At 36.0% G+C, this 67,527-nt stretch overlaps 7 protein-coding genes and 1 pseudogene across 10 annotated transcripts; 4 read left to right on the top strand and 4 right to left on the bottom strand.

Moving 5' to 3' along the window:
- The first annotated feature begins 6,822 nt into the window (after positions 1 to 6,822).
- LOC116135794 lies at positions 6,823 to 17,137 on the top strand. Its single transcript, XM_031421513.1, has 5 exons — positions 6,823 to 7,446; positions 7,544 to 7,924; positions 8,012 to 8,342; positions 16,199 to 16,308; positions 16,403 to 17,137. The coding sequence occupies exons 1-5, from the start codon at positions 7,120 to 7,122 to the stop codon at positions 16,553 to 16,555; spliced, it is 1,302 nt and encodes a 433-aa protein (XP_031277373.1). The 5' UTR covers positions 6,823 to 7,119; the 3' UTR covers positions 16,556 to 17,137.
- A 2,376-nt stretch (positions 17,138 to 19,513) lies between these two features.
- LOC116135788 (peptidyl-prolyl cis-trans isomerase PASTICCINO1-like) lies at positions 19,514 to 27,005 on the top strand. Of its 4 annotated transcripts, none has more exons than XM_031421507.1 (21): positions 19,514 to 19,659; positions 19,838 to 19,991; positions 20,071 to 20,152; positions 20,401 to 20,470; positions 20,703 to 20,800; positions 21,111 to 21,233; positions 21,512 to 21,544; positions 21,809 to 21,867; positions 21,963 to 22,047; positions 22,264 to 22,422; positions 23,143 to 23,200; positions 23,582 to 23,730; positions 23,913 to 24,010; positions 24,144 to 24,213; positions 24,878 to 24,937; positions 25,202 to 25,258; positions 25,703 to 25,771; positions 25,934 to 26,011; positions 26,272 to 26,373; positions 26,452 to 26,523; positions 26,619 to 26,891. In XM_031421507.1, exons 2-21 carry the CDS (start codon positions 19,924 to 19,926, stop codon positions 26,889 to 26,891), a joined length of 1,863 nt encoding a protein of 620 aa, XP_031277367.1. In that variant the 5' UTR covers positions 19,514 to 19,659; positions 19,838 to 19,923. The 4 variants fall into 4 exon arrangements, with proteins under 4 accessions (XP_031277367.1, XP_031277364.1, XP_031277365.1 ...); XM_031421504.1 differs by having other exon boundaries at positions 20,068 to 20,152; XM_031421505.1 differs by lacking the exon at positions 19,514 to 19,659 and adding an exon at positions 19,673 to 19,699 and having other exon boundaries at positions 20,068 to 20,152.
- Positions 27,006 to 27,304: 299 nt separating this feature from the next.
- On the top strand, positions 27,305 to 33,331 carry LOC116135810 (peptidyl-prolyl cis-trans isomerase PASTICCINO1-like). Its single transcript, XM_031421527.1, has 16 exons — positions 27,305 to 27,439; positions 27,949 to 27,981; positions 28,246 to 28,304; positions 28,400 to 28,484; positions 28,701 to 28,859; positions 29,580 to 29,637; positions 30,022 to 30,170; positions 30,353 to 30,450; positions 30,584 to 30,653; positions 31,318 to 31,377; positions 31,642 to 31,698; positions 32,143 to 32,211; positions 32,374 to 32,451; positions 32,712 to 32,813; positions 32,892 to 32,963; positions 33,059 to 33,331. Exons 1-16 carry the CDS (start codon positions 27,305 to 27,307, stop codon positions 33,329 to 33,331), a joined length of 1,557 nt encoding a protein of 518 aa, XP_031277387.1.
- Positions 33,332 to 33,541: 210 nt separating this feature from the next.
- Positions 33,542 to 34,291, bottom strand: LOC116135839 (copper transporter 6-like). Its single transcript, XM_031421552.1, has one exon. The coding sequence runs from the start codon at positions 34,063 to 34,065 to the stop codon at positions 33,610 to 33,612; it is 456 nt and encodes a 151-aa protein (XP_031277412.1). The 5' UTR covers positions 34,066 to 34,291; the 3' UTR covers positions 33,542 to 33,609.
- A 7,946-nt stretch (positions 34,292 to 42,237) lies between these two features.
- LOC116135838 (copper transporter 4-like) lies at positions 42,238 to 42,905 on the bottom strand. Its single transcript, XM_031421551.1, has one exon. It carries the CDS (start codon positions 42,695 to 42,697, stop codon positions 42,239 to 42,241), a length of 459 nt encoding a protein of 152 aa, XP_031277411.1. The 5' UTR covers positions 42,698 to 42,905; the 3' UTR covers position 42,238.
- Positions 42,906 to 45,542: 2,637 nt separating this feature from the next.
- LOC116135809 (18.1 kDa class I heat shock protein-like) lies at positions 45,543 to 46,064 on the bottom strand. The gene has a single exon (XM_031421526.1). The coding sequence runs from the start codon at positions 46,062 to 46,064 to the stop codon at positions 45,543 to 45,545; it is 522 nt and encodes a 173-aa protein (XP_031277386.1).
- A 3,645-nt stretch (positions 46,065 to 49,709) lies between these two features.
- LOC116135795 (class I heat shock protein-like) lies at positions 49,710 to 50,541 on the top strand. Its single transcript, XM_031421514.1, has one exon. It carries the CDS (start codon positions 49,955 to 49,957, stop codon positions 50,387 to 50,389), a length of 435 nt encoding a protein of 144 aa, XP_031277374.1. The 5' UTR covers positions 49,710 to 49,954; the 3' UTR covers positions 50,390 to 50,541.
- An 82-nt stretch (positions 50,542 to 50,623) lies between these two features.
- LOC116135778 lies at positions 50,624 to 53,436 on the bottom strand (annotated as a pseudogene).
- Positions 53,437 to 67,527: the final 14,091 nt, after the last annotated feature.

Raw genomic sequence — 67,527 nt, 5'->3', positions numbered from 1 at the left:
AAATTGCAATATCTATATTAGTATTTAAGATGATTTGAAAATACCAAATTAATTATATAAAAAGATAAATTAATTGTAGGGACGTAAAATTTGGATATTAACTTTATAAACATCTTAGGGATATTCAAAAACTTTCGCTATTCTTGATTATTCTTTTTTGATTGAAAATTACTTTTTTTTAAGTTTTGAGAATCACATGTTAATCAATTTTCAAGTTTTGAGGAGAAGTTATGTTTGAGCTTAAGCAATAAGTTAGAATCTCATTAATTAAATTTTTTTTTTTTTTAATGAATGGGGGTATTCGGATTAGTTTAAACACACCTCAACTAATCTTTTAAGACCTTAAAACTATTAAATCCAGTAAGAGTTCATATCGAACTACACAATCAATTAGAGACAATTATAAATATAAAGCTTTTAAAGTATTATTTGTATAATTATAGTTTTTTTACCTAATTATTTGCACTGCTAAAAGCACATACAAAATGAAAGTACAAACGTGTAACCAGGGGCTTAGAGGTAATTCTGAAAGAAAATCTTAACTTCTAAGTAACCTTTTATTACTATTATAAAAGCGACCAGTAAATATTTTATAGAAATTAAATTATGCAGAATCTATTTATAAACAAATTAAATCTATTTCGGGCCATGGATCCCAGTTGCCAAAACCAGCTGTAGCTTGACAAAGGAAATTACTAAAACCTCTTCACAAGACTTCATGTTTTATCTAACAATTTTAAATATTATACAAATATTTCCATTTTTTTTTTTTTTTTATGTGGATTGTATAATTATATTGTGCATAATTATTATTTCAACACATTATTTGTTATTTTATTGCATGTGACTATTATAGCTAATTAAATGTCAGCAAAAAAACCCATTATTGTCGTTCCAATTATACAGCACATAAATCATTACTTTTTAAAAGTATTTTCAACAAACTTAAGGAATGATAAGGATTAACGATTAGACAGCCTATGAAAAAAAGGATTTTCATGAATATTGCTGTCCAATTAAATCATAATTGGCGGTGGAAATTGTTCGAAGAAAGCGAATTAATTTGACAAAATTTTTCTAAGCTTTAATTCATTTTGTTTTTGTAGGGTCTACAAAATCTTCCATTCCACCCAGTATTTTCAGACGTGGCAAATCTCAATGACACAACTTGTGGGCTGTGGCCATTCATTTTAATCCCTGAATAATAACAAAAAATTAGGGACGTGTCACATTTTATTGGTCTACTCAAATATATGAAAACGACGTCTTATTTTCCCCTCTTTCGGCGGGAAAGTTTTAAAATTACTTAGCGAAAATTCGAAGCAACCATTTGGGCTTTTATAGTTTTATACAAAAGGATTAAAAGTTTGATTTTCTTTTTAATTTTTGTTTATATTGGAATAGAAAAAGTTCATGCTCCGCACGCCGTCTCACGTGATATCCACACCATCACGCGCATATCAGGGAGGTAAATCGCACTGTCAGATCATCACATGATTTCTACGGCTCAGAATGCGAGTACTGGGAGTTATTTATTTTTATCTATATGAGGTGTACGGACCTGAGAAGTCCTTATCCTGTCCCTTTCCGCAGGTAAGCACGTCCCTACCACGTACTCTGCTTTTTTGTTTTTAAAAAGGAATTGTTTAATTTTCTTTTTTGTGCCTATAATATTTAGTTAAATAGAGTTTACGATAGATGTCGCGTCCACGAGAGAGTGGCGCCGTCCAACGCCGGCGGATAGTGGAAAAGGGCACGCCGTAATGATGTTTAAAGAAAACGACGGCCGTTAAAACAAACGGTAAGCAACGAGTTTTGACCAAACGTCAGACAGACAGACAGTTAAGCTGCCGAATCGTAAACTATGAACTGCGGCCACGTCATCCCTACTCACACTCTTTCGCTCCTTACTTTTTCATTATTCTACAAAACATTAACAAACACAATTACGTCGTCGTATTATGTATTAAATAACAGCATAAGGTAAACTTTGTATGTTAAAAGCCTTCCAATCTCTTATTTTTGTTGCATGAGATAATATTTGGTGGAAACATACAGCGCATGATTGATTATGTTAATTGACTTTTTATTCATTTAAGAATGATGATTTAAATATTAATTATAATGAAAATATTGCCATTAAAATAATAATAATAATAATAACCAGGCTCCTTTTATGTGAATTATCGTTGGTCTTTCATTGCATGATGGAGTTAAAGAAACAAAAAATAGTAAGCTCATGAACTATCCAAGAAATGCATGGAAGTTTTGTGATAAAAAATATATATTGACCACCAGAGGAAAAACAGTCATTACGCACGACTTTTAACCAAATTGTCAAGTATAGTAAATACACTATGAATAAAAGCAATGGGTGAAACTTGACCATATAAGAAAATCTTATTAACTAGTTTTGGGTGATTAAATAGTTCGATATGAAATATTAGGTGTGTAATTCAAAAGATTCTAAATTAGAATCTTTTTTTAGTTGTTAATAGAGGGAGCTACTGAGTTCTTATTCGATCGATAATTTTAGGGTCCTAAAATATTTATTGAGGTGTACGTAAACTTGTCCGAACACCCTAAGTTATAAAAAGAAAAAATCTTATTAAAATTTGGAGAAAATTTAATTATTTCCACAAATGTCTAATTGTCTTCTATACATTCAATTTAAAAACAAATGGTGAAATTCAAAATTAAAAATTGAATTGGGGGTAAGATATTGACTGGATAAATGCATGTAGTAACACGGTCATGTAGGTGTCCTTACTCCTTAGGCTGTAAAAAAGATTTTCTGATCCAAAGCTGATTTGGTTTCTGAGGCTTTCGCTTTAGCTGAAAATGGCATGTTTAAATGTCCTGCTGCGGTCCTACCTCTTACCCTATTTAGCTTTCTGGGTGTAAACACAGCATTCATGGAGAACACGTCTGGCATTTCAACTTTAGAGCAAATGACATTTTCCCACCCAAGATTTGACGAATCTACCTTTACACCCTTAAATTAATAGATAATTATTTAATCTAACCGTTAAAAGGGTAAAATAGCCATTTCAAAGATGTAAATTTCAAAATAACCCTTCACTTCTCAAATTAACCTCATTGGAAAAATTTAAAATAACCCTTCACTTCACAAATTCACCCCACCAGCGATTTCAGGCCATTCCAGCATGTTTATGGCATAATCGACCCCTCTTGACACCACCATTACAATCCCCTCAACCCCCACATTAAAACCCTTAACCTCCCCACCTGATTGAACCCCCCAATCGTCGGCCGTCACTTTTAGTGTCAATTAGCATTTCATCAAAATTCCGGTAAGTCTTGGCGTCGAAAACTACCCCTAAGACCACCAATAGCATAGTCGACTTCCTCCAACCCAAACCCCCAACATTGCCGATGCAATTGTCTGTCGATCGCCACCACCTCTCCCTTAGGTTTTTGCGTTTTTTCCTCCATTTCCAGCGGAATTCAGACACCTTGCCGAGGTGTACTCGAGTGGAAAAGTTAAGGGTTTTGGTGAGGAGGATAAGGGGATGCTAATGGTGGTGTTAAGGAGGTCTAATGGTGGATTCTTGGCTTGGCCGAGATCCTCTAGGGCATTTGAGAGAAATTTAAGATGTAGAGATTATTTTGAGAGAAAAGCTACAGTGTTAATTTAATTTAAGGGTGTAAATTTGTAATTTATGAAACCAAGGGTGGGCATGTAAATTCGCCAAACCTTGGGTGGGAAAATGTGGTTTACTCTTCAACTTTATTACTTATAGGAGCGTGAACTTGGTCTTGGTCGATACTCGATACATGTAAAATCAAATTTCATTTTTTAAAATAAATAAATTAAATATTTGTATGATCTATGTAGTTTTAGATCTATGTTTTAGTATACCTAAAATTGATATATTTAACTATTTTCAGGTAGTTTGATGGTTCATTTGAGACTCTTTAGTGTATTACTCAAAAGATTTTGAATTCGAATCCCCACAACTACTATCTACTAATAAGGACTTCAAAAAAATGGTCCAAATATACGTAAGTTGACCTAGACACCCTCGAATACTAAAAACAAGAAAAAATTGATATACTTTCATCTTATTTAATTAAAGAATGTTCCATGCCAAACTTTATTTACATAGTTATACATTAGATACTGATTATTCAACCTTATCCACTATTAGATTTAGTTAATTCATTCATTATATNGTGAAATTCAAAATTAAAAATTGAATTGGGGGTAAGATATTGACTGGATAAATGCATGTTGTAACACAGTCTAAACATGTAGGTGTCCCCACAAGTGTCCTTACTCCTTAGGCTGTAAAAAAGATTTTCTGATCCAAAGCTGATTTGGTTTCTCAGCTTTCGCTTTAGCTGAAAATGGAATGTTTAAATGTCCTCCTGCGGGCCCACCTCTTACCCTATTTGGCTTTCTGGGTGCACACACAGCATTCATGGAGAACAAGTCTGGTCTGTTTGCTTTGGCATTTCAACTTTGCAGTTATCACATTGCCCCACCCAAGGTTTGGCGAATCTACAGTTCCCACCCTTGGTTTCATAAATTGCAGACTCCCACCTTTAAATTAACAGATAATTATTTAGTCTAACAGTTAAAAGAGTAAAATGATCATTTCAAAATAACCTTTCGCTTCTCAGATTCACCCCACTAGCGATTTCAGGCCATTCAAGCCTATTTCTAGCACAATTGATCCCTGCTGACATCACCATTACAATCCCCTCAACCCCCACATTAAAACCCCTAGCCTCCTCACCTGATGGAACCCTCCAATCATCAACCGTCGCTTTTAGTGTCAATCAGCATTTCATCCAAATTTCGACCCACCTCTCCCTTAGGTTTTTGCATTTTTTGGCCAATTTCCAACAAAATTCAGGCACCTTGTTGAGGTGTACTTAGGTGGAAAAGTTAGGGTTTTGGTAAGGAGGATAAGAGAATGCTGATGGTGGTGTCAAGGAGGTCCAATGGTGCCGGAATCAGGCAGGATTATTGGCTTGGCCAAGATCCTCTAGGGCATTTGAGAGAAATTTGAGATGTAGGGATTATTTTGAGAGAAAAGCAACCGTGTTAATTTAAGGGTGGAAATTGCAATTTATGAAACTAAGGGTGGGAACGAAAATTGGCCAAACCTTGGGTGGGACAATGTGGTTTACTCTTCAACTTTATTACTGTTAGGAGCGTGAACTTGGTCTTGGTCAATACTCGATACATGTAAAATCAGATTTCATTTTTTAAAATAAATAAATTAAATATTTGTATGATCTATGTAGTTTTAGATCTATGTTTTAGTATACCTAAAATTGATATATTTAACTATTTTCAGGTAGTTTGATGGTTCATTTGAGACTCTTTAGTGTATTACTCAAAAGATTTTGAATTCGAATCCCCACAACTACTATCTACTAATAAGGACTTCAAAAAAATGGTCCAAATATACGTAAGTTGACCTAGACACCCTCGAATACTAAAAACAAGAAAAAATTGATATACTTTCATCTTATTTAATTAAAGAATGTTCCATGCCAAACTTTATTTACATAGTTATACATTAGATACTGATTATTCAACCTTATCCACTATTAGATTTAGTTAATTCATTCATTACATGCCACATTAAATCATACACAAAATGCTTGTCTATTATTATTTTCTCAATTATGATTTAGGGGGTGTTTGTCTGAGCTTATGAAAATTAGCTTATAAGTAACAAGTACTTATAAGCATTTGAAAATTTAAACAATTACGTGTTTGGTTAAAGTACTTATAAGTAACTGATAAGTAGTTGACGTGTTTAGTAAAATGTGGCTCATAAGTACATTTTATTATAAACTAATTAAAAATGATATTATATTAAACAATGGTATACTATAAAATTTTAAAATTAAACAAGGATAATATGGTAATATATTTGGTCAAACTAGCTTATAAGTAGAGTGCTTATAAGCAAAAAGAAAAAATATCTCTCTCCCAATTTATTTTCTTTGGCTTGTAAGCTCAAAAAAGTTATAAATAAATAGATCAATTTAATTTTAGAGCTTATAAACTAGTTTCAATTTAATTTTAGAGTTTATAAATTAGTTTGACCAATTTATAAGCTTAGATAAACACCCTTTTATTAACTTGTTTTTATCATAAAAAGAAATCTATAAAAGATTTATAGGTATCTTAATCTAGAAGGATTGTATAACTACGATTATATAAGCCTGCTATTAGAGTTTGCATCCACAGTTTTACGAACTCCAAAAAGTTTTAAGTGATATTTATTTAATTAATTAATTGATAAGAGGGGTTTGGTAAAAATAATTCAAAAAGAAAGAAATTAAATAATAACTTACATGCAAAGCATAGTGTCCCTGGGGCGCCAAGTGGACATGAAGGAAGGGCAAATGTCCGTCTGTTACGCTAATCAACGAATGAAATAAAAGGAAGATCCAATTCACATCCCCCACGTCGTTTTAGATTTGTTTAACCACTAAGCCACCACCTCCACCTCTTCACAATCACAACCATCCCACTCACTCACAATTACAAATCTTCAAACTTAAAAAAAAAAAAAAAAATTATTTATTTTTTAAAAAGTTTCAAAAATTCCTTCCTGGCTCTCTCACATGCTTGCCAAGTGCTTGATGGTTCCATTTTCTTCTATCTAAATGTCTTACCTGGCTGCAACTCTGCATGGCCCCCACATCTGACACATTCTTAATCTCCACCGTCCACTTGTATCCTCTGGCGCGTGTTTCTCACATTCCTTTCATACCAGTGGTTTTTGGTGTTTCTCTTCTCTTTTAATTCGTCTACAAATACGGAGTTGTCCAGCGTTTCTCTCCCCTCTGCTTTTCTTCTGCTTTTCTACAACTACAATTAGAAAAATTTGCTCACTCTCTGTGACAGCTTTAAAAGGGTTTGATTGAACACACACACAAGCACACTTCTTCATTTCATATCTCTTTCTTTGCGTTGGCTTGGGGGCCCTTTGGCTGTGCACATATACAGCAAACGAGACTAGCCTGATTATTATTAAAACTTGACCTAGCAGCGAAAGCCCATTACTCGCCTCTTCAAAAACCCTCTTCTTACCTTTTTACTCCTTGATATCTTGAGGGCTTTTTGACATGGCGGAGAGTTTAGACGACGGTGAGTTTTGGCTTCCTCCTCAGTTCCTTACTGACGACGACATACTCATGGACATGAGTAAGAGCAACAACAAGAAAGACGCGTTTGACTCTGAAGCTGAAGCTACCAAACCTTTGTTTCCGTTTGAGTTTTCGTATGGTTTTGGTTCTTTTGGACACTCTTCCTCGGATCTCAGTTCTCCTGTTGAGTCGGTGATGGGGTCAACCGAGACCGAGAGTGACGAAGAAGATTTCATCGCTGGGTTGACTCGCCAAATGGCTCACTCTACTCTTGAGGAAGATTTCGCTGGAAACCACAAAACTAAGGTACCCGTCTTTAATACTCTTGTCTGTTTTTGTAATTTTATTCAACAGTTAGATTTTCACTTGAGAAATTTTTTTAACGCATCGGTTGTTTTTACAGGGTCGGTTTGTATCCGGTTCGCCTCAATCGACGCTATGCGCGGTTGGGAGTGGGTGCGGCTGTAGGCAGGGCTCGAGCCGTGGAAGTCCTAACTGTCAGTCACGGGTTTCTTCACCGCCGGGAACTTGGGATCTGCTGTACGCGGCTGCAGGGGAAGTTGAAAGAATCAGAATGAACCAAGAATCATACGGTTGCTATAATCACAACAGGGGACTATTGGGTCCACCCAGAAAACCATCTCCAGTCTCTGTCCCTGTAAAGAACCACGCGAACCTTTTTGATGTTGGTTTCTACAACGCTCAACACCAGCACCAGCACCAGCACCAGCAGCAGCACCACCACCAACAGTCGCTTTCTCACCAGAAGTTACAAGCTTCTCAAGTAAGTTCAAAACAAAGTCGTAATTGTTTGTTACTCCAGCTTTACATCTTTGTCTTTTGTTTCATTCTTTCTGCTTTAATGTTACAGTTTCAGCATCTGAAGCAACAACAAATGATGAAGCAGCAACAAGGTTCGTCAGTTTGGGTAGGACCACAGTCACAGGCCAAGGCAACCACTGGACTATATCAAGTTGGTCTCAACCGAGTCCAAAGTAGAAACACAACTCGGCCCCTTGGTTTGTCGCAATCTGCATGGCCTCCTCTGCAACAAGCACAGCAGCAACAACAGCAACAACAAAACGGGTCGGGTATGCGGGCTGTGTTTCTTGGAGCTCCGAGTGGTAAAAAAGAATGTGCTGGTACCGGTGTTTTCTTGCCTCGTCGCGTCAACACGCCTACTGAGACCCGCAAGAAGCCAGGTACAGGGAAGATTTATTACCAAATTAGTTACTCGTTTTGTTCGCAGATCTGGTCGTTGATTTATTACCATTTTTTTAATAAGTTTCCACATTGCCCCACCCAAGGTTTGGCGATCTACAGTTCCCACCCTGGTTTATAAATTGCAGACTCCCACCTTTAAATAACAGATAATTATTTGTCTAACAGTTAAAAGGTAAAATGATCATTTCAAAATAACCTTTCGCTTCTCAGATTCACACACTAGCGATTTAAGCATTCAAGCCTATTCTAGCACAATTGATCCTGTGACATCACATTACAATCCCCTCAACCCCCACATTAAAACCCCTACCTCCTCACCTGATGGAACCCTCCAATCATAACCGGTCGCTTTTAGTGTCAATCAGCATTTCATCCAAATTTCGACCCACTCTCCCTTAGGTTTTGCATTTTTTGGCCAATTTCCAACAAAATTCAGGCACCTTGTTGAGGTGTACTTAGGTGGAAAAGTTAGGGTTTTGGTAAGGAGGATAAGAGAATGTGATGGTGGTGTCAAGGAGGTCCAATGGTGCCGGAATCGGCAGGATTATTGGCTTGGCCAGATCCTCTAGGGCATTTGAGAGAAATTTGAGATGTAGGGATTATTTTGAGAGAAAAGCACGTGTTAATTTAAGGGTGGAAATTGCAATTTATGAAACTAAGGGTGGGAACGAAAATTGGCCAAACCTTGGGTGGGACAATGTGGTTTCTCTTCAACTTTATTACTGTTAGGAGCGTGAACTTGGTCTTGGTCATACATCGATACATGTAAAATCAGATTTCATTTTTTAAAATAAATAAATTAAATTTGTATGATCTATGTAGTTTCAAATCTATGTTTGTCTACCTAAATTGATATATTTAATTATCTTTGGATAGTTTGACAGTTCGTTTTAGATTTTTGTGTGATTATTCAAAGATTTTGAGTTCGAATCGCCACAATTACTATTATATAATGAGGACCTCAAAGAAATAGTTAAAATATAAGTAAACTGATTTTGACACTCTCAGATACTAAAAAAAAAAAAAATTGATTATTATTTATCTTATTTAATAAGAATGCTCCATACCAAACTTAAATACATAGTTATACGTTAGATACTGATCATTATCCTATTCACTATGATTTATTAATCATTCATTACATGCCACATTAAATCATACACAAAATGCTGTCTATTATATTTCTCAATTATGATTTAGGGGGGTTTGTCTGAGCTTATGAAAATTAGCTATAAGTAACAAGTACTATAAGCATTTGAAAATTTAAACAATTACGTGTTTGGTTGAAAGTACTTATAAGTAACTGAAAGTAGTTGACGTGTTAGTAAAATGTGGCTCATAAGTACATTTTATTATAAACATTAAAAATGATATTATATTAAACAATGGTATACTATAAAATTTTAAAATTAAACAAGGATAATATGGTAATATATTTGGTCAAACTAGCTTATAAGACGTGGCAAATCTCAATGACACAACTTGTGGGCTGTGGCCATTCATTTTAATCCCTGAATAATAACAAAAAATTAGGGACGTGTCACATTTTATTGGTCTACTCAAATATATGAAAACGACGTCTTATTTTCCCCTCTTTCGGCGGGAAAGTTTTAAAATTACTTAGCGAAAATTCGAAGCAACCATTTGGGCTTTTATAGTTTTATACAAAAGGATTAAAAGTTTGATTTTCTTTTTAATTTTTGCTTATATTAGAACAGAAAAAGTTCATGCTCCGCACGCCGTCCCACGTGATATCCACAGTATCACGCGCATATCAGGGTGGTGAGACGCACTATCAGATCATCACATGATTTCTACGGCTCAGAATGCGAGTACTGGAAGTTATTTATTTTTATCAATATGAGGTGTACGGACCTGAGAAGTCCTTATCCTGTCCCTTTCCGCAGGTAAGCACGTCCCTACCACGTACTCTGCTTTTTTGTTTTTAAAAAGGAATTGTTTAATTTTCTTTTTTGTGCCTATAATATTTAGTTAAATAGAGTTTACGATAGATGTCGCGTCCACGAGAGAGTGGCGCCGTCCAACGCCGGCGGATAGTGGAAAAGGGCACGCCGTAATGATGTGTAAAGAAAACGACGGCCGTTAAAACAAACGGTAAGCAACGAGTTTTGACCAAACGTCAGACAGACAGACAGTTAAGCTGCCGAATCGTAAACTATGAACTGCGGCCACGTCATCCCTACTCACACTCTTTCGCTCCTTACTTTTTCATTATTCTACAAAACATTAACAAACACAATTACGTCGTCGTATTATGTATTAAATAACAGCTTAAGGTAAACTTTGTATGTTAAAAGCCTTCAGCCTCTTATTTTTGTTGCATGAGATAATATTTGGTGGAAACATACAGCGCATGATTGATTATGTTAATTGACTTTTTATTCATTTAAGAATGATGATTTAAATATTAATTATAATGAAAATATTGCCATTAAAATAATAATAATAATAATAACCAGGCTCCTTTTATGTGAATTATCGTTGGTCTTTCATTGCATGATGGAGTTAAAGAAATAAACACTAGTAAGCTCATGAACTATCTAAGAAATGCATGTGAGTTTTGTGATAAAAATATATATATATATATATATATATATTGACCACTAGAGGAAAAATAGTCATGACGCACGACTTTTGACCAAATTGTCCAAGTATACTAAATACACTAAAAGCAATGGGTGAAATTTGACCATATAAGAAAATCTTACTAACCACTTCTGGAGTTATGGGTGATTGAGTAGTTCGATATGAAATATTAAGTATGTTATTCAAAAGATTATAAATTTGAATCTTTTTTCAGTTGTTAATAAAGGTGGCCACTGAGCTTTTATTCGATCGATAATTTTAAGGTCCCAATGGATTTGTTGAGGTGCATATAAACTTGTCAGAACACCCTAAGTTATAAAAAAAAATCTTATTAAAATTTAGAGAAAATTTAGGGTGTGTTTGGTTTATTATTTTAGGTAGTTGAATAAGGGAGTATTACAAGGTAAAATTTAAAAATTTATAAAAAAACTCATAGGTTTGTTAATTTAATTAAACACCCAACATATAAAATGACAAAAACACCCCCACCACTCGCAATGCCAGATTCCGGCCACCACCGTCAGAATCTGGCTGGAAAATTGCGTTACGACACAGACTAGTCGGATATGTGTCGTAACGCATCGATATGGCCTTTTCCGGCTAGATCTACAGCCATATGTGGCCGTCGACAGCCAAAAAAGGTCAAAGAAGTCACGACCAAAGATATGGCCGTTGTTTTCGGTCAACGATGGTCATTTCTTTGGCCATCGCTGACGGCCAGATCGGTGAACTACCGACTAATTCTGGTCGTGGTGTAGGTCGTTGTACAGATTCTAGCTACCATCGACGGTGGTTGTCGAAATCTGCCAAGTATGGGTTGATAGGGGTATTTTAGTTAATTTTTAAACTTTTTTTTGGGGGTATTATGAAATTAATAAATTTAAGGGGTCTAAAAATAATTAAAAAATATATTAATATTTCTGAAATAATGTGTTAAACAATATTTGAAGAATAGGATTGAGAATATAGATAAAAATAGGGAGCCAAATGCACCCTTAATTATTTCCACAAATGTCTAATTGTCTTCTATACATTCAATCTAAAAACTAATTGTGAGATTCAAAATTAAAAATTGAATTGGGGGTAAGATATTGACTGGATAAATGCATGTTGTAACACAGTCTAAACATGTAGGTGTCCCCACAAGTGTCCTTACTCCTTAGGCTGTAAAAAAGATTTTCTGATCCAAAGCTGATTTGGTTTCTCAGCTTTCGCTTTAGCTGAAAATGGAATGTTTAAATGTCCTCCTGCGGGCCCACCTCTTACCCTATTTGGCTTTCTGGGTGCACACACAGCATTCATGGAGAACAAGTCTGGTCTGTTTGCTTTGGCATTTCAACTTTGCAGTTATCACATTGCCCCACCCAAGGTTTGGCGATCTTACAGTTCCCACCCTGGTTTCATAAATTGCAGACTCCCACCTTTAATTAACAGATAATTATTTGTCTAACAGTTAAAAGGTAAAATGATCATTTCAAAATAACCTTTCGCTTCTCAGATTCACCACTAGCGATTTAAGCCATTCAAGCCTATTCTAGCACAATTGATCCTGTGACATCACATTACAATCCCCTCAACCCCCACATTAAAACCCCTAGCCTCCTCACCTGATGGAACCCTCCAATCAAACCGGCGCTTTTAGTGTCAATCAGCATTTCATCCAAATTTCGACCCACTCTCCCTTAGGTTTTGCATTTTTGGCCAATTTCCAACAAAATTCAGGCACCTTGTTGAGGTGTACTTAGGTGGAAAAGTTAGGGTTTGGTAAGGAGGATAAGAGAATGTGATGGTGGTGTCAAGGAGGTCCAATGGTGCCGGAATCAGGCAGGATTATTGGCTTGGCCAAGATCCTCTAGGGCATTTGAGAGAAATTTGAGATGTAGGGATTATTTTGAGAGAAAAGCAACCGTGTTAATTTAAGGGTGGAAATTGCAATTTATGAAACTAAGGGTGGGAACGAAAATTGGCCAAACCTTGGGTGGGACAATGTGGTTTCCTCTTCAACTTTATTACTGTTAGGAGCGTGAACTTGGTCTTGGTCAATATCGATACATGTAAAATCAGATTTCATTTTTTAAAATAAATAAATTAAATTTGTATGATCTATGTAGTTTCAAATCTATGATTTTGTCTACCTAAATTGATATATTTAATTATCTTTGGATAGTTTGACAGTTCGTTTCAGATTTTTGTGTGATTATTCAAAAGATTTTGAGTTCGAATCGCACAATTACTATATATAATGAGGACCTCAAAGAAATAGTTAAAATATAACGTAAACTGATTTTGACACTCTCAGATACTAAAAAAAAAAAAAATTGATATTATTTATCTTATTTAATTAAGAATGCTCCATACCAAACTTAAATTACATAGTTATACGTTAGATACTGATCATTCATCCTTATTCACTATGATTTATTAATCATTCATTACATGCCACATTAAATCATACACAAAATGCTGTCTATTATTATTTTCTCAATTATGATTTAGGGGGTGTTTGTCTGAGCTTATGAAATTAGCTATAAGTAACAAGTACTATAAGCATTTGAAAATTTAAACAATTCGTGTTTGGTTAAGTACTTATAAGTAACTGAAAGTAGTTGACGTGTTAGTAAAATGTGGCTCATAAGTACATTTTATTATAAACATTAAAATGATATTATATTAAACAATGGTATTACTATTAAAATTTTAAAATTAAACAAGGATAATATGGTAATATATTTGGTCAAACTAGCTTATAAGTAGAGTGCTTATAAGCAAAAAGAAAAAAATATCTCTCTCCCAATTTATTTTCTTTGGCTTGTAAGCTCCAAAAAGTTATAAATAATAGATCAACATTAATTTTGAGCTTATAAACTAGTTTCAATTTAATTTTAGAGTTTATAAATTAGTTTGACCAATTTATAAGCTTAGATAAACACCCTTTATTAACTTGTTTTATCATAAAAAGAAATCTATAAAAGATTTATAGGAATCTTAATCTAGAAGGATTGTATAACACATTATATAAGCCTGCTATTAGAGTTTGCATCCACAGTTTTAAACTCCAAAAAGTTTAAGTGATATTTATTTAATTAATTAATGTAAAGGGGTTGGTAATAAATACTCAAAAAGAAGAAATTAAAAAAAACTTACATGCAAAGCATAGTGTCCCTGGGGCGCCAAGTGGACATGAAGGAAGGGCAATGTCCGTCTGTTACGCTAATCAACGAATGAAATAAAAGGAAGATCCAATTCACATCCCCCACGTCGTTTTAGATTTGTTTAACCACTAAGCCACCCCTCACCTCTTCACAATCACAACCATCCCACTCACTCACAATTACAAATCTTCAAACTTAAAAAAAAAAAATTATTTATTTTTAAAAAGTTTCAAAAATTCCTTCCTGGCTCTCTCACATGTTGCCAAGTGCTTGATGGTTCCATTTCTATCTAAATTCTTACCTGGCTGCAACTTGCATGGCCCCCACATCTGACACATTCTTAATCTCACCGTCCATCTGTATCCTCTGGCGCGGGTTTCTCACATTCCTTCATACAGTGGTTTTTGGTGTTCTCTTCTCTTTAATTCGTCTACAAATACAGAGTTGTCCACGTTTCTCTCCCCGCCTCTGCTTTTCTACACTACAATAGAAAAATTTGCTCACTCTCTGTGACAGCTTTAAAAGGGTTTGATTGAACACACACACAAGCACACTTCTTCATTTCATATCTCTTTCTTTGCGTTGGCTTGGGGGCTTTGGCTGTGCACAATACAGCAAACGAGACTAGCCTGATTATTATAAAACTTGACCTAGCAGCGAAAGCCCATACTCGCCTCTTCAAAAACCTCTTCTTACCTTTTACTCCTTGATATCTTGAGGGCTTTTTGACATGGCGGAGAGTTTAGACGACGGTGAGTTTTGGCTTCCTCTCAGTTCCTTATGACGACGACATACTCATGGACATGAGTAAGAGCAACAACAAGAAAGACGCGTTTGACTCTGAAGCTGAAGCTACCAAACCTTTGTTTCCGTTTGAGTTTTCGTATGGTTTTGGTTTTTTGGACACTCTTCCTCGGATCTCAGTTCTCCTGTTGAGTCGGTGATGGGGTCAACCGAGACCGAGAGTGACGAAGAAGATTTCATCGCTGGGTTGACTCGCCAAATGGCTCACTCTACTCTTGAGGAAGATTTCGCTGGAAACCACAAAACTAAGGTACCTCTTTAATACCGTCTGTTTTTGAATTTTATTCAACAGTTAGATTTTCATGAGAATTTTTTAACACATCGGTTGTTTTTACAGGGTCGGTTTGTGTCCGGTTCGCCTCAATCGACGCTATGCGCGGTTGGGAGTGGGTGCGGCTGTAGGCAGGGCTCGAGCCGTGGAAGTCCTAACTGTCAGTCACGGGTTTCTTCACCGCCGGGAACTTGGGATCTGCTGTACGCGGCTGCAGGGGAAGTTGAAAGAATCAGAATGAACCAAGAATAACGGTTGCTATAATCACAACAGGGGGCTATTGGGTCCACCCAGAAAACCATCTCCAGTCTCTGTCCCTGTAAAGAACCACGCGAACCTTTTTGATGTTGGTTTCTACAACGCTCAGCACCAGCACCAGCACCACCAGCACCACCACCAACAGTCCTTTCTCACCAGAAGTTACAAGCTTCTCAAGTAAGTTCAAAACAAAGTCGTAATTGTTTGTTACTCAGCTTTACATCTTTGTCTTTTGTTTCATTCTTTCTGCTTTAATGTTACAGTTTCAGCATCTGAAGCAACAAACAAATGATGAAGCAGCACAAGGTTCGTCAGTTTGGGTAGGACCACAGTCACAGGCCAAGGCAACCACTGGACTATATCAAGTTGGTCTCAAACGAGTCCAAAGTAGAAACACAACTCGGCCCCTTGGGTTGTCGCATCTGCATGGCCTCCTCTGCAACAAGCACAGCAGCAACAACAGCAACAACAAAACGGGTCGGGTATGCGGGCTGTGTTTCTTGGAGTCCGAGTGGTAAAAAAGAATGTGCTGGTACCGGTGTTTCTTGCCTCGTCGCGTCAACACGCCTACTGAGACCGCAAGAAGCCAGGTACAGGGAAGATTATACCAAATTAGTTACTCGTTTTGTTCGCAGATTGGTCGTGATTTATACCATTTTTTTAATAAGTTTAAATCGGTTTATTAGTTGATTTTTTGTCGTTTTGAGAGAATTGATGGTATTTGTTTGTTTCTCTTTAACAGCTTGTTCCACGGTGTTACTTCCCGCTAAAGTGGTGCAGGCCTTGAATCTGAACTTCGACGAAATGGGTGCGCCGTTTCAGCCTGTTTCGGAAGTTATGCACCGGATACTGGTAATATTGCTCTTCCCAATCTCATCTGATAGTGTGGTATTATTTTTATGTCCGTTAGTTATGATTGTTTTGGGTATTTATTTTGAATTTGCAGATGCTACTTTGGGGTATCGAAATGGTTCAGAAGCGCAATCTCAGGCAGCAGCAAGGAATGAACCATGAGATCCGGTTGCCGCAGGAGTGGACTTATGAACGTGGTCCCCTTTGGTCTTTCATAATTTGTGTTGTTCTTCTGGGAGTTTTTTAGGAAAGGAAAAGAAAATTTCAAGGTTAGAAGGGTATGAAAAAATAAAAACAAGGGAGGCTGATAGTTTGCTATAGGAAAAGTAGTATTAGAATATAGATAATAATAGTTTTAAGGAGGAGGAAGTTTAAAAGAAAAATGTGGATGATGATGAAGAAGAAGGAAGCAGATATGAAATGGTTTTTTAGGGGATAGAATTAGGGAAAAATAAAAATTCCTACTGTTAGAAAAGTGAATGCAGTTAGCAGGGGCAGTTTTTGTTAAATTTTGTTTGGCTACGGTGGTGGTCCTGGTGGATGTGGATGGAATTTTCTGTTTCTTTTTTGTAATTTGGGGCACAAGTGAATGTTTTGGGGAAGCCAAGGGAAAAAAGAGAAATAGTACCAGCTCTTAATGAAAAGAGTACATGGCTTTGGATACAATGTTTTTTCGCCAGGGATGTTTACTTATGCCATGCATTATTGTTGTCAGTATTGTCATACAATACTTGGTGTGTTTACAAATTCCCCCTTCCAACCTGTCCACCCACTCAATGGCCTTCAACTAATAATAATATAATAAAACATAATTCATTTTCCTATTTTACCCTTCTCCTTATCACTCGCTTTTTTAATATTTATTTAACTGCTTCGAAGATTTAAATTGAATAGAAAGGACTTTAGCTTTACCCGAGATCCAGCAGCAGCTGGATTTGCGGTTTCTGGGTCTGTAACTTTGTACTAACTAATCTAATATTTTTCAAAATATCATTGGTAGGACAGAGTTCGGTGATTATTATAAGGTAAAAGTTAATAAATTTTTATTTTAGGTTTGTTAATTTAAGTACTTCAATATATAAAAGTTTTATAAAATGATAAAAATATTATCCACTTATAGTTGTCTGATTTCGGTCATTGAGAACTTATAGATGACGGCCAAAGATACATCAACATCTTTTGATTGTTGTCAACTATCAGATGTATTTATTGTTAGATTTACGGTGGATTCGATTATTATCAGTTAGTTTTAGTTGATAGTGTGTGTGATGGTGGTTAGAATGTGGTAAATATGAGTATAGGGAGTGTTCTTATTAATTTTTAAAATATTTTTAAAGTTATTTAGTTAAATTAATAAATTTAAAAGATTTAAAAAATAATTAAATAAAATATGATAATATTTTTAAAATAGGGAAATAAATGTATATTTTGGAGAGGGAGTAATAAGATAACGCAAGAATATTGAAACAAACTTCCCTTAAAGTTTGATCTCTCAAGTTGCTCTAGTGTACTTTAGTTTAGTCGGCTTGTCATTTTTGATGTTAATTTTGCTTTCTTGAGAAGGAAGCATTTGTGATATAGATAGGGCAAGGGTAGCCGGTAGGGCCCTTAAATGAGCTGTTGTTGAGTATATAAAAGATCTTTGCTCTTTACACGTGTCGTCATATCTCTTTATCTCTTTATTAAAGGGCTTACATCTTTTATTCAATTCAATAATTCTTTGGAACTCCTCGTCTATTTATCATAAAAATAGCGGTTGCTATCACCGTGGCCTAACATTGCATAGCCACCCACACATAGCTGCCGGCAAACGTGGGTTCATGGTGGTTGACCACGTCCCCACTCCCCGCCCAACCAGCCTTTGTTCCGTGAACCCACACGCTATGCAGTACGCACCACTCTCCCGTTTGTGGTCCTTTATTGCACTTAGGGAATATCGGGAGTTTTGTTTCACTATTATATCTCTATCTTATTTTATTGCTATATCTTAAAAACCTAAAAAATGTATTTATTTCAATATCCTAACCATTAAATATGGGTTACATGTTGCGCAGTTTGTGTCAATTGTGTGTGCTGTTTTTACCTCTTCCTCCTGCATTCCTGCATCCATTACGCCTCGCCTTATTTAAAAACCCCACCACCTATTTGCTCTCTACGTCGTGCCGCCCACTCCTTTCTCAATTTTCTGCTGAACCATTGTACGGATTATGTAATTCAAAACAAATGGCTTGTATTTTATATGCACATGAGAGCAGTTTTGACTCATCAATGTTCACACTAATTTCCGCACAATCCTGCGGATTGCCGACGTCTAAATCTGTACGGATATATTATTCACTGAGCGTTAGGTATCAAGCATTTTTAGCATGGTAGTTTTTTTAAGTCTTGAGTCGGCAATTGGACTTCCAGCTTTCGAAAGTGGGTAGCTTGTCACACATCCACGCACATTCACATGGGGTCTCTCCCAACACTGCTGAATTACTATTACAATTTTAAAATTCAATTGACTGCTTGTACCCAAAATACTTTCTGGACCAAACGTTAATCAATTTGTCTCATTAGTGCCCTCGCTCGGTGTCACATGCATTATTTAAGAGTTTTTGTATTACGTGTTTGTAAATTATCCCAAGTTTGTTCTGTAGCATACACGATGTCAATGGCCAAGAAACGGACTACAAATTCAACGGTTGCTCAACCAACTGACCCAACTGCCTGTCGTTTTGGAGGCTATGCTTAACGCAATTGTTGTATAATTGGTGAAGGACTTCATTATTGCTTTTATTTAATGCCGCCATCAAGTAGGCTGCAAGAATTTGAGACTCAACCGGTGGTGTGAACATTTCGAACTCTACTTTTTTTAACTTCACTTATTGAAACATTTTTGTCTAATAAATAAGTTACGAGGATATGCACTCCACCGATTGACAGTTTCAACATAGAATTTTGGTTTCCCAAGTTATTATATGGTTTAGGCAAAACCATATTGACAGGAACGTATTGTTTCTGTAACTTTTAATACGTGAGCTTTAAATAATTTAATAAAACACAAGAAACTTCTTGATGATTTTAAAAAAATATTAAAAAAATTAGAAATTGAATATTAGAATTAGAATTAATCGAATTTCAGAGATACAATACAATAGAAGCTGCCAGCCCAGCGGCCCAGCCGGCCTATGCTTATTGTTATATTGTATGGCGCCAAAACCCGATGGATGGACCCAGTAACTCAATAAAGTTGTAGGTCACATCAACGGTCGTAAACGATTCAAAAAGATTAACGGTCTGATTAGCTAGAAAGTCAACTGCTTTGAGTCAATCAGTAGCGATTCGTCTTCAACCTCCGAATTTCAGGTAATTCTCATGTCCTCTTGGCCAGAATTTCATTTGTTAGGTTGTTGAGCTAACTAAAACGAACCTAACTAGAAAAATTTGGAACATGATTTTTACACGTTTAAAATAACATTGTCATGAGTAGTGATCTTAGGCACATTTCAGTATATGTTTAATTCTAACTAGGGTTTTTTTTCAGCTCAAGCCTCAGTAGAATTAAATTCTTGTTATTACTGTGAGTTCTCAGTTGACTCTGAACTGTGCATCGATTTGAGATAATCGAAGATGGCATTAGACGATGACACTGATGTATCACAGAAGAAGAACAAGGCTCCTTCTGAGGATGAGAAAAGGTATTTTCTTTATAATTCTATGAAATATTTGTTGATTATTGGTATTCTAATAATTAGTGTAATTCTTAATAAATAGGAGAAAGAAAATTGTGCCCGGGAGTTTGATGAAAGCTGTGATAAGGCCTGGTGGAGGTGATTCAACACCGTCTGAGGGTGATCAGGTCCTTTTAATTGTTTTTTCCCCCCTTCTAAATAATGCTCTATTTTTGGTAAATTATAGTTCACATTCTTATTTCTTTGCTCATAAGACATCGTAATTGGTTGAATGCAAGGAAATGAATCCCTTGAGATATTGCAATTAGTCATCATTCTTGTTGTTGGAATAGTGGTTTACTCTCTTTGATTTTGTTGTATAAGAATTACATGGAGAATTCAATACTGAGTCTTATTTATGTGTTATAATTTACAGGTTATATATCATTGCACAGTTCGAACTCTAGATGGAGTAATTGTTGAGTCGACAAGATTGGAAAATGGAGGTGAACACTATCAAATCCCTATTCTTGCTTTTAACTGAAGTTAGTTCTTGCTTTTATCTTGTTATAAGTGTACTAAATTTTTTTTTGAAGAAATTCTATAATATTAGGTCTATTTGGATGATAGGGGGAATGCCGAATCTGAAAAGGAGGCCAGAAAGCGGATAATTTTTATGTAACATTTCGTCTTGGAATATGGGTAACTGGGTTTAATAAACATTTGTTTCCATGACAGGCAAGGGTATCCCTAGAAGACTTGTTTTGGGCAAAAGCAAGATGATACTGGGGTTGCTTGAAGGAATTCCCACAATGTTGAAGGGTGAAGTGTCAATGGTATTGTATTTTACTATCCTAAAATTGGCATTGCGTTTGTGAGCATTTGTTTGACAAATAGGAAAAGAAAAAAATTCAAGGAGAGGTACATTAAGTACAGGACTGTAAATTTGCTATGACTAATTGCTATATCTTTAGTTGTCAGCTATATTTTTTAATGAAGCACTTTGTGTCTATAAAATTATATTTCAGAAGAGAAAAAAGGAAAAAAGGGACCTTCCTGGATAAACCTATTAATAGTGGAAGAATAATGCTAAATAATGTTTGTGCACTATCTAAATGTAAGATCTTTTTGTTTGGTTTGTTTCAGTTTAAGATGAAATCTGAAATGCACTATGGTGAGGATGATTGCCCTATGGCAGTTCCGGGTAGCTTCCCAAAGGATGAAGAACTTCATTTTGAGATTGAGATGATAGATTTTTCTAAAGCCAAGGCAAGAATGTTTGAATTATGATATTTCTATCAATATAACAGCATGACACAGTTGAGCCATACGGTCATTTCCATGTTACTGTTCCTTGGAACTTATTGAATATCTTTGTGTACAAAAGGCATTTATTTGGCATGCAGAATACTGTAATTACTATATGGATATTTGCTTGAAAAAGTTTAGGATTAAAATGAAAGGATCTGCATTAGGTGTCATTAGCTAAGGTTCACTTTTCACTTCTCTTTTCTTCTAATGCTGAATATTGCTTGTACTGATTTCAGGTCGTTGCTGATGATTTGGGAGTCTTAAAGAAGGTACAATATTTAAGTTGCATAATTTATTAATGTAGAGGGCAATATGTGAGTAGCTGGTGTAATAGATTACATTTTGAGTACAATTCATGGAGTTTTAAGTGCTTTGAAATGATAAAATTTCTGATTAGTTCATCAGAAAGGATCTCACATAGTTATAATTCTGCTATTCTGGATAAAGGCAGCTGCCTCACAGAATTGTGCAGCAATTTTCTGTCTGTTTTAGATTTAAAAGCAGTTCACAATTAATTTAATTTCTTTGTATAGGTGATAAATGAAGGGCAGGGATGGGAGTCACCGAGGCAACCTTATGAAGTAAAAGCTTGGTAGAAACTTATTCTTGATCCTCTGTACCTCTTCTTTTGCATTTGTATGTTGAGTGTGTGAAGTTTCCTTAAGATAAGTACTATTTCCTTTTCAGGATTTCTGCAAAGACAGGCGATGGGAAATTGATTTTCTCTCACACAGAAGGAGAACCATATTTCTTTACTTTTGGAAGATCAGAGGTTGGTTAGCATTTCTCATCTATAATTATGTTTCTTCACTGCAAGTTACCATTTTAAGTAAATAACTTTTGGAACCCATTTTTTTTTCCTATCATACTGTTGAGCTTGAAAGCCTATTTAGTGTTAAAATTCTCAACTGATGGAAATATATTTTCAGCTGGGTTTAATGTAAGCATGACACATTGCTGCTTAATATGGTGAGTTATATGAATTTAGGTACCTAAAGGTCTTGAGATGGGAATAGGAACAATGACGCGTGAAGAGAAGGCAGTAATATATGTTACAAGTCAGTACTTAACTCAATCTCCCCTCCTGCCTGTGGTAGATGGTTATGAGGAAATTCATTTTGAAGTGGAGCTTGTCCATTTCATTCAGGTATGCGGACGTGTCCAAAGTAATGGTTTTCTAATTTCTATTTCTCTGCCAACTTCTATACTGGTACAAATTATAATACTTGCGTAACTGTGTCGATTTAAATCATGACCTTTTTAAGAGTGGACTTTAAATTTACTTGGAATTGGAAAATCCTAATTTATATGCCATATATTATGCTTACCTGTCTGGTTAAAGTCATAATGCATTTTTTCAACTGTCTTTCCCTTTTCTGTTTTTCCTTGTTTAATTCTCCATCCTATTCATCAAATATTGTTAACTCTAATCCAGTATTGTTAAGTTCACCGCTAGACATTATTGTTGCACTATTTTGTAAAGCTGGTTGGTATGGTTGATGGTTGTAGACTAGGTGCTTGTTGTTATGGCTTATATGGCCAAGCTCCCAAACCAACCTTAATAGATTTAAAGATTCATACAATTTAATTAGGTGATTGTGATGCTGAATGAACACAAACTACACTTTTGCTATATTTGCTGGAGAAATAGGTAAATTGTCCACAATACCAGCAGCTCTCGCACCTTTGTGAAAGAGAGAACTGAAAATCAAGAAAGTTTTATGTTCCATGAGTACTCAAGACTAATATCAGTTTATTCACACTATGCATTTGTCAGCAAATTACTCGCACTTTTTCATAACTGTGTATTGTTTTAATTGCCATATTCATGAGACTGTGATGTAACTCTCAAGTTTTGAATTGGTAGGTACGAGACATGCTTGGGGATGGACGTCTAATAAAACGCCGACTTCGTGATGGAAAAGGTGTGTTCCATTATTTTTTCTACTTTTCAGTGGAGAAAGTGGAAATGTTCAACTTACCTGCCCAGTTTTAACTTTGTGATGCTTTGGATGTATGCAATTAGGTTGTATGTCTAGGTGACTTACTTTTTGCTCATAATCATTTTAATGCTTGAATTCTGTGATGGAAGTTTTTAGTGTAGAGCAAGTCATACAGTTTATTTATTCTTTTTTCTTGCTATATCTGTGCTCTGTACCGTTGTATGAGTATGCTATTGTGATGATGTTCTTTTTTTCAATGACTATTATGCATTCATATACATTGGGTATGATAATCTAATATATGTATTTCTTTATTGCTACCTCAACGCATCATGATTTTCTTAAAATTTCTTTAAATATTAGGTGAATTTCCAATGGATTGCCCACTTCATGACAGTCTACTTCGCGTCCATTACAAGGGCATGCTTCTTAATGAAGAAAAGAGGGTCTTCTATGACACCCGAGTTGATAATGATGGTCAGCCTTTGGAGTTCAGTTCTGGGGAGGGGCGTGTAAGTTGACCTTCTTAAAGGGGAAGTCTACAATGATCTTATTTTTTGGAACTTTGTGATATTTTTTAGGGACAGTGATTAAGTGTATGTGTCAGTACTAATTTTACTGCACCATGCAGAGAAGTTTGTTAGTGGTAGTGATTTTATTTACTAATTTATCATAATGCTGTTTTGTGTCATAGGTGCCTGAGGGATTTGAAATGTGTGTTCGCTTGATGCTGCCTGGAGAGTTAGCTCTGGTCACATGCCCTCCTGATTATGCTTATGACAAATTTCCGAGGTTATAATTTGAAATATAGTTTTGCCTTTATCTATTGGTACTAGTAATTGCTAGATTTTAATGATTACTACTTCCCCTTTGTTCTCGTTCCTCAAAGCTTCTTCTTGTTTTTTGTTTCTGCCCATTTGATTAGGCCAGAGAATGTTCCTGTAGGTGCTCATATTCAGTGGGAGATTGAACTTCTTGGATTTGAGATGCCAAAGGTAATAAACTGCTATCTTTTCAGAAAATTTTCAGCAATGTTCTGGTTTTAGAGGCTCCTATTGATGGGCCTTATTATGGTTGTGGGATATCAATGATAGATGTGTCTGTAATGAATTTTTAGTCTGTGAATCAAATTTAATTTGTAAATAACTTGGGTGGATGGGAGCTGATGGTCTGGTAGATTTCTTCTGCAAGTTTAGGATTGCAAGGGCTATGGGCCTATGGCTGGTGAATTAAACCTAATCTAAATATGTTTTTATGCACTAAGTCTTGAGCATGGTTTTATATGTTTAATTTATATAGATGGTGAAACCACTTTTTTTGGCATTATATTAGTTTTGTGAGTGGCAATTCCTATTTAGATGATAAAGATGTGTTGAAAATTGTTTTTGTGTCAATTGTTTTGCGGGCAGGTTAGTATAAGAATGACTGCAAAAATTCTGAGTATTGCCTTGATTGAACTATGATGACTTAGAGGATGCTCATTTACTTTGTTGGTAAAGCATTAGATGTTTACATTCTGACTTTGATTGATTTTTTATCTCTGCTGGCCATCATTTCAATTGTAAGATTTCCCTGCTTTTAAATTTATTCAGGGGTTCTGCTAGTGTTGATTTTATTGAACTAAACCATGTTTTGATGTGGTTTATTTACTGATGTCAGGACTGGACTGGTTTGACCTTTGAGAATATAATGGATGAAGCAGAGAAGATTAGAGTCACGGTAATGCATTGTACAATCATTTACTGTTCTGCTTATTTAGCCTCCTAGCAACTATTTGATGTTTTACAATGTTCTATTCTTGCTTGAAATATAATGTGTGTGTATATGTCAGTTCTGACTATGGCAAAGACTTTCCACGATGTAAATTGGTTCATTTGTCTTTAATTTGCGTAGATAGGATTCAGTTATATATGCCGAGGCATGGGGGCACTTGAATTTTTATAATGTGAACTAGAAACCTTAATGTTATCCTTTTATCTTCAGGGTAACAGGCTCTTTAAGGAAGGAAAGTTTGAACTTGCAAAGGCAAAGTATGAGAAGGTAATTTACTTATTCGTATTTGCACCTTATTGTTTTGTGTGGTTTGTTGAGCATTGACTGCTTTGCCCAAAGTTTTGGCCCACATCATTAAATGAGTTTGCAGTTGCAGTCATCTCAACAAATTCGATTGGTTGAAGCCATTGACTGCTCGTGGTAGAAAGTCATTATCACATTTTAGTTTCAGTTGTTTTTGTTAAGCTAGCAATCCCATTATTCAATTGGCTGGCATTATTCTACTAGAAGTGTATCGGCTATTTGGCTTGTGTGATGTATAATAGTCTATGTTTTCTAGTAAAATATAATTTGTGAATTAGCTTCCCTTATGATTTCTTACTATATGTCAGCGGAATCGGTAAAATATAATTTCTGTTCTAATATAAGGGAAATGCATGTCTTGTGCCTTTTAAGTTTTCACCCAATTACCATCTGGTGACTGCTACACAGGTGCTTCGGGAGTTTAATCATGTTAATCCACAAGACGATGAGGAAGGGAAGGTGTTTGTAAACACAAGAGTAAGTTCTTTTTGTTTTTCTTCTGCGGTGACTGACACAACCTGATCTACATTTTCTTTTTATCTTGGTTATAGAGTGAATACTCAGTCGATCTGTCTAAACTCTTATGATTTTATTTTTTCGAATCTGAATTGATTTCTGTCCCGTTTTGGATGTATGAAGAATTTATTACACCTGAATGTAGCTGCGTGCTTCCTTAAAATGGGAGAATGCAGAAAGTCCATCGAGGCATGCAATAAGGTGTGTTTTGGACTTTCAAGTTGTTTCACTCTTCTTTCCTCCCACCTCAATCCCAATATAGCAGTAATTATATCCATAAGTTTCATTTTGAAATTGACTGAGATTAATTGCAGCTAATCAGGTCTTATGCATAGAAAGCTTTCTCTTCCAAACACTATATATATATATCTGTAAACTTGTGTAATGGTGTGAGTTATTGGTCTCACTATGTGAGGCTTTCATTTGGATCTTAGTGTGTACTCCTGCTGGAATTATTGCAGGTTTTAGATGCGAACCCTGCTCATGTGAAGGCTCTATATCGCCGTGGAATGGCCTACATGGCTGTTGGAGATTTTGAGGAAGCTAGGAGTGATTTTGAAATGGTAATGCTTATGGTCTTATGCTTTTCGAGCACTTGATTTCCAACATCTGATTCTAAAATTCTTACTGATTGCTGTTAGATGATGAAAGTTGACAAGTCATCTGAACCGGATGCGACTGCAGCTCTTTCAAAACTAAAGAAGACAATGCAGGTGTGTCAGACTACTACAAGTTTTTTGTTTTTCAGCTAGGCATGGGGAGAATCCATTTTTTATACCATTCTGTATGTCAACCATTTCATAAGCAGGAACTCGAGAGCAAGGCTAAGAAACAATTTAAAGGACTGTTTGACAAGAACCCAGGGGAAATTGCCGATGCTGGAACTGAGAATGACGATGAAGATGAAGCTGCTGGAGAAAACGAGAAAGATGTCAGTAAGGAGGATTCGGATGGAGACGAGACACGGGAATTTCCTGAACCTGCTGCTGAAGCACCTCGAATGGGTGGGTTCTACCGATTCTGGCCAACCAGTGGGAGACTATTTTCGGCTCTTGGACTTCAACGATGTACCATATTGTGAAATGAAATACTAGATATGAGGTTGATGACTGATGAACATCTAAGTTTCTACGGTCCGAGTTTTAGATATTTTTAGCCCCATTATATGGGGATTCGGCAAAGAATAACTGTTAAACATGTTGATATGTTACCAAGGAATCAAGGAAAAAAAAAAAAAAAAAATACTAACGATAATTCTTTTGCTATAAAGAGGTTCAAGGAAAATACTGCGGAAGCCGGAATATATTTGTGAAAGTAAAAAGAAATACAAAAGATCATAAGTTGCTGATGTCAAATTGTAAAATTAAACTTTGCTGCCTGGGAGATTAGCTCTGGTCACATGCCCTCCTGATTATGCTTATGACAAATTTCCGAGGTTATAATTTGAAATATAGTTTTGCCTTTATCTATTGGTACTATATATTGCTATATTTAATGTACTACTTCCCCTTTGTTCTCGTTCCCAAAGCTTCTTCTTGTTTTTGTTTCTGCCCATTGATTAGGCCAGAGAATGTTCCTGAGGTGCTCATATTCAGTGGGATGAGACTTCTTGGATTTGAGATGCCAAAGGTAATAACTGCTATCTTTTCAGAAATTTTCAGCATGTTCTGGTTTTAGAGGCTCCTATTGATGGCCTTATTAGGGTTGTGATATCAATGATAGATGTGTCTGTAATATTTTTAATCTGTGAATCAATTTAATTTGTAAATACTTGCGTGGATGGGAGGATGGTCTGGTAGATTTCTTCTGCAAGTTTAGGATTGCAAGGGCTATGGGCCTATGGCTGGTGTATAAACCTAATCTAATAGTTTTTATGCACTAAGTCTTGAGCATGGTTTTATATGTTTAATTTATATAGATGGTGAAACCACTTTTTTGGCATATATAGTTTTGTGAGTGGCAATTCCTATTTAGATGATAAAAATGTGTTGAAAGTTTTTTTGTGTCAGTGTTTTGCGGGCAGGTTAGTATAAGAATGACTGCAAAAATTCTGAGTATTGCCTTGATTGAACTATGATGACTTTCACTTTTCACTTCTCTTTTCTTCTAATGCTGAATATTGCTTGTACTGATTTCAGGTCGTTGCTGATGATTTGGGAGTCTTAAAGAAGGTACAATATTTAAGTTGCATAATTTATTAATGTAGAGGGCAATATGTGAGTAGCTGGTGTAATAGATTACATTTTGAGTACAATTCATGGAGTTTTAAGTGCTTTGAAATGATAAAATTTCTGATTAGTTCATCAGAAAGGATCTCACATAGTTATAATTCTGCTATTCTGGATAACGGCAGCTGCCTCACAGAATTGTGCAGCAATTTTCTGTCTGTTTTAGATTTAAAAGCAGTTCACAATTAATTTAATTTATTTGTATAGGTGATAAATGAAGGGCAGGGATGGGAGTCACCAAGGCAACCTTATGAAGTAAAAGCTTGGTAGAAACTTATTCTTGATCCTCTGTACCTCTTCTTTTGAATTTGTATGTTGAGTGTGTGAAGTTTCCTTAAGATAAGTACTATTTCCTTTTCAGGATTTCTGCAAAGACAGGCGATGGGAAATTGATTTTCTCTCACACAGAAGGAGAACCATATTTCTTTACTTTTGGAAGATCAGAGGTTGGTTAGCATTTCTCATCTATAATTATGTTTCTTCACTGCAAGTTACCATTTTAAGTAAATAACTTTTGGAACCCATTTTTTTTTCCTATCATACTGTTGAGCTTGAAAGCCTATTTAGTGTTAAAATTCTCAACTGATGGAAATATATTTTCAGCTGGGTTTAATGTAAGCATGACACATTGCTGCTTAATATGGTGAGTTATATGAATTTAGGTACCTAAAGGTCTTGAGATGGGAATAGGAACAATGACGCGTGAAGAGAAGGCAGTAATATATGTTACAAGTCAGTACTTAACTCAATCTCCCCTCCTGCCTGTGGTAGATGGTTATGAGGAAATTCATTTTGAAGTGGAGCTTGTCCATTTCATTCAGGTATGCGGACGTGTCCAAAGTAATGGTTTTCTAATTTCTATTTCTCTGCCAACTTCTATACTGGTACAAATTATAATACTTGCGTAACTGTGTCGATTTAAATCATGACCTTTTTAAGAGTGGACTTTAAATTTACTTGGAATTGGAAAATCCTAATTTATATGCCATATATTATGCTTACCTGTCTGGTTAAAGTCATAATGCATTTTTTCAACTGTCTTTCCCTTTTCTGTTTTTCCTTGTTTAATTCTCCATCCTATTCATCAAATATTGTTAACTCTAATCCAGTATTGTTAAGTTCACCGCTAGACATTATTGTTGCACTATTTTGTAAAGCTGGTTGGTATGGTTGATGGTTGTAGACTAGGTGCTTGTTGTTATGGCTTATATGGCCAAGCTCCCAAACCAACCTTAATAGATTTAAAGATTCATACAATTTAATTAGGTGATTGTGATGCTGAATGAACACAAACTACACTTTTGCTATATTTGTTGGAGAAATAGGTAAATTGTCCACAATACCAGCAGCTCTCGCACCTTTGTGAAAGAGAGAACCGAAAATCAAGAAAGTTTTATGTTCCATGAGTACTCAAGACTAATATCAGTTTATTCACACTATGCATTTGTCAGCAAATTACTCGCACTTTTTCATAACTGTGTATTGTTTTAATTGCCATATTCGTGAGACTGTGATGTAACTCTCAAGTTTTGAATTGGTAGGTACGAGACATGCTTGGGGATGGCCGTCTAATAAAACGCCGACTTCGTGATGGAAAAGGTGTGTTCCATTATTTTTTCTACTTTTCAGTGGAGAAAGTGGATATGTTCTACTTACCTGCCCAGTTTTAACTTTTTGATGCTTTGGATGTATGCAATTAGGTTGTATGTCTAGGTGACTTACTCTTTGCTCATAATCATTTTAATGCTTGAATTCTGTGATGTTTTAAGTTTTTAGTGTAGAGCAAGTCATACAGTTTATTTATTCTTTTTTCTTGCTATATCTGTGCTCTGTACTGTTGTATGAGTATGCTATTGTGATGATGTTCTTTTTTTCAATGACTATTATGCATTCATATACATTGGGTATGATAATCTAATATATGTATTTCTTTATTGCTACCTCAACGCATCATGATTTTCTTAAAATTTCTTTAAATATTAGGTGAATTTCCAATGGATTGCCCACTTCATGACAGTCTACTTCGCGTCCATTACAAGGGCATGCTTCTTAATGAAGAAAAGAGGGTCTTCTATGACACCCGAGTTGATAATGATGGTCAGCCTTTGGAGTTCAGTTCTGGGGAGGGGCGTGTAAGTTGACCTTCTTAAAGGGGAAGTCTACAATGATCTTATTTTTTGGAACTTTGTGATATTTTTTAGGGACAGTGATTAAGTGTATGTGTCAGTACTAATTTTACTGCACCATGCAGAGAAGTTTGTTAGTGGTAGTGATTTTATTTACTAATTTATCATAATGCTGTTTTGTGTCATAGGTGCCTGAGGGATTTGAAATGTGTGTTCGCTTGATGCTGCCTGGAGAGTTAGCTCTGGTCACATGCCCTCCTGATTATGCTTATGACAAATTTCCGAGGTTATAATTTGAAATATAGTTTTGCCTTTATCTATTGGTACTAGTAATTGCTAGATTTTAATGATTACTACTTCCCCTTTGTTCTCGTTCCTCAAAGCTTCTTCTTGTTTTTTGTTTCTGCCCATTTGATTAGGCCAGAGAATGTTCCTGTAGGTGCTCATATTCAGTGGGAGATTGAACTTCTTGGATTTGAGATGCCAAAGGTAATAAACTGCTATCTTTTCAGAAAATTTTCAGCAATGTTCTGGTTTTAGAGGCTCCTATTGATGGGCCTTATTATGGTTGTGGGATATCAATGATAGATGTGTCTGTAATGAATTTTTAGTCTGTGAATCAAATTTAATTTGTAAATAACTTGGGTGGATGGGAGCTGATGGTCTGGTAGATTTCTTCTGCAAGTTTAGGATTGCAAGGGCTATGGGCCTATGGCTGGTGAATTAAACCTAATCTAAATATGTTTTTATGCACTAAGTCTTGAGCATGGTTTTATATGTTTAATTTATATAGATGGTGAAACCACTTTTTTTGGCATTATATTAGTTTTGTGAGTGGCAATTCCTATTTAGATGATAAAGATGTGTTGAAAATTGTTTTTGTGTCAATTGTTTTGCGGGCAGGTTAGTATAAGAATGACTGCAAAAATTCTGAGTATTGCCTTGATTGAACTATGATGACTTAGAGGATGCTCATTTACTTTGTTGGTAAAGCATTAGATGTTTACATTCTGACTTTGATTGATTTTTTATCTCTACTGGTCATCATTTCAATTGTAAGATTTCCCTGCTTTTAAATTTATTCAGGGGTTCTGCTAGTGTTGATTTTGTTGAACTAAACCATGTTTTGATGTGGTTTATTTACTGATGTCAGGACTGGACTGGTTTGACCTTTGAGAATATAATGGATGAAGCAGAGAAGATTAGAGTCTCGGTAATGCATTGTACAATCATTTACTGTTCTGCTTATTTAGCCTCCTAGAAACTATTTGATGTTTTACAATGTTCTATTCTTGCTTGAAATATAATGTGTGTGTATATGTCAGTTCTGACTATGGCAAAGATTTTCCACAATGTAAATTCGTTCATTTGTCTTTATTTTGCATCGATAGGATTCAGTTATACATGCCAAGGCATGGGGGCACTTGAATTTTTATAATGTGAACTAGAAACCTTAATATTATCCTTTTATCTTCAGGGTAACAGGCTCTTTAAGGAAGGGAAGTTTGAACTTGCAAAGGCAAAGTATGAGAAGGTAATTTACTTATTCGTATTTGCACCTTATTGTTTTGTGTGGTTTGTTGAGCATTGACTGCTTTGCCCAAAGTTTTGGCCCACATCATTAAATGAGTTTGCAGTTGCAGTCATCTCAACAAATTCGATTGGTTGAAGCCATTGACTGCTCGTGGTAGAAAGCCATTATCACATTTTAGTTTCAGTTGTTTTTGTTAAGCCAGCAATCCCATTATTCAATTGGCTGGCATTATTCTACTAGAAGTGTATTGGTTATTTGGCTTGTGTGATGTATAATAGTCTATGTTTTCTAGTAAAATATAATTTGTGAATTAGCTTCCCTTATGATTCTTTACTATATGTCAGCGGAATCGGTAAAATATAATTTTTGTTCTAATATAAGGGAAATGCATGTCTTGTGCCTTTTAAGTTTTCACCCAATTACCATCTGGTGACTGCTACACAGGTGCTTCGGGAGTTTAATCATGTTAATCCACAAGACGATGAGGAAGGGAAGGTGTTTGTAAACACAAGAGTAAGTTCTTTTTGTTTTTCTTCTGCGGTGACTGACACAACCTGATCTACATTTTCTTTTTATCTTGGTTATAGAGTGAATACTCAGTTTATCTGTCTAAACTCTTATGATTTTATTTTTTCGAATCTGAATTGATTTCTGTCCCGTTTTGGATGTATGAAGAATTTATTACACCTGAATGTAGCTGCGTGCTTCCTTAAAATGGGAGAATGCAGAAAGTCCATCGAGGCATGCAATAAGGTGTGTTTTGGACTTTCAAGTTGTTTCACTCTTCTTTCCTCCCACCTCAATCCCAATATAGCAGTAATTATATCCATAAGTTTCATTTTGAAATTGACTGAGATTAATTGCAGCTAATCAGGTCTTATGCATAGAAAGCTTTCTCTTCCAAACACTATATATATATATCTGTAAACTTGTGTAATGGTGTGAGTTATTGGTCTCACTATGTGAGGCTTTCATTTGGATCTTAGTGTGTACTCCTGCTGGAATTATTGCAGGTTTTAGATGCGAACCCTGCTCATGTGAAGGCTCTATATCGCCGTGGAATGGCCTACATGGCTGTTGGAGATTTTGAGGAAGCTAGGAGTGATTTTGAAATGGTAATGCTTATGGTCTTATGCTTTTCGAGCACTTGATTTCCAACATCTGATTCTAAAATTCTTACTGATTGCTGTTAGATGATGAAAGTTGACAAGTCATCTGAACCGGATGCGACTGCAGCTCTTTCAAAACTAAAGAAGACAATGCAGGTGTGTCAGACTACTACAAGTTTTTTGTTTTTCAGCTAGGCATGGGGAGAATCCATTTTTTATACCATTCTGTATGTCAACCATTTCATAAGCAGGAACTCGAGAGCAAGGCTAAGAAACAATTTAAAGGACTGTTTGACAAGAACCCAGGGGAAATTGCCGATGCTGGAACTGAGAATGACGATGAAGATGAAGCTGCTGGAGAAAACGAGAAAGATGTCAGTAAGGAGGATTCGGATGGAGACGAGACACGGGAATTTCCTGAACCTGCTGCTGAAGCACCTCGAATGGGTGGGTTCTACCGATTCTGGCCAACCAGTGGAAGACTATTTTCGGCTCTTGGACTTCAACGATGTACCATATTGTGAAATGAAATACTAGATATGAGGTTGATGCCTGATGAACATCTAAGTTTCTACGGTCCGAGTTTTAGATATTTTTAGCCCCATTATATGGAGATTCGGCAAAGAATAACTGTTAAACATGTTGATATGTTACCAAGGAATCAAGGAAAAAAAAAAAAAATACTAACGATAATTCTTTTGCTATAAAGAGGTTCAAGGAAAATACTGCGGAAGCCGGAATATATTTGTAAAAGTAAAAAGAAATACAAAAGATCATAAGTTGCTGATGTCAAATTGTAAAATTAAACTTTAGAATTGTTGGGTGTAGATGACATGGGAACCGCTCGGTTAGCTGCAGCATGAGCTCGAGCCTTGACCAGTAAGAACCCAGCGGTGTGACCGGCAACAGCAACAATGAACACGCCAAGATTGTAGGACATGACCGAGAGCATGACCAAGTAAGCCAAACCCGTTCGAATGGCATAAACACTAGCTTGTAAAAACAAGCTAGTCATCGGCTTCTCTCCTCCTTTAAGTATAGGAGAGACTGACAACACCTCCACACCAAAACCCAAAATGAAAACAACGCATAGAGCTAATATGTACATACCAAGATTGTTTCCAGGCCATCCTGAGAATAAAACGACCACGTCTTTGCCCCAGTAGAAGTTCATTTGCATCGTCATGTCCATTGATGACGTTGAGTTCATGCTACCATCTCCATCTGACCCTGACATTGATCCTGGAGGCATATTCATGCTACTATCCCGTTTCTATAAGACTAAAGAGAGAGAATTGGGACAGTAAGTCGAGATGTGTACTGGGTTGTGTTTAATCTTGGGCGTATCGGATTTATTTAAAGGAGAATAGCAGGAGTTAGGTGGTAAGGACAAAACTTGGAGGTGACAATGACGATGAGTGTGAATCACAAGATCGTTTGAAAATCAAAACTTTTGATTCTTCAATTTTTATTCCAGGGTAACACTTTGTCTAGGGGGTGAGCACGGGTAGCGGGTAGAACCGGAACCGAGGGTAGAACCGGAACCGGAACGGACCTACCCAGAACCTGCACTGTGCGGGTAGGTTCGGTTCCAATTTTTTGGAACCGCTACTGTGCGGTTCCGGTCGGGTTCTTACCCCCGAAGGAACCGGAACCGGAACCGGAACTGTAAAAAGGGTACCTTGGAACCTGTAGGGGGTACCCTGTTTGGAACCTGTTTTGGAAACTGTTTGGAACCTGTTTGGAACCTGTTTGGAACCTGTTGGAACCTATTTGGAACCTGTTTTTGGAACTGTTTAGAACCTATTTTGGAACCTGGACTATAATGAAATATTGTGAAATGTAAATAATGGGGGAGTTTCTATTATTTTACAATAAAAAAAAATTAAAATAGAAAAAATTAAATTTTTAGAATAACTTAATTAAATAAATATACGAATACAATTATACTTATTACATATAAATTACACCATATAGAAGCTTTATATATTATAATATATTAATATAAGTTTTGATCAATTAAGTGAATAATGGAATTAGACCAATTAAAAGTGTTTTACATTTTTAATGTTATTAAAAGAATTATTTGAATAAAATAGTATATTTGATTGAGTAATAATAATTTAGTTATTTACTTCAATTATCAAGGTCTAAGTAATCTATAATAAATTAGTAATATAATTATATAGATAAATTGATAAACATTAATAAATTTAATTACTAGTTAAATATCATACTTAATCAATAAACATTACATTATAGTTAAATGATTACTTAATTAATTATAATTATAACATTACTTAATTGATTTATAGTATAATTAATTATAGCATTACATTAATTGATTACTACTTAATTAATTGACTTATTATAACATTAGTACAAACTTAATTAAATGATTAAAAATCATTTAATTAATTATAATATTACATTAAAAATATAGTATGATTATTTAATAGTTAATTCACTAAACCTACATTATAGTATGATATTAATTAATTATAACAACATAATAAAAATAATACTTAATTGATTATGAGTATGATATTATGTTTTAAACATTAGTAATTACTATGTGACATAAATATTAGCACAATACTTAATTGAATGATAAGAAATTTAATTAATTATAACATTACCTTTAAACATTATTATAAACATAATTAAACATTACATTATAGTTAAATTAATTACTCAATTAAATTATATATTATTATATTACACTATTATATGATCACTTACTTAATATAGCATTACATAGTTAAATGTTACATAATTACATAATTAGTATGAATTATAAATACATATAAACATTAGTAATTTACTAATTTACATTTATTACATTACTTATTAAACGATTAAAAATTTAATTAATTATAACAACCTTATTATATATATAATACTTAATCAATAAACATTCTATTATAAACATTAGTATATTAATTAAATGATTTGAAATTTAATTAATTATAATTAAATTATAGATTTATAGTATAATTATTTAATCATTATAACATTACATTATACTATTATAGTATGATCATAAGTAATATAACATTACATAATTAAATAATATTAATTGATTATGAGTATGATATAATTTAACAAATAGTAATTACTAATTTACTATAAAACATTGCACAATACTTATGAATGATAAAAAATTTAATTAATTATAACATACTTATAAAATCATTATAACATTAATTAAGCAAATTATAGTTAAATAATACTCAATTAAATATAATATAAATATTACATTTATTTTTATTACTTAATTATAACAATAATAGTTAAATGATTACATAATTACTTAATTAGTTATGAATTATAACATTACATTATAAACATTAGTAATTTACTATACTTTACATTACTATTAAAGATAAAAATTTAATTAATTATAACATTACTTTATATATTTGTAATATGATTACTTAACAATATTAACATCCATATAAACATTAGTATATTAATTAATGATTTGAAATTTAATAATTATAATATTAAATTATAGATTTGTAGTATGATAATTAATTCTATAACATTACAATTATTAATTATAGTATGATCATATAATTAATATAACATTATATAATAAATAATTACTTCTTAATTGATATGAGTTATGATATTACATTTAACATTAGTAATTACTAATCTACATAAACATTAGCAATACTAATTAAATGATAAGAAATTTAATAATTATAACATTACCTATAACATTAATTAAGCATTACATTATAGTTAAATAATTACTAATTAAATTATAATATTATTATTAAATTATTTAGATCAATTATAATTATAACATATTAGTTAAAAGATTACATAATTACTAATTAGTTATGAATTTATAATATACATTTAAACATTAGTATCTATATACTATTACATACTTAATTAAACGATTAAAAATTTAATTAATTATAACATTACTTTATATATTTGTAATAGAACTTAACAATTATAACATTCCATTATAAACATTAGTTATATATAAATGATTTGAAATTTAATTAATTTTAATATTAAATTATAGATTTGTAGTATGATTACTTAATATATAACATACATTATACTATTATAGTATGACATATAATTAATATAACATTACATAATTAATGATTACTTAATGATTATGACATTAATTATAAACATTAGTAATTTACTAATTTGCACAATATTTAACGAATTATTATAATTTTATTAATTAACATTATATTATAAATTTATTGTATGATTATTTAATTAATTATAACATTCTATTATAAATAAAATTATAATACTTAATTAAATGATAACAATTTAATTATTATAATATTACATTATAATTAAATAATATTAGTACTTAATTAATTATAACATTACAATTTACATTGTAGTATGATCACTTAATTAATTATAACATTACAATTACATTGTAGTATGATCACTTATTTAATTATAACATTACTGTTTCTAATATTAAATTTACTAAATTATATTGGGATTATAAATACCCAATTAACCAATTATAACATTAAATTAATAAATTTATAAACATTAATAATTTATTAACTTATCAAATAGACCCTGGCAAATGGCAATGTTAGTAATTAGTATTAAGAATTGTTGTTTATTAAATGATTGGTGAAGTTATTTTATGTGAATTGTGATGAATAATTGTTTGTGTTTGGTTTTGATTGACGAATATTATGTGAATTGTGATGAATTGATTGAATTCAAGTTGCTTAGATTACAGGTTATGGTTACATTGGACACAAATGAATGAATAAAAAAAATTTGTTAGGGGTGTATTTGTAAACTTATAAGGTGTTTTTGTTATTTTGAAACGAATTGGGGGTAATTGATTTTTTATAGGGTACCCTGGAAAGGAACCGGAACCTGCATTTTAGGTTCCGGTTCCTTGAATTGAAGAACCTGTACTGTGCGGTTCCGGTTCCGGTTCCTTTTTTTGGGAACCTGTACTGTGCGGTTCCGGTTCCGGTTTCGGTTCCCTGGAAAAGTGCAGGGTACCCGGAACCGCTCACCCCTACTTTGTTCATATTTTCTTGTAATAGAATTGCATATATAACTAAGAAGAGGGGCATATATAACGAAGAAGAGGGGTTGATTTGTGGTTTCGATATACGCTATGATTATTTGAAAATTGATCCAAAACATAGCAATATCCAACAAAATATGGAAAAGCCTCCCAAAAAAGATTTAAATCTCTAAATAATTTTTTATATGATTCAAACTCTTTATTATAAAAAATCTATCTATAAAAACAAGAGTCCAATAAACTCTTTATTCTTTAAATATAAATTAAAGAGTGAGTTTGACTTTTCATAAAAATTTCACTCTATTATAATTTTAATTAATAAACTACAAGTTTTTATGCATTTTATTCATTATTTGTCTCTCCTATTTAAGTTTCTTTCTTGAAAATAAAAAACAATTTTATTAAATTTAAAGAGTCAATTGGATTTAAATAAAAATTTTGTTCTTTATATTTAAAAATTAATAAAAATATTTTTTATTTACATGAAATGTGTCCTTTAATATAAATACCATAATTAAAGATGTTTTTGATAAACAAGGAATGAGTGTGATGTAGGTTAGTTGTTTATTATTGAAACTTTAATAATAATCCTTATATAATAAACACTTTGGGCATAAATTTATTACCGTCCGTTTTCCGGACGTTGTTGTTTGATGGAGATTGCCATTAAATTTTACGTGTCCAACTCNTGGTTTCATTGGTGGTGTCCAATTGGATTTTCACCGCCGGAATCGACCGGAATCCGGTGAAGAACGTCAAAACCCTAAGTCTAACGGTGCCGACGATTGGAGGGGCAAATGAGTCGGGAATGAGAGGGGTTTTGGACGATGGAATACGGGGAAGGTGATGGAGTGACCAGGACGTTCGACGTCGTCGGAAACAGCCCAGATCGGGCTGTTTCCGATGAGGGTGTGTAATGATCGGGGGTGTTTTTGATATAATTTAAAAATAAAATGGTAAGTTTATAATTCTAATAAATTAGGGGTTAAAACATAATTTATTAATTTAGGGTTAGGGGCATTATGGTAATTGCACGTCCTAAACCCTAAAAGTTCATAACACTGTTACTTTAAGGGTGTGAATATGGAATAAATGAAACCTGTGGTATTCACCTGGGATTTCGTCAAACCTTGGGTGGGAATATGTCGTTTACTCTTGCATATATAACGAAGAAGAGGGGTTGATTTGTGGTTTCGATATAAGCTACGATTATTTGAAAATTGAACCAAAACATAACAATATCCAACAAAATATGAAAAAGACTCCTAACAAAGATTTAATAACATCTTAAAAGGCTCTTTATATGATTTAAATTTTTTATTATAAAAAATTTACCTATAAAAGTAAGAGTTTAACACATTTTTTATTTTTTAAATATAAATTAAAGAGTGAGTTTAACTTTCTATATTTAGAGAGTCAAATTTCACTTTCTATTATAATTTTAATTAATAAACTATAAATTTTTATGAATTTTATTTATTATTTGTCTCTCCTATTTAAATCTCTTTCTTAAAAATAAAGAGTCTTCATTAAATTTAATGAGTTAATTGGATTTGAATAAAAATTTTGTTTTTCATATTTAAAAATTAATAAAAATACTCTTTATTTATATGAAATTTTTTTTTTTTAATATAAAGAACATCATTAAATATGCTTTTTGGCAAACAAGAAATTGTGTGAGGTAGGTTAGTTGTTTATTATTGAAACTTTAATAATAATCCTTATATAATAAACACTTGGGCATAAATTTATTACCGCCCGCTTTCCGGACGTTGTTGTTTGATGGAGATTGCATTTAAATTTTACGTAACTCCAATATAATGAAGGGCTACTCATTAGCCTGGTGGTCACGATCTGGCCTATAAATTATGAAAAATTAACACCAATTAAATGCGGATTTGGTACTGATTTTGAAATCTAAACATTTAATTACTTAAAACCATGATGCATAACATATATATTTACTTCAATTTTGATGATGGTAACAAAGTAACACTCAACCAACCAGAGTGATCAAGTAGTCTGATATAAACTCTTGGGTTTATTACTCAAAATGTCCTAAATTCAAATCTCTGTTCGGTTGCTAATAAAGGTGATCACTGGAACTCTAATCCAGTCAGTAGTTCCAGAGTCTCAACCGAGGTAGTCACTGGAGTTCTAATTCAATTGGTAGTTTTAAAGTCTTTTCTCGGTTGCTAATAATGGTAACCACTGAAGCTCCAAACACAGTAACACTTATATATATATATCGACATCAATGAGCAAAGCATGAAAACTTTGTTTTAATTTATTAAACTATAAGATAAAAGAATAATTATGGGATATTTACAATTTAAGATTCAACAATCTGTCTTCTAGCTTGGAAAATTCAGGAACAGTTGATCAAATATATACTTGCGTGCAATACAATATATGATTTGTGATACGTAATTGAAGATTGACGTGAAATTGGTTAATAACGAGGGTGAAGCATAACTGGTTAGATTAATTCACATCACTCAAAATTAAGCAACATCCAACGGCATTGTGTTATGTTAATTTTGGTTTACACTCTTAATTCTAGGTATATGTTTGATCCAGGTTTTAACTTTTTTTTGTTATTGGGGATGTTCGAGTCATCTTACGCACACCTTAATCCTTTGACTCCGAACAAGGTTTTTGAAATAGGGTAAGCCTACTGTCTGTGATCAATAATATTAACAACAATTTTTGTGATTTGAACCTGAGACTGCAAGGGAAGCAAACCCCTTAGCCCCAAGCATTTACCACTTGGCCGACAAAGGTTTTAACTTTTAATGTTCACAGTTCAAAACATCTACCCCATTGAATTACTGAAGAACATCCTTTCCACCAACTATTGTATCACTATTTTACTCTTATTCTAATCAAACCAAACACTTTGATTGGAAACTCCATTCTGTTTTCTTTTTAATTCAAACAATACAAAACGAGTTGGAAAAGAGAAATCGCCATTTCTGTTTTGTAATTCTCTTGTGAGACTATCCATTATTATTAATTAGTAGCTGTAGCACATTAAAAATGATCATTTAGTCTGCTTTTAATCTTTGATCATATCAGAAAATCTTGCAGAGGTTTATGAGCTCCCTCTAGTACCGTCGGAATAATCAGCTTAAAAGTGCTAACAATCTGTCTTATCCTCGCTCAATGCGGAAGAATGCCATCACCTTGAACACAAACATTAATCATCTTCCCACAGAAACAGCCCAAGGGCATAGCCTGCTATGACAAACTTCAAAATCCAAACCGGGGAGGTTCCTATACAGAGAATGAGGGAGCATATGAAATAACTGTAGCGGATGATTCGTTCTCGTTTAGTACCACGGTTGACCGCGGAGCTAATCCCGGCCAACAAGCTATTATACAAAAATCTGAGAGTAATATCAATCAATAAGATCAGGGCGCCAACTGGTCAAGCTTAACTGGATTGGCAGCTTGGAACTTGTATTGTTAAAATAGGAATGCAGCAAAGAGATGACGAAGCGGAAGAGGCATTTCCTTCTGAGTAAAGACTTGGAGGTGGAGATTGATTCAGAAGTGTGTTTAATTATGGTCTGATTGGAATTGTAAGCTGAAGGGAATATTTATAATCTCTTTTCACTAAATTCAATTTGATAGCATCTGATTTTGCCTATTTTGCTGTTACTTAAGGTAAGAAATAATAATATTTGGGCTTTGCTTATGCAATTAAGCCATCTTTTTTAACATAGTTTTTTTCCTTCAAATTAAGTGACAGCCATTATAACTTCGAACATGGAATTTATTTAATTTTATCTTCTATGATAAAGAAAGATCATGGGGTCTTTATGATAAAGGGACTGCATTATAACTTTGATAATGACTTTAAGAATTGTTTTAATCATATTTTATTCTAACAAATAGTACTATTTCTTCTAACTTATGATACATTTGAGAACGAATTAACATTGACTGATTGACACAGTGTTGGGTAACACGGTTCAAGTGAGCTCCATACTCAAAGTTTAATAAGTTTTAATCAGGAAGCCAATGAGAGGCGGTTTATTGGAAAGAAGCCCAACTTCTTCAGATAATCAAAAGGACTACTACCAAATTATTAAAAAAAAAAAAAAAAAAAAAAGATACAATATAAACATAATTAGAGATGTGAAATTAAAATTTTAAGGACAATCAAGAATAAGCAATTCTTGGTTTTTCATTTTGGATTGAATCCCTCTGCACCAGGTGCTCTTTCCATTATTGAACCGTTTTATTATAATCTTACAAACAAGTTTCCATCAATCTCATTGTCTCAAGCAAAAGAAACAATAAAGATGGATATCGAAACAACAGAAAAATAGTTATGGAGTTTGCTTAATCAACACTTGGGAGTACTAGCAAGATCCTAAGACTTCTGGGAATCGGAACCAGACCCGTCTGATTTTTTAAAAACCCGACTCCCGAAGAGCAAGAACCCAACAGCATGGCCCAAAATAGCAGCAATAAAAACACCACCATTAAAGGACATAATAGCAAGTATAACCATATACGCCAGACCAGCACGCACCGAATGCAAAGCAGTCTTGAACAACCCAGTCGCCACGCGACTAGCCCCCGGCTCGATGAGCTTGCAGTTACCAAGAAACTCCACCAGCACCGCAAGAACAAACACTAACATCAAGGCCAAAGCATACATGCTTGAGCTCGAATCTGGCCACCCTGGAAACAAAATCTCCGTTTTGTGGCCCCAATAGAATGTCGCGTGCGTCAACGATTTCCGGTGCAAGTGCAGCCCCGTCGTGTTCCAGGCCTCTGTGGTTATAGGCTCAACGACCTCAAGTGATTTTGAACCCATCAAAACCATTTCTTCTTTGTTTGGTTTTGCCAAGGAAAGCTGTAGGGTTTAAGAGCTAGCCTTGTAAAGAGGGAACATAAATAGAGCTTTAATTTTGAGACTTTGTTTTCCTTTACACTTTGTCGGGCTTTTACTGATCCACTCTCATTTAGAAACTTAATTTCCAGGTTTTGTATCACCGCAATTTTGGCTCTGAAAGTCGCTTCTTTTAAGTTTGCAATGTATGTTTCACAAGGAAATCAAATGTGCTTTGATTGATTTCCAAGTAATCTCTTGAGGAAAAGTATGCATAATATTTTAGACAACTGGGATTGTGTGAGCCCACAAAAAGAGTACGACTGCCACGTAGAGATTTAGCTCTGATACGTCTGCTTATTGGGCTCTGATACGTCTGCTTATTGGGCCTTAGTTCTCTGGATTTTTGTTTCATAGAATACAAAATTATAGAATCAGTATGAGACTGACTGGAAACTTATCGAGTCTAATTGATATAATATCAAATCAATAAGAGATGCTACATGTAGACATAAAGCTAAGGATTTGTTCGATCGATCTTTGTTTATATGATTAAAAAAGAAAGGAGAATCAATGTCATAAACAATTAATTAAGTTGAAAATTAACGCACTCAAGATCAAAACAACCCACTTTCTTTATTTTAATCATCACTTTGTGGTTGAATGGTCATTAAGATTTGTAGATGTATTACTGTTTCAACTTGTTTAGGATCATTTAAGTTTTTTACTGTGTTTTTCTTATTTTATTTAGAGGATTTTTTGTTTATTAATTTAGATTTTATTTCCTTGCTTGTTCAAAGTCTTGTTAGAGTTTGACTGCTATTGCCGTATATAAACATATTATTTATTTTTGGAAATTATTCAATGATTATTCAGATTTTACTTCAAATTTTATGACCTAAGTGTATGTGATTGAGACTTGTTTATCAATTCTAAGGATATAGTCGGGTGTTAGCCTTGTTGTTACGCTAACTCAGTACGTCAATTATTCAAAAGATCTTAAGTTCGATTAATCTTAGCCCTTAAAGGGGTGGTCATTGGAGACTTATTCGATCGTTAACTTCAGGGCCTTCAGTGATTAATTAAGCTGCGTGCAAGTTGGTCTGGATACCCAAAAAAAAATTCTTTATTTTATAGATGATGAGAGTATTACTTAAACCCGCGTTTTAGTACCTAAATTTGGAATTAAAATTAATTTTAGATTTGTCAAAGCCATATTCCCTAGAAAATTAATTAAGGAGGCCGGCCACCAACATAATTATTGAAATTTCAGATTTATTGAAATTTTTTGCGGCTTTTACATAAATAGAAGTGAACATGCGATTTGAGGAAAGAAAAAAAAAAAAAAAAAGGTCCTCCACGCGTTCATGAGAATTCGAATTTAAATAATGATAATAGAAACTTAGAAAAAATAATTTCAAAATTCAGTATAAATTAATAGTTCTTATTTTGGACCAACAAAGCAACCACCTATTGAACAAGGAAATTTAATTACTGAAGTGAAACTAGTACCCAATTGCAAGGGGACGAAGGCGTGATTACTGAACAAACATGTGAGATTTTTAGTGGTACTGGAATTGCTTAAATGTTTCGATTGGCGAATCCACTTTTCAAAATGGCTTAGAATATGGTATCATCGATCACTTCAGTTAACATCAATGTTCTTCTTCATATCTCCTCCACAGATAGCACATCATCAATACTACAAAGAAGCATCAGAATTTTTTTTGGACAATAATGACGCAAACAATTGTATGTCATGGTTTCTGATGAAAAAAAAATTGGATTATTACACTGAGAGAATGACATTTTCCCACCCAAGGTTTAGCGAATACATTGTATTGAAATTTAGACATTAGTTTTAACTGCAAAAGGTGATTCTCATTAGTTTGCACAATATATATTAAAGGGTTAATATTCTTACATCCCTAAATTACAAACACTTAGACAATTAACTTCAACAACTTGGGAATTAGCCATTTAAATTCCTTATCTTCAATTTCTATAAGTACAAAGGAGATTTCACTTTAAAGTATGTATTTTTCTGAAAAAAAATTAAAATTGTATACTTTATTTTTAAAAATTACAATAATATCAATCAATTAAATATTTATAAAACTACAAACAATATTTCATTAAAATTATATATATTGCATGTTGATGATGGCGCCGCTGTGGAGTGCCGGAATCTACAAGCATGTCGAAATTGAAGAACTCATTGTCGCCACAAAGCTCCATCCCAAGATCTCTCTATGGGAATCATTGAGTTTTTGAAATTTTAATTATTATTATTTTTTTTTGGATTTTTTAAATTTTAATAACTAACTTTCTTTAATTTTTTTAAATTTATTAACCCTAAAACTAACATAAATCAAACTAGGGATGAAAAATACCTTTAATAAAGTTTGAGTGAGAAAATGTTGTTCAACCTTGTTAAAAATTAAAAAGTAAAATAGTAACAGGTATTATAATCTTTTCATAACTTTACCCCTATCAAGTAACAGATTCTATTGATAGAGATTAACTGTGGGTGTAAAAATTTTTATTTGCCAAACTTTGGGAGGGGAAATGTCATTTACTCTTAATACACATTATACGCTGGCCATCGTCGGTCCAGCAGTGGGTAATGACCGATAAAACAACATATATTCAAACCTTAATCACCGGACACGGAAACAGGATATATTTCTGCGGGGCCTGAGGCAGATATTGTTTATTACAAACTCAAATAGCAAACCTATCACCTGGCACACACTTTCATGATACATCACATGTTACAAATCTTTATTTACCACGCTTAATTTATAAATTTCCCTCAGGAAATTTGAGTAATAATATGCTAAAATAATTTTTCCGATCCGCGTGGGCCGGTAATAGGAATGGCTATGGAGTAATGATGATTCTTCATGTCTTTCTTGGGAATCGTCACAGTGAGCTCTTCCTTCTCCATATGAGCTCTAATCTTATTCTTATCAAGCTTAGCTTTATGAGGCAATTCCACACGTGTCAGGAATTTCATATTCTCCGTGTAATTCCACCTCGCTTGTTTTTCAATCTTCTCGCCGCTTATACAGAGAACTCTGCCGTCCTCTATTTCCAACTTAACGTCATTCCTGCTGAGCCCTGGAAGATGGATTTTGAAGATGTATGCATCCGGGGTGTCACTCCACTCAGTACTAGCGGTGCCGCTGACCATCGATCTCGAGAAAGCATTGTGTGGCACAGTGATATTTGCTTCGGAATGAAAATTGTGGAAGCGGCTGCGGTCGTCCCATGTATCGACATAGTATGGACGAATTCCAGGATCGTACATGAAGTTTCCTGGTGCATTATAGTGACTGCGCCCTGGAGTCAGAGACATCGTTGTTAATTATACACAAAACTCAAAAGTGTTTTAAGAGTTGTTGGTGCATAACGGGTGTTGTGGGAAGCTGTATTTATAGGCAAAGCCCGATGAGCATGGAAATATAAATTTGTGGTGTTAATTGTGGAATGATGCTGAAAGAAAAAGCATCATCTTTATGCAAAGGATATGAATGGCATCAAGAAAAAAAAGAAAGGAAATTTTCAGGGTGAAGAAGAATATGAAACCAATTGATATATACATGGTATACGAATCAATTATAAATTTGGACCAGCTGGCTTGGCTAGTCTTTATCAGAATATGTACAGGTAGGTAATTTCAATCTGTCGACATATATATTGCTGCAAAACCAGAAGAAATAAGGCAATCAAAATATCACCAACTAGGCGAATCCACCTTTTAAAATGGCAAACAATAAACATCAGTCCAGTCAACATCACTGATGTTCCTATATATCAGTAAAACCTGAATTATTGCACATCACAAATGCAAAGAAGCATAGATATTACAAGGACAATAATGAGAGATTCAATGGCTTGTTTTCTTTAGAAGTCCAAACCACCAAAGGTTTCGGAAAACAGGCAGTGAACATCAGTTAGTATTACACCACATATTATCTGAATACTGACTATAGTGTCTGGTGGGTCTAGCACTGAGAAATGAGTATGGATGATGTTAATATGTTTGATCAAATCAATTTAAATGGCTGACGCCAGAGGAGATGACTCTTCGGAGGGAATTAGAAGTACTGCTAAATATATAACATCAGTGATGCAGCTTGTTAATCCGGACTAGCTAGCACAAGATGCAAAGTTTACTGTCAAGGAACTCAACAAATTGAAATACAATTCTTCACTATGTAATGAATATTGTTGGAGTCCTACACCAACTAGACAAACTCAAGCCAACTGGTTTATAAGAAGGAGTAATCCTAACATTAAACAAGAACTTATTAGGTAAGGAGTCAGACACACATCAAATTCTATCATGGTATAAAAGCCCATGTTCAGTTGAGCTGAATGATTGAACAACGGATGAAGAGTTAGAACCAGAAATTATATCTATTAAAACAAACATGACCCAACATATGAGCTTGATTATGAGGGAGATTATTGAAGTCCTACATCGACTAAACACACTCAAACCTTATAGTTTATAAGAAAGGATAATCCTAATATTAAAAAAAACATTATTAGGTGAGAAGTTAAACACACCAAAAATTCTATAAAATATATTTGTCCAATTTGAATCTTCTTTATGGGGAGCATAAATCTCTCATTTATCTGCTGGTTTTTCTACTCTGGTAATCCACTTGAACAGAAGGGTTCGTAAGAAGAATATATGTATTACTTCATAATTTTTTAGAAATTGACAAGAATGTCCCTGAAAGGTTCTTTCTTCATCTCTTTTATAGAAATTGACACAGCGAGTACTGCATTCTGCATCTGACTCCATGGAATAATTACCAAACACAGGATTGTACAGAGCGTTCCCTGAAACCCTGGCATAATTATCTTTATGCAAAGAAAAAAAAAAAAAAAAAGGAACTTGTATAATATAACTAAAATCAATTAAATAATGTGTAGGAATCAAGAAAAAATGGTCAGGTCTTTGTGCTTGATAGAGACATAGAGTAGTTCTTATCAGAATATATAAAGTTAATCTCAATATGTTTTCACCAATGTTGGTGGGCTAGGGTATGAATTACATATGGATCATTTACCGAGCAACTTTAGCATCTTATTTTTCTCTCTGATTTACTGACCACTAATTTTATTATTATTATTATTATTATTTTAATATAACGTTGTCATTTGTTCTCAATTAAATAGTTCCGGTTCAAACAATTACATGCTGATTTTTCCTCTTTATGCTGAAGTTTTAATTAAAAAAATTTCATCATCAACTGTCATTGAAGCATTATAAAAAATTCTCATCTAATAATTGTAACGTGGAGATAAATGACTAAACCTCTTTTAAAGGTTTGATTCCCATAACTAGCCGGTAGGAAAATATATGACCATTTATTCATTAAAAAACCAAAAGATTCCAAAATATCAACCTTTTTATTATCAATGCGAGCGTAGTCATACAAAAAAAATATTATAAAGATTTTTACATAAAGAGATGTGACAAAAAATGAATAGAATAGTAAATATAATAAGTTTGACTTTTTTTATTCATTTTTTGTCGGATAACTTTGTATATTAATCTTTGTAAGTGTTTTTGTACGTCTATCATTATTAATATTTTGCCTGATCTCATTGCATTCGATCATCGTTTCATCAGGCCCAAGCCCTGTTAGGATCCCCCATCGCGATCTCACAGCCATCAAATGTGGTACTTAAACCTAGGGGCTCTTCCACCTATCAGGCTGGTTTTTTGGGTTGGACTCTCCTTTGGGTTTGAGTTCTAACATTGGTGCTTTTCGTTGAGAGTTGGGCTACGAAAAGGGCTATCTATAGGTTAAATTAAGGTGCAATGTGCATTGAATGACTGATAGGTGAGTGAAGTCGGCCAAAGGAGGAAAGGGCTACCGTAGGGTTAGTGTCGATAGAGTGAAAGCTGCCGTGGACATCGGCTCTTGAAGGGGGGTACAATGTTAGGATCTCACATCGGGATCTCACACCTACCAAATGTGGTACTTAAACCTAGGGGCTCTTCCACCTATCATGCCAGTCTTTTAGGTTGGGCTCTCCCTTGAGCTTGAGTTCTAACAAGCCCCCATAAAATTCATCAGTAGTTGCCATTTTGTATTTTAATAAGGGTAAAAAAGTAATCTTGTTTTTTAAATTAAAAAGTAATTTTATATTTTAAATCTATGTTTTATCATTAATTAAGAGGTATTCTAAAGAGAATAATACTATTAGTATAAACTCTTTGTATAAAATTTTTCATACAACCTTATATAAAACAACAAAGTATCCAAACACATCTAAAAATCACTCAATTTTAATAATGAAAAAAGATAATATCAGATAAATCAAATATATTAAAAGGAAGATTTATTTATATTAAGTTATTCTATTTATAATAAAATAGTAGGTTTTATTAAATATATTTATTCTCTATGGAAGAAAATAACTCACCTTTTATTCATTGAATGATATTTTATGATTAATGACAAAGACTTTTATCAAATTATTTATTAAGAAAGCTGCATCAATAAATCGAAAAACGAATTTTATTCTAAATAAAAAAGTGATTCGTAAGCAATAGAAAATGAAGAGAGGATTGTTATAATAAGCTTTGATATAAGATTATAAACTTGAGAATAATATACCAATAAAAATAATAGATTCGATCATTAAAATATAAGGAATAAAGTTAGATATAAGAGATTTTAACGAAGATATTAATGTATTGAAAGATGGTACATATTTTTACGCAAAATTAGAATTTTTGCCGAGTACACTCTTTTTCGAAGTCGGAAGTAGCCTTTATTGTTAAATTTTATTACAAATTTAACATTTAAATAGGGTCAACTAATAATATAGGTGGGACTAAAAATCACTACGCACAAACAAATCATAACATACTTCTTTGTTGATGGCCCTTAAGTTTAGGGCCTATACTCAGATGAGCCCATACACCAGAAATTTCTCAATATTTCTCAATGATTTGAAAGCCATTTGCCACGCAAGGCAAGAGGAAGAAGATGGTGGAAGGTTGGAGAAGGGATGAAACATGGCCTGTCCAGAACAACTTTTAGATAAGAGAAGAACCCCGAAATTTCAAGACCTCGTAACCGAAATCCCTATAAATATCACTGTCAATGCTTTACTCAAGTCATCAGTAACACTCAAAGCTACCAAAAGCAGTCGTACTCTCCGGAAACAATTATCAAGTCTAACGCGTTTCTTATCATTCACTTAGTTTAATCAAAGATGTCTCTAATTCCATCTCTGTTCGGCAACAGGAGCGTATTCGACCCATTTTCATCTGGCAATTGGGCGCCATTGAGCTCCAACAATGAGCTATCACAATTTACAAATGCCCAAGTCGATTGGAAGGAAACCCCTGAAGCTCATGTATTCAAGGCTGATCTTCCCGGGCTCAAGAAAGAAGAAGTAAAAGTTGAAGTCGAAGAAGGAAAAGTTCTTCAGATAAGTGGAGAGAGGAGTGTGGAGAAGGAGGACAAAAATGAAAAGTGGCATCGTGTTGAGAGGGGGCGTGGAAAGTTCCTGAGGAGATTCAGGTTACCAGAAAATGCCAAGGTTGATCAAGTGAAGGCATCAATGGAGAACGGTGTTCTCACTGTTACGGTCCCAAAGATGGAGGAGAAGAAGCCAGAGGTCAAATCAATTCAGATCAGTGGTTAAGCGGCCGACATTGCAATGCTATGTTATTGAGTCCTTGAGGACTCCTACTGAATTTTATTCATCAGCTTTCTTGTTTGTGAAGTGTGGTGTGTTTTATACAGAGTGGTGTGACTCTTGATTTTCTGTAAAATGTCAAGTGTACTGTTGGTTTAAGGTAATAAAAATATTGTTATTTGAATACCTTTGATCCATCAAGAATGATCAGGCTCATAGCAGTCCATCCATTGAAGATAAACACAGAGCAATGTGTTCTGATATTATATTGAAACTTAGAATTCTCAGATAAACATCAAACGGTTATTAACATTTCAGTTGTAGATAAAAGAACCTGTTATTTCACACATATATGTACCTGGATGAGCTAAGAGGTCATTGATTTGATATCCTGGATCAACTTCTCTAAGTTGATAAAAGAAGACCCGTCTTCCTTGATACTATCACGAGCCAGCTTTGCTAATTTATTAGCCGATGCCATGATCTCTTCTGTCTTATTATCCATCAGTGCTCTTACTAATTTCTCAACAATTGATCTATCACACGTGTCCTTCATATCAAATCCCATTTTCCAAACCTCACTCACACACCTGCTATTAACCGGTTGGTCAGCAATTTGAGGCCAACAAATCATAGGCACTCCAGCGACAATGCTCTCTAACGTTGAGTTCCATCCACTGTGCGTCAAAAACCCACCAATGGCCGGGTGCGACAGGACCTCCTCTTGCGGAGCCCAACTAACAAGGAGCCCTCTTTCCATGACCCCCTTTTCCAGCTCCATCATTGTATGACCAATGGCGGCATCTCCAACAATCAAGTCAGGTCGTATGACCCATAAGAACGATTTTTTGCTGTTAAGTAAGCCATACAAGAATTCTAAGATTTGGTCACTAGTGAGACTTATCACACTCCCAAAACTAACATATAATACTGATCTTGACGGTTGAGAATCAAGCCACCTCAAACATTATTTGTCCTCTTTCCATAAAATACCATTGGAAGAATTTGAAGATGAGGAGTCATTGATACGTGACTTCAAAGTATGTAGCGGACCAATGGCGTAAATTTTGTTGAAGAAAGAACCCAGTCTAGTTATTATCGGGGCTTCAATTTCATTAACGGTGTTAAGTATAAGACCAGAAGCTCGAGTCAATGCAGAGGTTTCTTTAACAAAAAACTGCAAAACAGGGTCATCAGCGTTTTCGAATCTACAAATCCCTGGAAGATCTCTACGGCGAAGAACATTTTCTAGTCCAGGAATGCATGAAATGGGTTTGTCAAAATTTTCATCTGCAATTACATCAAGGATATAGCATCACTACGACTGTTTTAATTTTAACATTTTCAATGAAAGCTTCTCAGTTAATAAGAAAACATTAAGGTACGATAACTACAAAGTTAGCGGACCATACACATGGGGTAACGTTACCCCCTAACTTAAATATAGATATTCTGTTGTCTTGTGAATCTTGTCCCTTATATAGAGTTATACAAAGTTTTCTAGTTATAGTGGCTTCCCCAATATGGTATCAAGGTAGACTAGTGGAGCTTTAATTTTGGCAGAAAAAATAATTCTCTAATAATAAGAATAGTAATAATAACGCACCTTGAAATGGAACTTCTCCTTCTTCAATAAGCTTGGAAAGATGGAAGTAAGTCCACAAGCAATGAGCACTGTAGGTTCGGAAAGAGAGAGTAGGAATTTCAAACTCTTGTGCAACATCAATGGCAAAGCACAGAATACCATCTGCTATTATGCACGTTGGGAGCTGACACGGCCCTTTCCCTTCTTTAAGCGAAATCAAGAGCTGACGTAACGCTGGCTTGAACACGGTCCTACTCGACTGAAACAAATCTCTGATATATAGACGGCCGGAGCGTGGGTGATCGGGCGGTAGACCATCAGGGATAGATATGAACTGAAACTTAGGGAAGCGATTATGGAAAAAGGATATGTCAGAGTTGTGCAGGAGACGATCATAGTTGTGATCTGTGTTTATAAAGGTAGCTTGAAAACCCGCATGGCTAAGAAGATCGGCAAGACTCAGCATGGGCTTGATGTGCCCCTGCGCTGGGAAGGGCAAGAAGAGCACGTGAGGAACGTTTGTTTTCTCCATTGTTGCGATGGTTTCAATGTGAAGAAAATGGTTGAATGTTAGATGAGATAATTAAAAACTTTGAAATATAAAAAACAAGGCAGGCTGGCAGCTTGATGTAACAATGAATTGAAGTTTAGAATAAAATAAATTAATGCATTAAACAATGGGATCTTGTTGTCACCCCTTAACTGGCTTTGGTTATGACATTTCTTAGTGTTTTATCTGACTACAACCAAAACAAAATGTTAGACAAAACGTTGTTCTCAGAAGTCCAGACCACCATTAAAAACAGAAAGTGGTTTCCTTTTTAATTGTAACTTAGGAACACAGACCGATTGTTTTTTTAGTGTTTTTAATATTTTTAGAATTCAGGGAAGGTCACGCTGAGTGAAGGGCAGGGGAAACGAAATTGCCATTGGTTATCTCTATTTAATTCATCATGCTTACTCTATAAATAGTTAAAACTAGGTTGTTTAAGGATGAAGAAACTAGTGAAGCACAAGATACAGAGCAGGATTCATGTAAAATCAACTGCTAGGGTTCCAAAAATGAAGGAGAAGAAGCCAGAGGTCAAATCAATTGAGATCAGCGGTCAAGCGGCATACGTCGCAATGCAATGTAATTCATCAGTTTTCTTGTTTGTCAAAGTGTGGTATATATTATACAGAGCAATGTAATTGATCTGATCCATTAGCTTATGTAATATATCAACTGCCAGTTAATAAAATTATGTTATTCGAGTAAGAACAATCTGAATAAGCTTTGATCTATATATCATGAATTAATAAATAAGCTCATGGCATTCCATCAATTGAAGAAATTAAGTTGCTGTTTTAAAGTAGAGTGACATGTAGAGCATTATATTCATCAGAAAATGATAGCATTCAAGTAAGCACAGTTTCTGGAGCAGATTGTTCTTACATCACACAAAAAACTTGAATAGTTAGATAAAAATCTAAAGGTAATTAACATTACATACCTGTGAGCTAAGAGCTCAATGATTTGATATCCTGAATCAGCTTTTCTAAGTTGATACAAGAGGACCCGCCTTCCTTAATACTATCACAAGCCACCCTTGAAAGTTTATCAGATGATGCCATGAACTGGTCTCTTTTATATCCATCAGTTCTCTAACTAATTTCTCAACGATCGATCATCACAAATGTCCTTCATATCAAATCCATTTTCCAAACATCACTTACACACCTACTGTTAACGGGTTGGTCACCTATTTTTGGCCAACAAATCATGGCACTCCGGCAACAATACTCTCTAACGTCGAGTTCATCCACTGTGGGTAAAAAACCCACCAATACGGGGTGCACAAGACGTGCTCTTGGGGAGCCCAACTAACTATTAACCCTTTTTCCTTGGTATCCCTTTCCAGCTTCATCAGCAAATGACCAAACTGGCATCTCCAACAATCAGGTCGGATCTTAAGACCCATAAGAATGAATTTCCACAGTTAATTAAACCATGCCAGAACTCCAAGATTTGTTCCCGGTGAGTTTTATCACACCCCAAAACTAACATATAATACAGATTTTGACGGTTGAGAATCAAGCCACTTCAAACATTTTTGTCCTCTTTCCACAAATTACCGTTGGATGAATTTGAAGATGAGGAGTTGTCATTGATACGTGACTTCAAAGCATGTAGGGGACCAATGGGATAAATTTTGTTGAAAAAAGAACCCAGTCTAGTTATCATAGGAGCTTCAATTTCATTAAGGTGTTAGTTAAACCGGAAGCTCGAGTAACGCAGAGGTTTCTTTAACAAAGAACTGCAAAACAGGGTCATCGGCCTTTTCGAATCTACAAATCCCTGGAAGATCTCTACGGCGAAGAACATTTTCTAGCCCAGGAATGCATGAAATGGGCTTCTCAAGGTTTTCATCTGCAATAATTCAAGAAAATTACGATTTTCAGTTACCTTATAGTAGGCTTCCCAAATGGTATCAGGGTAGACTAGTCGAGCTTTAATTTTGGCAAAAAAATTAGCCCTCACCTGGAAATGGACTTCCCCTTCTTCAATAAGCTTGGAAAGATGAAAGTAAGTCCACAAGCAATGAGCACTGAAAGTTCGAAAAGTAATAGTAGGAATTTCAAACTCTTCTGCAACATCAATGGCAAAACACATAATACATCTCTGCGATTATGCGTGGGGAGTTGAACGGCCCCTTCTCCTCTTTAAGTGAAATCAACAACTCACGGAACGCCGGCCTTGGACACAGCCCTAGTGGAGCAAAGCAAATCTATAACGTATAGACCGAAACGTGGGTGATCGGGCGTTAGACCATCAGGGATAGACCTGAACTGAAATTTAGGGAAGCGATTATAGAAGGAGGATATGTCAATGTTGTGTAGTAGACGATCATGATTGTGATCTGAGTTTATGAAGGTGACTTGAAAACCCTCATGGCTAAGAAGCTCGGCTAGATTCAGCATGGGCTTGATGTGGCCCTGGGCTGGGAACGGCAAGAAGAGCACGTGAGGAACGTGTGTTTGCTCCATTGTTGCGACGGTTGTGAGGAGCTTTTCGGGGAGTGGAACTGTGTTTCAGGCACAAGAAAATGGTTGAATGGCGACGAGAGATTTTTAAAATTTCTGTAAAAGAAAAACAGTACTGAAAAAAAAAATAAGACACGCTGGAAGCTCGATGCAATAATGATGGAACTTCACATGAAGTGAAGATTTGCAATTTGCGATTAAATTAACACAGTATCAATTAGTTTTTTATTTTCCCTTCCAGAACTTTTGTACAACGAGAAAATAATTTATGATCACTAAATTCAAAGAGGAGTTTTATTGTTCAAAAGGCACTTGATATGATACTATAGTGATTAAGAATGTTTGTTTCATTTTATTGGCTTTTTGGATGCAAACTACCTTAAGATTATTTACTACATTTATAATTTACTTGAAATATTAGGTTTGTAGCCGGTGTAAACTCATGATTTAAAAAAAAAATAATTAGAAAGATTATAAGTCATTTGAAAATAGAGCTGGGCATTTGGATCGGGTCCAAAACCTGACCCAAAAACCCGGTCTCAAAACCAGACCAAGCCTAAGGAGGAGGGCTCGATCCCTCCACTAGGTCGTCCTCCAAGGCCCAGGCCCAAACCCTTTTGGTTTTTTTTGAGCCCCCTGGATAATTACTAAAACCTAAACAAAAATTGAAAAGGTTAAAATAAAATTTTACAAAATTAAAAAAGAAGAGGAAGAGTTTAATTGACTCGATTTCAGAAGAGAGGTGTGACGTAGAATTTCTAGCAAATGAATTCTTCGACAGGCTGAGCATTAGAAGCCCAAACTCACAGCCCAAAGGTCTTAAATGGGCAATGACATGTCAACTTAAAATAACTATAACTTTTGATCTATGAGGAATTACAAGGCTTGTTAGATATCAACGGAAAACTCGTTTTAAGCTAGACCTGTAGGGTTATTTTCGAGGCAGAAATCCATTGTTTCGGCGTGTTTAAGTTTTCTGCATGTATTTCCTAATTTATTTAGAGTCCTTTCTTATTTTATAATTAGTCAACAGTTAGGATTTTTCTTTTTAATTAATTTGGATTTTATTTCCTTGTTTAATTGGCAGTCTTGTTAGGGTTGGTTGTCACCACCATATATAAACATATTTTTCATTTCTTTTGGGGATATATAATGATTTTTAATATTTCCTTCAAATTTTACAAATTAAGTTTTTGTGATTGAGACTTGTTTATCAACCTCTTAAAGGTATAGTCAAGTGCTAGCCTTGTTTTTACGCTAACTCACTGTGTCAAAGGGAGGAGAAAATGGAGAAGAAAACAAATATAAAGAGAAAAAAGAGGAGAAAGAAAAAGAAAAAAATAAGGGTTTTTATGAAAAGTATGTTAAGAAGTCAAAATTATCCTTTAAAACTGAGTGGCTCAAGCTCGAGCTCGAGTTACACAAGTAATGGAGCCTGAACTGAAACAGAGTAGGATTATTAGTGGATTAGTCAGGATGTTATAATTAAAAAATTTGAAAAGAAAAGATAAATAATTCTTTCATTATGCTTTCAATGACAAGTAATCCAGCCAACATTACTGTCTTTCTTGAATCATCAATCATGTCCTCAAACCGATAAAGGAAGATTTCAAGAATGAGCCATATGTAACTTTTCTTTTTATTTTTGTCCTCCCTTTTAGATTTGTCTACCTACAACAATAAAGCCAGGGGCACCGAAAAACCTGCACTGAAATTGTGTATCGGCCTACGTGTAACATGCTTATGATTTTTTTAACAATTTTTTTCTAGTGAACGGCCGTCTATCAAATTTAGACTGCCGTTCACTCACATGGACGCCCGTCCATATTATATGGACGGGCGTCCATATACAAGGGACGGGCGTCCCCATTTAAAGGACGCCCGTCCATAAATAAAATACAATAAAAACTTTTTATAAACATTTGGGACGACCGTCCATCTGTTATGGACGACCGTCCATTACGTTTGGAAGGGCATCCATTCATCCATACTTAAAAAAAAAAAAATTCTAAACATGGATACTGTTTCTTCTTCTTCCTTTCGGAAATGTTCCATTTTCTTTCTCTTGGAATAATGGCGCCATGCAGCTTGGATGAAGCATGCGGCCCATGTCCTCCACTTTTATGAGTAGAACCTGAAGGTGTGCTGAACCTGTCTACTGTGAAGGTGCCTGAATTGAGTGGCCGCAAATTTTAACTCTTCAGCGACAGAGCAAAAACCTGAACGTCTCTCATAGCCTTCATCGTCCAGGTAGAGGATGGACGGTTAATGCTAGATTTGGGTTCCAGTGCCCAGGTCAAAAGCTCCTTGCCACAGAAGTCTCCTTCTTTCAGAAAACAACACAAAGGAGAGAGCTTTAGGAGCTTCTGTTTCTGAGGCGTAAGTGAAGGCCGAGGAAGATAGCGCTTCCAATGCTAATGATGATGATGATGATGATGATGATGATGATGATGATGATGATGATGATAATAATAATAATAATAATAATAATAATAATAATAATAATAATAATAATAATAATGTATTCTTGCCTTAATCAGTATTGAGTATGGAGATGTACAGGTCCATATGCATATCTGCATGCATTTACTTGAAAGTCTGATTAGTTAAAAGTCATGGGCAGTCATTAGATGATCAGAGAAGAAGAAGAAGAAGAAGAAGAAGAGAAGCAAAAGTGGAGAAGTTGAGCAGTTATTACATAAGGGACAGGTTCAGCACACCTTTAAGTTCTACTCATACAGTGGAGGACATGGGCCACATGCTTCATCCAAGCTGCATGGCGTCGTTATTCCAAGAGAAAGAAAATGGAACATTTCCGAAAGGAAGAAGAAGAAGCAGTATCCATGTTTAGAATTTTTTTTTTTTTTTTAAGTATGGATGAATGGACACCCTTCCAAACGTAATGGACATAAAAAGTTTTTATTGTATTTTATTTATGAACGGGCGTCCTTGAAATGGGGACGCCCGTCCCTTGTATGGACGGGCGTCCATGTGAGTGAACAACCGTCCAAATTTGATGGACGGCCGTTCACTAGAAAAAAATTGTTAAAAAAATCAGATGTGTGTTACACGTAGGCCGGTACAAAATTTCGGTGTAAGTTTTTCGATGTCCCTAGCTTTATTGCTACCTACAAAGATGTCGAAATTAGCTTACCTAGCTCAGGAGCTACGTCTCAAATTAACATTAGTATCTTTCATGAATTATAGCAACCAAAGAAACATAAGCTACTCATAGTTTTTCAAAATGATGCTATTTTTGCAAATCCATAAACTCTCTGCCTTCAAACAATTAATTTCCTTAACACTTAACATAGACAGTGTATAATTGATTCACCACCAATCTCCAAAAATGATAAGAAATGTTAAAAAAAATCTCAATGAGCTTGACAATAATACACTATGTTTGTTATGCCTGGAAAAGTAGGGCTCACACGAAACCCTGTCAGTGCGAGTGGTCAGAGCTTAGGTAAGTCTAGGAGCCATTCAAGTGCAGCCACATTGCGCGCTGACGCAAGAGGTGTGCTCCTGCCAGTTCAATAGGTGCGCGTCAGGCTGGTGAAAGGCTGGAGGTGATCCACGTGTCCAATCCTTGTGAGAATCGAGTAAATCACTCGGGCACGTTAATAACGGGGCGCAAGAAAGGATTTGGACGGCAATCTGACCCACTCCCTGATTTAGTAATATTACCTCAATTTATCCCACTATAAATAGATGACTTCTCTCCCATTTGTGGGATTAGCTAATTTCTCTCTAGAATAGCATACATATTTTCTCTCTTTGTAATCACTTGTAAATCAGCTCGCTGAACGCGACCTGACTTCAATATATTAATACAATATCAGTGGACGTAGGAGTCGCTTGTTTAAGCATCTGAACCACTTTAAACATTGTTCCCCACCTTTTATCCATTCTCATACCCCTATTCGCGTGTGCTCTTTGAGTCAGCTCAGCATTCCACACGTGCGTTTAGATGGTGTCAAAATCATGCATCAATAGTTTGGCGCTAGAAGGAGGGCCTGATTTAGTATTCGCCATTCATTAGGAGAATCTCTAACTAACTGGTCCTACAATAGCAAATGGCTCGCTGGTTCGAACCTGAGTGAACCAATCATGGTGATGAGGAGATCCCCCAGGTACAAGAGGACACTTCTCCTAAGGTGCCCTCAGTCCCGCAAAATACCGTGGGTGATCTCCTGTCAAGCTCACGGCTTGACCCAATCGTCGCAAGCTACCTGGAGAGGTTCCACAATACTCTTCAAACGGTCAGCCGAAAGCTAGATCGGTTGGATCGGGGCTTGCCCCCGAATCAAATGCGGCCTGCAGGTCGCATGAACACTCAAAAAAGGCCAAAAGCCCGTGCCGCGTGCACTGCAGCGCGTCAAAGGAAGGGAAAACAGGTGGTGAACAACGGGCCTAGAGGCTCTGAGGGACCAGCGAACATCGGTTGCACCCTGGGTAGAATACCTATGGTGCAAAGACTCGGTGACAGGTCACATCCCGAGCTGTCCTATGCCACATCGCGTGGCACTCCCATAAAAGTGCTAGGTGGGGTGATTCCCATCACCACCAGAATGACGACCTTGATCATCGTCCTGCGGGAAGTTCCTACCGTGCATGGGTCGGTTCGCACCACCGCAGAGGTCGGGAAGGTTCCCCAGACCATTCATCGCCATTACACAACTCTAGCCAGCGTGTGTCGAGAGCGACCGGAACTACCGGCCGAGGCGAGGAGGAATCTGATCTCCAGACTTTCCTCAACTGCAATCGCGAGGGTCGAACTCTCATGGGGGAAAGCAATCCCCAGATGGCTCCGCTGCCTTAGATTGATGAGCTACAACGAGCTCTGAATCAGCTAAAAGCTTAGCAAAATGAGCGAGGGCGGGTTACAGAGGCGTCTCTCTTTTCTCCGGTAGTGTTAGTCGCCCCTTTACCATCCAGATTTAGAATGCCCGATATGCGGGCATTCGATGGAAATTCTGATCCGCAGGATCATTTATATGAATTCAACGACCTGATGGAACTTCATGAATTTTCTGATTTGGCAAAATGCCGATGTTCGGCAGTGACTCTTACATCTCATGCCAAGAGGTGGTTCAGGTTGCTCCCGACGGGATCAATCAGCTCATGGAACCAGATGAGCTCAACATTCTTGAGGCACTTCCAAGCGAACAGGAAGTTCTCAATGCCTTTGAGCTACCTCAGCAACATAAGGCAAGAGAGGAATGAATCCTGAAAGACCAGCATGCATGCATGAAGAGTGGTGGAAATGGAGAAGAAAGCATGAAAGGATGGATTCAAAAAAACGTTTTTCATACAAAGCTTGAAAAGAGATTATACCTACTCCTTTGCTTTGGATTGATGAAGATTAGCTTCAAAAAGATGAAACCTCCACACTTTAACACCAACTTGAGAGATTAGAGAGTGACTGTGGGTTTGAGAGAGAGTTTTAGTTTGTTTTTGAGTGAACAAATGAAGAATGAACTAAAATGCAATCTTTTGCATTTATATATACTTGGGCAATTTTGTAATTATTTATTTTTCACTTTCAAGCCCAATAAAATCTTATTTTATAAAGGGACCCCACGAATTTATTATGCTACCCTTTGAATAATCAATATTATTCAAGGGCCCATGTAAACTAAACTAGTTTACATTAACAACCCATAAATTTACCCTTTAACTATTAAAAGGTTATTTTTGTTCATCTCATTAATCTTAACACTTTAAGATATAATAATTAAATATAATTAATTATTGCTTGACCATTTTAACCCTTAAAATGTCACAAAAAATTTTCTATGTAACTATTACTATAGAAATCCCATAATTAACCTCGAAAGGTGCTAGCCCTCTTCGGATAATCATTTCTCTCTCTCATCATTCTCTAACTTCTCAAGGTTATTGGTGTGACCATGTAGGTCCACCGTGGATTAGCCGTGAGTCGGTTCTAGATGAATCCGAAAACCTATCCAGAGGCCTAATGACTATGGTAAACATCTAGCAATGTGCCATAGTCCATAAACCACGATGAAGAAATACTTCATCGAACCCATTTCAGATCATACGTTCCATGCAGGTAAAGTCCCTCCATTGAGATATCCTGATCAAGCACGGATTCATAGAATGTCAAAATCCTAAACACGATCTTCTATCGAATCATCGATCAATATGTCCGGAACTCGTCATCACAAACTTGCTTTTATATGACTAATAATATACTCTGGCCAGAGATTCTGATTTTCAACATTTATTGACATTCATCTAGGAACTCGAATCCAGATGGAGTCAGCGGTACTCCCGATCCTATATTTCCGAGTCAATGGATCCCCTCTTGACCATCTTTCGTTTCCGCATATGAACAATGTATGACCAAATAAGCTTTATTATACGAAACATGATTAGTCTCGTACTTATACAACGTATGAACCATACGCATTCATATCGGATCCGACTACAATGTCTCAGGTCAAAGGACTACATCGTGCATTGATATAACCAAACGATAAATCATTGAATACATACTTTTCCAAGTGATTTGTCGTTATTCGGTCACGTTTGAAAAACAGTTCAACAACCGTTAATCCATACCAATGCCCCAGTGACATGACTATCATCGTCATCCGTACTTATATCAACTCATGATATCTTTCGGAAGCATCCGATATGCCTACTGTGCAATATAGTTGCCCAAATTATATTGCTTCCATAGGGAACCCTTTTCGATAATTCATTTACCGATTAAATGAATCATCTGGACAATTCATATACATACTTTATTTTAAATATATGACTGAATAAAGGAAGCAATTTATATATATGAATTGAAGAACTCTTTCTTCTATTATTTATGATATATATAGATACAAGACAAAATGCCCTGAAACTGACAACACGAATGGTTTCTAAGGCATACACTAATATACACTAAGAAATCTCTCTAATCTTACATCGAGAGGTTCCACAGAGAGCTCCATAAAGTAACTCACACTCCCAAAGAGTCTATTTGGACTCTCATCATAGCGGGAGTTCGTCCACAGATAGATCTGTGGAAAGAGCTGCAATCAAAGGACGATGTTTCTCTCACCCGCTTTTACAACCTTACGGAGAAATATCTCTGTATTGAGAACTCCGTGGCAGCTCTCCACTGCCACGACCCTGACACTTCTGGTAGTGCACCAGGTCGGGGGCAAAATAAGAGAGTTGATTGTAGATGGGCTAATAACGATCAACGAAAGGGAAATAAATCACGGTTCGAGCCTAAGAAGTCTTATGCTCCAGTTCCTCATCGTGATCACGACAGGAATCAGTATACCCCTTTAAATGCATCCGTTTTGGCCATTCTTGATAAATCAAAAGAGGTCGGCTTGCTCGAAGAGCCTGAGCCCATGAAAGGTCCCACCTCATCCAGAAATAGTAAAAAATATTATCGTTATCATAGGGACAATGGGCATCGCACCGATGAGTGCCGAGCTCTCAAGTAGGCAATTGAAAATCTTATCAAGCATGGACATTTCAAAGAGTATGTTGATGACTCTACTCCCGTAAAGGGGAAAAATCAAGAGGAACCGGGTAAGAAGCGTCATGATTGTAAGGGTGTCTGTAGCGTGGGGATAATCTTTGGAGGACCGCACCTCGGAGGAAACTCGCGAGATACCCAGGAAAAACATGCTCGCACAGCCCATCACGACCCCATCAGTGTGATGAACATGATGCAGCAACCACCAAAGGTTCGCAGGGAGGAGGAAATCACCTTCTTAGAAAAGGACGCAGTCCAATTGCATCATCCCCATAATGATGCTCTCGTCATCACGCCTCAAATAGGGTGCTTTGACGTCGACAGAATGTTGGTGGACAACAGAAGTGTTATGAACATTTTGTTCTAGCCAGCTTTTGAGAGAATAAAATTGGATGAGGCCGACCTGAAGCCCTTCTCAATCCCCCTATATGGTTTTACAAGGGATTATCTGATCTCCAAAGGAACGATCTAGCTTTAAGTCATGTTGGGTGACTCTAACGAGGTGACCAAAATAACTGAATTCTTAGTAGTGGATTGTCTGTCCTCTTTCAATGGCATTTTAGGGCGACCTCTACTGAGGAACTTCAAAGCAGTCACTTCGATCTACCATCTCAAGATGAAGTTCCCCACCCCGACAAGTATAGGGAAGTAAGCGGGCCTCAGCACGCATGTCATGACTGCTATGTAAAGGCAGTGCATATGGCATGCAAGGGGAAAGACATCTCGCGTGGTATTCCCAAACAGGCAATGACGATCAGTCGGATCGAACCACAGCCTGGCCCAGCCGAGGATAATATGGATCCTCGTATCCAGGAATGCCCTGCCAGTAGGCCAGTTGAGGATCTAACAAAAGTGTCAGTCGACCAGAACGAGCCAAGCAGATTATTGAGGATTGGAAGCAGTCTCAACCCCTAGCTCGCTACCGACTTGATCAGCTTCCTCAGAGAGAGTATTGATGTGTTCGCATGGATGCATACCGATATGGTCGGGATCAGGCCAGACATCATTTGCCATGCCTTGAACATCGATAGTGAAGCCAAGCTGGTCCGCCAAAAAAGAAGAGCGATAGATCCAGAGTGGTATGCTGCCTTGAAAATCGAGGTAGATAACCTCCTTCAGAATGGGTCCATCCGAGAAGTACTCTACCGGAGCTAGGCTGCCAACTCGGTTCTGATAAAGAAGCCCAATGGCAAGTGGCGGACCTGTGTGGACTTCACCGACCTCAACAAAGCCTGCCCAAAGGACAGTTTTCCCCTACCAAGGATCGACTAGCTCGTGGATACCACCTCCAGGCATGAGCTGCTGAGTTTTATGGATGCATACTCGGGATACAATCAAATTATGATGTATGCGTTGGACGAAGAGCATACCTCCTTTGTAACAGATCAGGGGTTGTATTGCTACAGAGTTATGCCCTTTGGCCTAAAGAATACTGGTGCAACTTACCAGCGGCTGGTTAACCGAATATTTTTCGAGCAGATCGATGAGTCGATGGAAGTCTATGTTGACGACATGCTAGTCAAGTCGCATGTGGCTTCAGATCACATAGCACATCTCGCTGAGATGTTCGACATGCTCCAGAAATATAGAATGAAGCTCAACCCTTTCAAATGCTCATTCAGAGTATCCTCTGGAAAATTCCTAGGGTACATGGTTAACCAGCGGGGAATAGAGATCAACCCCGAGAAAATCTAAGCTCTCCTGATATGAAGAGCCCGACCAACCGAAAGCAGGTTCAAAGTCTCAATGGACGAATAGCGGCACTCAGTCGCTTCATATCGAGGGCAACAGATCACTGTTTGCCATTCTTCAACATACTCAGGGCCAATAAGAAATTCGAGTGGACTCCTGAGTGTGAACAGGCATTCCAGAGCATTAAAGAGCACCTCGGGAAGCCACCTCTTCTGTCCAAGCCTCTTTCACAAGAAATTCTGATCCTGTATTTGTCTGTTTCCCAGACGCGGTCAGTGCAGCATTAGTTCGGGAGGAGAGCAAGGTTCAATAGCCAGTGTATTACGTGAGCAAGTGTCTGTTAGATGCCGAGATTAGGTATCCAGAAATAGAGGGATTAGCTTATGCCCTACTAATCGCTTTCCGAAAGTTGCGACCTTACTTCCATGCCCATACAATCTATGTGATGACAAGTTACCCATTTAAGCAGGTCCTCTAAAAACCAGGGGCATCAGATAAATTACTCAAATAGGCCATAGAACTAAGTTAGTTTGATCTGCAATATAGACCAAAGGCAACCATCAAAGGGCAGGCTGTTGTTGATTTCATTTCGGAATTCTCATATCACCCGACCAAAGAATCTGAGCAACAAGCCAACGAAGTCAGCCAGGAAACTATTCAAAATCTGTCTACTTGGAGCTTGTACATCGATGGATCATCGAACAGGAAAAGGGTTGGGGCAAGTCTTCTCCTCTTAAGTCCTAAGGGGACTCGTATTCATGGCATCCTCTGGTTTAGGTTCAAAGCGACCAATAATGAGGCTGAGTATGAAGCTCTGCTCAATGGATTATGGCTGGCTAGAGAAATGGGGTCAACTGTGATCAACATCCACAGCGACTCCATGTTGATTGTCAACCAGATTTTGGGGGAATACCAGGCCAAGGAAGAAAATATGATCAGTTATCTAAAGAAAGCTAAGGCCGCACTCAAGTCGTTTAAGCACTTCACGATCACACAAATTCCTAGAGATGGTAATTATATGGTAGATGGCTTGGCAAAAATAGCCTCATCGCTAGATTCAGATGCACCAGAAAGTATTCCTGTTCGGTTCATAGAGGCTCCCAGTGTCAGCTCGATCGAACAGGCGTGAATACATCAAAATCAGTTTCCTGGATGACCTTTATCATTCAGTATCTCCAAGATGGGATCTTGTCCAACGATAAGGTCGAAGCAAGAACCCTGCGAACAAGAACTGCTCGTTACACACTAATAAGAAACCAGCTATACAGGCGAGGGTTTAGCGCCCCCCTTCTCCGATGTGTAACCAGCGAAGAAGCAGACTACATCATGCAGGAGATACATGAAGGGATTTGCGATAATCATACGATCGTGTGATCTCTCGCTAACAAAGTTGTTCATCAAGGATATTACTGGCCCCTAATCCAAGAGGACACTTACAACTTTGTCAAAAAGTTTGACAAGTGCCAGTGGTTCGCGAACATACCGCGAGCTCCTTCCCACCAGCTGACAACCATGACCAGCCCCTGGCCATTCTCCATGTGGGGAATCGATCTCATTAGTCCCATGCCAGTTGGTAAAGGGGGAGTCAAGTATGCGGTGGTCGCAGTGGACTACTTTACCAAGTGGGTCGAAGTAGAGCCATTAGCCGCGATCACCACCAAAAAGCTCAAGGACTTCGTCTTCAAAAACATTGTGTGCTACTATGGGATTCCTTATACCCTCATATCTGATAACGGGAAGCAGTTTGATAACGAGAAATTCAAGCAGTTTTGTGACGAGCTGGGTATCCATAAAAAGTCGGTCGCAAGACCGTAAGCAAATGGTCAAGTGGAAGCTGTCAACAAAACCATCAAGTACACTCTGAAGGCCAAACTTATCACAACCAAAGGAAATTGGGCCGACGACCTTCCTGAAGTCCTGTGGGCATACAGGACAACTCCGAGAACCTCTACCTTAGAAACCCCTTTTTTGCTAGCATATGGCTGCGAAGCAATGATCCCTGTAGAGGTAGGGACTGGTTCACTTCGGAGGGACCCGTTCAATGAAGTCGTGCAAGTCTGGATCTAGTTGAAGAACATCACAGCAAGGCTCAGCTAAGAATAGTAGCCTATCAGCAACGCACGAAAAGGTTCTTCAACTCTAAGGTCAAAAGAAGAGACTTCTGGGTCAGCATCAGCATCCTCGTTTTAAAGGAAGTCATTCTCGGTACTAGAGAACCAAGTGCGGGAGTCTTGGGACTGAACTAGGAGGGCCCATATCCCATTGCCAAAGTAATAAGACCAGGGGCTGCAGCCGCTTCTTGTCTGACTACGGACCCTCAGGAGTAATGGAAATGTCGATCGCACCCCTAGGAGGCCTTCCTGAGAGGAGAGCTTGGTAAGGTTGCGACCTCTCAGGCTGAACACCTAAACCCTCTGGTTCGGACTCTGATTCCTCGGTCCAAATTTACCTCCTCTTCTTAGGCCTTTGGGCCGTGGTTTTCTACTTTGGGCGAGCAGCCGAAAACTGAGTAGCGCCAGCAGGTAGGGCTAGATAAGTTACCTATGTCCCTTCGACGGGGGGACCACTGGGAGCCGCTCCCGCTGGTCCGGTGGCAGCCCTTCGGGGGAAGGCAAATTGTCATTGTCGCGGTAATTTGGGCATCTTGGGAGGCATGGCGCTGCACGCAAACATCGTTAATAAAATAGTTCGTTGCATGGGAAATCAAAGAGGCTAAGGTTAAGAAACTTGCTCGGTGTGGTCTCTAGGGTCACTTCTAAGTTGAAGAAACCGTACTTCCGTAAATTTGCAATTGTCATAAGCAATCTTGTGTTGCGACTCTCTTTGGGTAGAAAGCCAAAGGTAGCGATCCTGTACAGATCCTCGAAGAACTCTAGCCTGGTCGTTTTGTTAACTGCAAAGAAACAAAGAGCTCATTAGCAAAGAACGAAAGAAAGTTCGCAAGCTCAAAAGAAATGAGGACCTACTTGATTCCTGAAAATGGCAAATGCCATTATAACGAAAGAAAAAGAACTTTGTCTCATACTCCCTTATGTTGCTCGGGTAACTGTGTATTCCCGCTTCAATGGTAGGTCGCTTGGAAAGATAGTAAGAATCATTGTCCTTACTCTTTTAAGAATGTACGAGCAACAGAGCTCTAGCTCGGTTAGCTCGCCCAATCTGTTCTCGCTGCACGCGATGTACATAGCCACGGCTATCATGTATGCGTTTAGCCTGAGCTACAATGGTGCGATCCTGAAATGATCGATGACTGACCTGACAAAAAGGTGGAAAGGGATCAGCCCCCCACTCTTGAATATGTTCTCGGAGATCGTAACCATCCCTCAA

This window comes from Pistacia vera, unplaced genomic scaffold, assembly GCF_008641045.1.
Source record: "Pistacia vera cultivar Batoury unplaced genomic scaffold, PisVer_v2 Contig303, whole genome shotgun sequence".
NCBI classification, from domain to species: Eukaryota; Viridiplantae; Streptophyta; class Magnoliopsida; order Sapindales; family Anacardiaceae; genus Pistacia; species Pistacia vera.
This window is presented reverse-complemented; position numbering and strand designations above follow the sequence as displayed.

Excerpts from the sequence above, each read along its gene's own strand:
- LOC116135794 (XM_031421513.1), top strand. The coding sequence starts at position 7,120 with ATGGCGGAGAGTTTAGACGACGGTGAGTTTTGGCTTCCTCCTCAGTTC. Across the intron at positions 7,925-8,011 it reads AGAAGTTACAAGCTTCTCAA|TTTCAGCATCTGAAGCAACA; the intron begins GTAAGTTCAAAA and ends TTAATGTTACAG. Across the intron at positions 8,343-16,198 it reads TGAGACCCGCAAGAAGCCAG|CTTGTTCCACGGTGTTACTT; the intron begins GTACAGGGAAGA and ends TCTCTTTAACAG.
- LOC116135788 (XM_031421506.1), top strand. The coding sequence starts at position 19,924 with ATGGCATTAGACGATGACACTGATGTATCACAGAAGAAGAACAAGGCT. Across the intron at positions 21,234-21,511 it reads TAGATTTTTCTAAAGCCAAG|GTCGTTGCTGATGATTTGGG; the intron begins GCAAGAATGTTT and ends TACTGATTTCAG. Across the intron at positions 24,938-25,201 it reads CAGAGAAGATTAGAGTCACG|GGTAACAGGCTCTTTAAGGA; the intron begins GTAATGCATTGT and ends TTTTATCTTCAG.
- LOC116135810 (XM_031421527.1), top strand. The coding sequence starts at position 27,305 with ATGTACTACTTCCCCTTTGTTCTCGTTCCCAAAGCTTCTTCTTGTTTT. Across the intron at positions 28,305-28,399 it reads CCTTATGAAGTAAAAGCTTG|GATTTCTGCAAAGACAGGCG; the intron begins GTAGAAACTTAT and ends TTTCCTTTTCAG. Across the intron at positions 30,171-30,352 it reads TCAGTTCTGGGGAGGGGCGT|GTGCCTGAGGGATTTGAAAT; the intron begins GTAAGTTGACCT and ends TTTGTGTCATAG.
- LOC116135839 (XM_031421552.1), bottom strand. The coding sequence starts at position 34,065 with ATGAATATGCCTCCAGGATCAATGTCAGGGTCAGATGGAGATGGTAGC.
- LOC116135838 (XM_031421551.1), bottom strand. The coding sequence starts at position 42,697 with ATGGTTTTGATGGGTTCAAAATCACTTGAGGTCGTTGAGCCTATAACC.
- LOC116135809 (XM_031421526.1), bottom strand. The coding sequence starts at position 46,064 with ATGTCTCTGACTCCAGGGCGCAGTCACTATAATGCACCAGGAAACTTC.
- LOC116135795 (XM_031421514.1), top strand. The coding sequence starts at position 49,955 with ATGTCTCTAATTCCATCTCTGTTCGGCAACAGGAGCGTATTCGACCCA.